We start from the raw sequence: 72,089 nt of genomic DNA, 5'->3' as shown, positions 1-72,089 counted from the left end.
GTCTAAGAGGTAGAGACTACCAAGCAATGGTAGAACCCGTCTACTCAGACAGTAGGCCCACCATTTTGACAGCACGGGGGGTGGTCGATGTACGCCATGGGAGGGTGCCCGTCCACATCATAAATATCGGGGAGAGTGAAGTATACCTGCCCCGGTATGCCACGCAAGCCAAATTGTTCACCATAAACCAAAATTCTGTAAAGGCCGTAGAACCCTTGCCTCCATCTCAACCAGAGGAAGGTAACGGCTCTAAGAAACAAATGGAGGACTGGTGTCAGCAACTTCATTTGGGTACTGACTCCACTCCCTCACACCAAAAACAGGGAGTCTACCGGGTGGTTCAGGAGTACGAGAGGGTCTTTAGTAAACACCCGCTAGACTTCGGGCGAGTAAAGGGGGTAGAACATCACATCCCCACAGGAGACCATCCACCCATAAAGGAAAGATACCGACCTGTACCCCCTGCACACTATCAGCATGCAAAGGGGATGTTGCGGGACATGAAGGAGGCTGGGGTAATCAGGGACAGCTGTAGCCCCTGGGCAGCTCCACTAGTTCTAGTGAAAAAGGACAACACAATGAGAATGTGTGTAGACTACAGAAAGGTCAACCGTATCACACACAAAGATGCGTACCCGTTACATAGAATAGAAGAATCTTTAGCTGCATTAAAATCTGCTAACTTCTTCTCCACTTTGGATCTTACTAGCGGGTACTGGCAGGTTCCTGTAGCAGAGGCAGACAAGGAGAAGACCGCATTCACCACCCCGATGGGTCTCAGCGAATTCAACTGTATGCCGTTCGGGCTCTGCAACGCACCAGGAACCTTCCAACGGTTGATGGAATGCTGTCTGGGACACCGGAATTTTGAGACGGTCCTGTTATACCTGGACGATGTCATCGTCTATTCCAAAACCTACGAGGACCATCTGAAACACCTGGCAGAAGTGTTTGACGCCCCGGCAAGCTACGGCCTAAAGGTGAAACCCTCCAAATGTCACCTCCTGAAACCAAAGGTGCAATACCTGGGACACGTGGTGAGTGCTGACGGAGTGGCTCCCGACCCCGATAAGATCACCGTGATTAAGGACTGGCCAAGACCCTCCAGCATAAAGGAAGTACAGCAGTTCCTCGAGTTGGTAGGCTACTACCGAAGATTCATTCCCGGTTTCACCAAAATGGCAGCCCCTATGCAGGACCTCCTGATAGGTCAATCCAGTAAGGCTAAAAACCAGAAGCCGCCCTTAAGATGGGAAAAGCTGGAAGAGGAGTCCTTCCGCCAGCTGTAGATGGCCCTCACGGGGGATGAAATCCTGGCGTACCCTGACTACGGCCATCCCTTTATCCTCCACACGGACGCGAGCAACATCAGGCTAGGAGCCGTACTGTCCCAGATCCAGCAGGGGAAAGAACGGGTAATCGCTTACGCCAGCCGAAAACTACGGCCCACAGAAAGAAACCCTGAGAATTATAGCTCATTCAAGCTAGAGTTCCTGGCGGTGGTGTGGGCAGTGACCGAACGTTTCAAGCATTACCTTGCCTCTTCCAAGTTCACCATGTACACGGATAACAACCCATTGACACACCTGGACACTGCAAAACTTGGTGCCCTGGAGCAGAGATGGATGGCCCGCCTGTCCAACTATGAATTCACGATCAAATACCGGGCGGGATGCTCAAATGCCAACGCGGATGCCCTGTCCAGAATGCCAAACTTACCGGACCTCGGGGAGGATCCAGAAGAACTGGAAGAAATCGAACTCCCTGCGTTCCACCGTCATGGGATTACCCTGTATTCCCACCGTGTGAGGGACAGGCGCTCTGCTACGTTCAATCCCTTACCCCACTACAGCTGGGCAGAGACACAAGACAGTGATCCCGCAGTCCATCTGGTGAAGGAAATGCTGACACAGGCTGATGCCCGTCTTGACCCGGACGCTCCGGAAGAGACCAAGCAACTGTGGAAGGAGAAATGCAGGCTGTTTCTTTACAAGGAGAAGCTGTGCCGGAGAATGGTTAACTCTAGAACACATGAGCTGACCTGGCAGGTAGTGGTCCGAAGACGAGACGCGGCTATGGTTCTGGAGGCGTACCACGACGGAGCCGGACACTTCGGATGGAAAAAGCTGGAGTTCTTGTTGCGTGAACGGTTCTACTGGGTAGGCATGAGAGGAGCCATCGAGAGGTGGTGCAGAGACTGTGGCCCGTGCAACCTAAGAAGAAAGGACCGTGCCAGCCAGAAGAGTCCCCTGCAGCCCATCATCACCAGGCAGCCACTGGAACTGGTAGCCCTGGACCATGTGAAACTGACTCCAAGCAAATCTGGTTACGTCTACGCCCTTACCATCGTAGATCACTACTCCCAGTTCCTGGTGGTGGTCCCTGTCAAGGACTTAACGGCCCAAACAGCAGCCAGGGCCTTCCAGCTGCACTTCTGCCGTCCACACGGGTATCCGGAGCAAGTGCTGACGGACGAAAGACCAGCCTTCGAAGAGGAGGTCTTCCAGGAGTTCTGCAACCTGTATGGCTGCAGGAAGATAAGAACAACGCCCTATCACCCTCAGACCAATGGACTATGTGAGAAAATGAACCAGGTGGTGATAGACTTGCTAAAAACGTTGCCCCTGGAAGAACGCAGTCTGTGGCCTGAGAAACTGCCCGATCTGGTGGACCTGTATAACCACATCCCTGTAGGTTCCACCAACTGTACCCCGGCTTACCTAATGAGAGCAAGACCTGGTAAGCTGCCTATTGACCTGGATATGGGAGTCCTGACACCTGAGGACACCTCGCCAGAGGCAGACTGGGATACAGAACGGCAGTAGCAGTATCGGAAAGTACAGGAGAGCGTCGAGCGGAGTCTGTCTCAAGCAAGAGAAAGGCAAGAGAAGGCTTATAACCAGTATGCTCCCGCTGTTACCCTGGTACCTGGAGAGCAGGTCTTGAAGAGAAAGAGGCGGCTCCACAAGTTGGACGACCAGTGGGAGAAGGACCCGTACACCGTACTGCCCTCAAGCCATGAGAACCCAAAAGTCTGTGTCATCAGTAAGGATGGAGGAGAGACCACAGCCATTGTCTCCAGAGACCACCTGAAGAAGTGTCCCGAGCAGCTGCAAAGCCCTGAAGAAGATCAAGAAAACCCTCAACCCGCAGAGGAAAGGAAAGAAATGATCAGTACCGTACTCGGAGACTTTCCCCGGTCCTGGACTCAGATCAACAACGCAGTCGTGGTACCCGTCCTCACCTTTCTCCAGCCAGCCCCTCAAGGGCCTACAGAAGAAGAGGTAGTGTCAGAAGAGCAGCCGGCCCAGGAGGCAGAAGAATCCATACCAGCAGCCCAGGAGAATCAACCCTCTGCTAGTAGTGAGCCTGCCGTGCCCCTAGTAAGCCAAAGAGTACGCAGAAAGCTGCCAGACCTACCCGCAACACCTTCTACACCCTGTAGTGCAGAACCAGATAGTGGGTTAGGTAGGTCCACCAGGAGCACTAGAGGACAAATACCCGCTCGCTGGAGAATCTAAAATGTAATGTGAATTTGCTTGTAAATTGCCAAAAAAGGTTTATGTATTTGTTACCTGGTTACTAATTATGTTTCTCTAGTTACCCTGCAGGTTTATTTGGACTGACAGGTTATGGACGCTGAGTAACCGGAACTACATTGTAGATAGTTGCACCTTGGTGCCTCTTGCGAAGATGGCCGCAGAAGAGAAAACCTGTCTGGCGTGGCCTCCTTGTGGCCCAAAGTAGCTAGCCTCAGCCTTGCAGCCACGCCCAGGGCCAACGCTTGGGGTTTGCTTTGGACAGGTCCCCTACTCTGTGCCAAGACTTCACCTTGTTGGGTGGCACGGACACGCCGTGACCTCTAAAGACTAAAGCTGCTTGTATATATGTTATTGTATTGTTGTTTATACCCTGTATTTGTGTTTTCTTAAAAATGTGTTTAGTCCCAGAGTACTAAAATTTACTAGGGGGGAATGTGGCACCCCAGGGGTCTGGTTACCACAGTAATAGAAATATTACGTCTGAGAGCAAGTGGGAGGTTTCTCTGGTCAGGAGCCCTTAAGCAGGCAACACTTCCTCCCCAGACCTGGGAGGGGAGGAATCTGCCCTTATAAACTGGGTCTAGGGCGGGATTAGTTGAGTCAGAGCCTGGACACAGTTCCAGACACAGGGAGAGTGCCAGCCAGGAGCTCTGTAGGAGCTAGGAGCAGAAGACCAGGGGCTGGAAGCTAAGCAGAGATATAGCTCGCCCTGGCAGAAGAATCTGATAACCGGACACCGGAGTCCGAGGCTGTGGGGACTGATATCCACCCAGCAGCAGAAACCAGCCGGCAGGGGATTCCAGGTCCTCTGGCCAAAGAAGCCCGGAGGCTCAGTCACAAGGAAGGGACCAGCACCGCCATCCAGGAGGTGAGGCTAACAGAAGGTCCCAAGTCACCAGCCATACGGGTGAGCACCACACGGTATACTCAGGGACGTGGGCTACTTCTACCCGCTTACAGCAAGGTAGCCAGAAAGAGTGCAGATAGACGGGGAGGCCTACAACTCCACCTGGCCAGGGGAACTCCTGTTTGCTCGCAGACTGACCAGGCCCCTTATGCTAGCCAGTACTCCCGGGAGGGTCTGCCTTAATATCACCAGTAAAGACCCTGAACTGCACTGCAAAGACTCTTAGTCGTTCCTGCTTCATCACCGCACCAGCACTACTAGTGCTGGGACTCCCGTGCACTATCACCCTCACCATCAACTACACTGCCCTGGGGCTGCACTCTTCCCGTGGGGAGTCACACTACCTCAGCTGCATACACCATCAGCCCCAGCGGTCTGCCTTGCAGCGGTGGTCCGCACTGACCGCAATCCACGGGTGGCATAGTCGGACAATTAACCTAAAACCCCCCACAAAATACCGCCATTGGCCTGACCACCCTGAGCCACGGGACCGGGTCACCGCCACGGATACTACAACCCCCAGAGACCCGGCTCCGGGTATCCCACACACGTCCACACTAGGCCCAGGGGGCGCGTCATATCCGATACAGAGTGTAGGAAAGTCTCTCTCCATTCGTTAACAGGTAGCACCCCGGAGGATTCAGGAGGCAACTGGAGGTCCTCCGCCTGGTTGGAGGGGTGCAGAGACTCGGAGGTAACCACTGTTTCGGAGTACACTTGGTCAAGCTCACTGGATGAAGTGGGCGAGGTATCCGGTACAGGGTGTAGAAAAGTCTCTCTCCATTCGTTAACAGGTAGCACCCCGTAGGATTCAGGAGGCAACTGGAGGTCCTCCGCCTGGTTGGAGGGGTGCAGAGACTTGGAGGTAACCACTGTTTCGGAGTACCCTTGGTCAAGCTCACTGGATGAAGTGGGCGAGGTATCCGGTACAGGGTGTAGAAAAGTCTCTCTCCATTCGTTAACAGGTAGCACCCCGGAGGATTCAGGAGGCAACTGGAGATCCTCCGCCAGGTTAGAGGGGTGCAGAGACTTGGGAGTATCCTCCGCCTCGATGGATGTATCGCCAGATTCATTAAAGATGGAGAGCCCCTGCTTAGGGACCATCTTCAGTCTGGTTTCTGGGTGGGCAGCAGTCTCTTCGGGCAGGAGAACTGGTGCGCTACCCACACACATCACCCATCGGGGCTGCTCCGGGACACTGGGAAGGGCAGCTTCAGCAGAGTCCCCAGGATTAGGGTCGTCGAAGACCATTAGAAAGGCCACCAGGAAGGCCTGCAGTTCAAGGACGATAGGATCCCATGCTTCCCAAAGGGGGGTGACCCATTTCAAGGCATCACCCGCTAGGTAGGATAACATAAATGCCACTTTAGACCACTCGGTAGGAAAATAGAGAGGGTAGAACTTGAAATGCAGCATGCATTGCTCCACAAACGCACAGCTTTGTTTAGGATCCCCATAATACCGTGGCGGATCCGCAGGAACGGGTGCAGAAAGCTCCATTCGGACTGGTGCGTAATTCGCCTGGGCCATTGCTAGAGAAAAATTTTTTTTTATTTATTTATTTTGAATGCACGTATTCGCTGGACACGGATTCAAAATGTCTCAGAGAGCGAAGGGCCGTGGGGCTCAACGGGAACCATGGCCTGAGCAAACTGTTATGCACACGCCCGGACTGACTGGCGTGTGCGTGTTTAGTGATTCCACTGGACCATGAACCGGAGAGTGCCTGGAGGGGAGTAACTAAGTATCTACCCAATCCGACCAATGTCGCACGACGGCATACGACGCCTGTGCACCAGGGAGGAACCGAGCAGAGGGACCAGGTGCGACTCCAGGTCAGACCCCGGACACGGCTGTTGACCCACACTGGGGAATACAGGAACAGGCAGGTTAGGCTGGCACACAGACTGGTGGGTATAGGCAGGCACGGCTGGTATGCACCCAGGCGGGCACTGGTAAGCACAACTGGTATGCAGGCAGGGAGTACTGGCAAGCACGGCTGGAGTGCCGACAGGGAGGCACTAGCAGGTTGGAGCACAGACTGGATAAGGTCCAGTACAGACTGGGACTCAGGAGCAGAACTGCAGATGCGGTAGACAAGCAGAGCAGAGCGAGGCCGCCGGAGCGGTGAACAAGAGCAGAGCAGGGCGAGGCCGCCGGAGCTGTGAGCAAGAGCAGAGCGAGACCGCCTGGAGCGGTGAGCAAAGGCAGGGCAGAGCGAGACCGCCTGGAGCAGTGAACAAAGGCAGAGCAGAGCGAGGCGCCTGGAGTGGTGAGCAAAGGCAGAGCAGAGCGAGGCCGCCTGGAGCGGTGAGCAAAGGCAGAGCAGAGTGAGGCCGCCTGGAGTGGTGAGCAAAGGCAGAGCAGAGCGAGGCCGCCTGGAGCGTTGAGCAAAGGCAGAGCAGAGCCAGACCGCCTGGAGCGGTGAGCAAAGGCAGAGCAGAGCGAGACCGCCTGGAGCGGTGAGCAAAGGCAGAGCAGAGCGAGACCGCCTGGAGCGGTGAGCAAAGGCAGAGCAGAGCGAAACCGCCTGGAGTGGTGAGCAAAGGCAGAGGAGAGCGAGACCACCTGGAGCGATGAGCAAGGCAGAGCAGGCAAGAACCGCCGGAGCGGTGAGCAAGGCAGAGCAGGCAAGAACCGCCGGAGCGGTGAGCAAGGCAGAGCAGGCAAGAACCGCCGGAGCGGTGAGCAAGGCAGAGCAGGCAAGAACCGCCGGAACGGTGAGCAAGGCAGAGCAGAGGGGACAGGACTCTGTTCACACGGAACAGACTGGAAGGGAAAGGCAGAACCAGATACACACAAGATGCTTGCAATGAAGTAGCGAGTGGACTCTAAACTCACAAACGGAAGTACAGCGACAACGAGTAAGAGTTAGGTGCAGGTTCAGACTCTGCAGAAAAAGGGAAGGTACGGACATAGAGAAAAACAGGAAACACGCTAGGAGAGTGTTCAGACAGGAACTGAGTGTTCAGACAGAAACTGACACTGCAGCGAGATACAGGAGCGAGTAGCCCCCAGAAAAGGCGGAACGAACAGGCTAGGAGCGTGTTCAGACTGGCTTGGAAATACAGCCTCCAGGAAGGCGGACAGACAGACAAGAAAACACAGACAACAGGTCTAGGTATGCGTCTCCTAGAAGGCGGGACGACCAGACTAGGATACAGTTCAGACAGGAACTGCCACTGAAAGAGACACAGGAGCCAGTCTGGGAATACAGTCCCCAGAGTGGTGGAAACAGACAAGAATAGAACAGGACCTGGCACATTCAGAGTAAGGCAGCACACTGAATCATAGCGTTGCTCAGGCATCAGCTTCCAGGTGAAGCTGGTTTAAATATCCAGTGACGGACAGCAGTAGGCTGAGGACGCATTAGGGGTGTGCCCGCAGCAGCTACAAGAAGCAGGAAGTAATCGGGCCGCCGCCCTAAGCAGCCAGAACAGAGGCAAACAGACAGCATGGAAAGAAGCCAGGCTAGCAGACTGGACTGAAGAACAAGTTTGCGGTCTTGCATAGTGGAAGATGGTGCCCTATGCAAGAACACCGCCAGGTATGTTACAAGTGTGCTGAGCTATCGGTTTGGTGATTGACAGCTAAGCAGTCCAATCGGGAGCTCGGGCGTGTTGAACTGTCAGTGTCTTGAGTGACAGTTTAGCTATCCGATGAGGGCCAAGGTGTGCCAGGGCTTCCTCCATGTGTCTCATGTTCGGAGTAATTACCTGGCTATTTAGCCAGCTCGCTGCCTTTCATTTCTGCTAGTTGTAGCTTTGCTCATGAAGTGTGTGTTTGCTCTGTGCTCCTAGTCTTGTATTCTGATCTTTGCTGCTCAACCTTGGATTTGCCTTGATCATCCGTTTGCCTAGCCCTTTTGTAGTGATCCTCTACCGCCTTGGAATTCTGACCTCAGACTGTTACTTGACTACACATTTGTCTCACCCCTCTGTCTACGACATACCCTTCTGGCTTTTGACCTTGGACCACTTGACTACCCAGCCTCATGGCTTATGTGTCAGTAGTGACTAGCATTACAGGCTCAAAATACAGTGCATTGTGAAAGTATTTGGCCCCCTTGAACTTTTCTACCTTTTGCCACATTTCTGGCTTCAAACATAAAGATATAAAATTCTAATTTTTTTGGGAAGAATCAACAACAAGTGGGACACAATCGTGAAGTGGAATGAAATTCATTGGATATTTTAAACTTTTTTAACAAATTAAAAACTGAAAAGTGGGGCGTGCAATATTATTCGGCCCCTTTACTTTCAGTGCAGCAAACTCACTCCAGAAGTTCAGTGAGGATCTCTGAATGATCCAATGTTATCCTAAATGACTGGTAATGATAAATAGAATCCACCTGTGTGTAATCAAGTCTCCGTATAAATGCACCTGCTCTGTGATAGTCTCAGGGTTCTGTTTCAAGTGCAGAGAGCATCATGAAGACCAAGGAACACACCAGGCAAGTCCGAGATACTGTTGTGGCGAAGTTTAAAGCTGGATTTGGATACAAAAAGATTTCCCAAGTTTTAAACATCTCAAGGAGCACTGTGCAAGCGATCATATTGAAATGGAAGGAGTATCAGACCACTGCAAATCTAACAAGACCCGGCCGTCCCTCTAAACTTTCATCTCGAACAAGGAGAAGACTGATCAGAGATGCAGCCAAAAGGCCCATGATCACTCTGGATGAACTGCAGAGATCTACAGCTGAGGTGGGAGAGTCTGTCCATAGGACAACAATCAGTCATACACTGCACAAATCTGGCCTTTATGGAAGAGTGGCAAGAAGAAAGCCATTTCTCAAAGATATCCATAAAAAGTCTCATTTGAAGTTTGCCACAAGCGACCTGGGAGACACACCAAACATGTGGAATAAGGTGCTCTGGTCAGATGAAACCAAAATTGAACTTTTTGGCCACAATGCAAAAAGATATGTTTGGCGTAAAAGCAACACAACTCATCACCCTCAAAACACCATCCCCACTGTCAAACATGGTGGTGGCAGCATCATGGTTTGGGCCTGTTTTTCTTCAGCACAGATAGGGAGGATGGTTAAAATTGATGGGAGGATGGATGGAGCCAAATACAGGACCATTCTGGAAGAAAACCTGTTAGAGTCTGCAAAAGACCTGAGACTGGGACGGAGATTTATCTTCCGACAAGACAATGATCCCAAACATAAAGCAAAATCTACAATGGAATGGTTCAAAAATAAACGTATCCAGGTGTTAGAATGGCCAAGTCAAAGTCCAGACCTGAATCCAATCGAGAATCTGTGGAAAGAGCTGAAAACTACTGTTCACAAACGCCCTCCATCCAACCTCAATGAGCTCGAGTTGTTTTGCAAGGAAGAATGGGCAAGAATTTCAGCCTCTCGATGTGCAAAACTGATAGAGACATACTCCAAGCGACTTGCAGCTGTAATCGCAGCAAAAGGTGGCGCTATAAAGTATTAACTCAAGGGGGCCGAATAATATTGCATGCCCCACTTTTCAGTTTTTAATTTGTTAAAAAAGTTTAAAATATCCAATTAATTTCGTTCCACTTCACGATTGTGTCCTACTTGTTGTTGATTCTTCCCAAAAAATTTGAATTTTATATCTTTATGTTTGAAGCCAGAAATGTGGCAACAGGTAGAAAAGTTCAAGGGGGCCAAATACTTTCACAATGCACTGTATATTATATTTTATGGAGGCCAATACTGGAATTTTTCAGCTGATGATGTTGCCAGTACTGATGAAGATCCAACATGCCCGACCATTGTTTTAAACACTTACAAATGTTTGTTGGTCAGTTGCAGGTCTAAAGGAATGAACATTCTCTTTATCAAACCAGTCGATCATCATTTGTTATGGTCAAAATTGGACTTTAATTAATTTAAAGGGAAATATATATTATTTGGGTCCTCTCTGTAAAGCCTCAGATGTCCTGGTTGCATGTATGTGTCCTATCTGTGCTTTTAAGGGATACAACACGTACCCTATAGTCTATGGAGCTGTTCACATGTCCGCTTTTCTCCGGCATCATGGATGAAAAATGCCCATACAAGTCTATGTGTCTGTGAAAAACATGTACAGCACACGGATGGTGTCAGTGTACAGTCCATGTGCTGTATGTACTTAACATTGCAAAGGAAAGGAGAAGCTTTGCAATTTATTTATTTATCCATCTATGAAAACCACTGATGACACTGATGGTAAAAATGGACACACGGACTAATAGCGATGAAACACTGATACAGAGCACTGATGACACCGCTCCCATTTTTTTCATAACTGTGTTTACACATACAGATTGTAGCATCGGCGTCTCTGCCTCCTGCCAGGCAGAGACGCTGTCCTTCTCACCTCCTCTCTCCCCGCGCTCACCGCTCTCCTTCTCTTCCTGCTGTCGGCGCGGGCAGTCCCCCGGGCACTGTGCTTAGGGCGCGTGCGCGCGCTCCCCCCCTCTTAAAGGGACCGCGTGCGCCGTCCTAAGGAGTCACTGGCCAATAGCCGAGGGTCCTCCCATATATAGGGCACCTCCTCCAAAATGGAGGTGCCCGAGCAAAGTTGTTGCACAGTGTTACTTATCTCTGATTCAGCCCTCAGGTTCCGCGGCTAGCCTGACTCCTTGTCCTGCCTGCCAGCCTGTTATCTGCCCGTTACCTGCCGAGTCTGCCAGCCCGCTCACCTGGAGCGCTCGCCTGTTACCTGCATGTTACCTGCCGTGTCTGTCAGCCTACTCACATGGGAGCGCTCACCTGTTACCTGCCTTGTCTGTCAGCCCGCTCACCTGGGAGCACCCGTAACAGTTTGCTCGGGCCATGGAACCCGGTGGCACCCAAGCTCCCTCGCTCTCTGACCTATTCCAGGAGGTTTCCCGTCAGAGATCCCAAAAGGAAACCATCCTAAACTACCTGCGGAGTGTCAACTCCCGCCTGGACACACTGAATGTTCCACCTACGTCTGCCGCGACTCGTACGACTCCCGCTCCGGCAGTGCCATGGCGTCCAGCCCCGGTCCCCAGCTTTCTGCACCTCCTCGTTTCGGAGGCGACCCCGCGCTACCTTGGGGTTTCATAAATCAGTGCACCCTGCACTTTGAACTTTTGGCACACCAGTTTCCCTCCGATCGTGCCAAGGTGGCCTTCATCATGTCCCACCTCTCTGGAGAAGCACTGGCATGCCTGAATCCCCTGTGGGAGAGAGGGGACCCCCTAGTGTCCGATCTGTCATCTTTCCTCGTTGCTTTCCGGAAAGTCTTCGAAGAACCTGGACGAAAAACCTCTTCAGCCTCCTCTCTGTTTCGTATCCGCCAAGGGAGTCTCACCATGGGCCAATATGCCATACGGTTCCGTACCCTCACTTCTGAGCTCGCCTGAGACAACGAGGCCCTGGTGTCCATCTTCTGAGAGGGCCTTTCCGGTCGGATTAAGGACGAGTTAGCCGGACGGGACATTCCTACCACCCTGGATGACCTGGTGTCGCTAGCTACCCGGATTGATATCCGTTTCCTGGAGCGTGCTAAAGAGACTACCCGGGAGCGAAGATTTCCTCGTCTGGCTCCTACCTTCCAGAGACCTGTCTCTCAATCAGCCACTTCCCGGGCACGCTCGCCCGAACCTATGCAGGTCGACCAGACCAAGATGGTCGAATCTCGCCAAGAGTCTCGCTGAGCCGAGGGGAGCTGTTTCTACTGTGGCAGTAAGGAGCACTTCATCCGTTCCTGCCCGGTGAGGCCGGGAAACGCCAGTGTCTAGGACCGCTCGGAGAGGTCATCCAAGGCAAAAGTAAATCCTCTCCTTCCCTGACTTTGTCTGTCTCTATCTCCTGGGGAGAGAACCGCTATTTTGAACTTGCACACCTAGATTCTGGAGCTGCTGGGAACCTCATCTCCCAGTCCCTGGTAGAGAGATATCACATCCCCACCAAACCTCTGACTGAACCATTGGGTGTCGCTGCCGTGGATAGAGGACTTCTTCCGGTATCCATCCTGCTCGTCACTGAGCCTATAACCCTGCAGGTGGGAATGCTGCACTCTGAGAGGATCTCCTTCCATGTACTTTCCGGTCTCTCTCACTCCCTATTGCTGGGTCTACCCTGGCTTCAGAGACATGAACCCATGCTGAATTGGCAATCCGGCGAGGTTCTACGTTGGGGGCAGGAGTGCCATGGGACCTGACTGGTCCCTGTCTGCCCGGTTCGCCCTCCACTCACCCCGGCTAATCTCCCCGGTTTACCGGCACCTTACTGGTCCTATGCAGATGTCTTAGATAAAAAGGAAGCAGAGACACTGCCACCTCATAGGCCATATGATTGCCCGATCGACCTGGTACCCGGAGCCGCTCCGGCCCGTGGGCGTATTTACCCGGGCCATGTCGGAGTACATCGAGGAGAATCTGGCTAGGGGATTCATCCAGAAATCTTCCTCCCCGGCCGGAGCCGGATTCTTCTTTGTCAAAAAGAAGGGTGGCTCGCTACGTCCCTGTATAGACTATAGAGGACTCAATCAGATCACGGTCAAAAATAAATACCCCCTGCCACTCATCTCCGAGTTGTTTGACCGCCTTAAGGGAGCTAGGATCTTTTCCAAGCTGGATCTACGTGGGGCGTATAACCTGGTCCGGATCCGTCAAGGAGACGAGTGGAAGACGGCATTCAATACCCGGGACGGTCACTACGAATACCGTGTGATGCCCTTCGGCCTCTACAATGCTCCCGCCGTCTTCCAAGAATTGGTCAACGACAACTTCCGATATCTTCTTTACTCCTGCGTGGTGGTGTACCTGGACGATATCTTGGTCTTCTCTCCGGATCTTCCCACACACCGGAGGGATGTTCGTCAGGTCCTGCTTAGGCTCAGGCAGAATCACCTCTATGCAAAATACGAGAAGTGCCTCTTCGAGCAGACCTCTCTTCCTTTCCTGGGCTATGTTATCTCCCCGACAGGCTTGCGAATGGATCTCGGGGAACTCTCTGCTGTCCTAAAGTGGCCCCGTCCGGAGGGGTTGAAGGCGATTCAGCGATTCCTGGGCTTCGCCAATTACTATCGTCTCTTCACCCCACACTTCTCTTCCCGGACAACTCCCATATCTGCGCTCAACCGTAAGGGAGCAAATCCCAAGGTATGGTCGCCCGAAGCTGAGGAGGCCTTCCTTTCCTTAAAGCAAGCCTTCTCCTCTACCCCAGTACTGCACCGTCCGGACTGCAACAAACAATTCTACCTGGAGGTTGATGCTTCCTCCTCCGGAGCCGGAGCGGTGCTCACTCAAAAGTCTTCATCCGGGAGAATGGTAACCTGCGGTTTCTTCTCCAAACTCTTCTCCTCGTCTGAGCGCAACTACTCCATTGGAAATCGAGAACTGTTAGCCGTTAAATTGGCGCTGGAGGAGTGGCGCTATCTGCTTGAAGGGGCTTTATACCCGGTGATCATCTATATGGATCACAAAAATCTGGCATATCTCCAAAATGCCCAAAGACTCAATCCGCGTCAGGCCCGGTGTTCTTCGCCCGCTTCGACTTCGTCCTACATTTCCACTCGGCGGACAAGAATGTCAAAGCCGACGCCTTGTCCCGATCCTTACTGTCCTCAGATCAAGAGGAGGAGCCTATGCACATCATCGACCCCTCCAAAGTGATGCATGTGGCCCCCTTGGATCTTGCTCGTCTTCTGCCCGGTAAGACGTTTGTAGCAGTACCAGATCGTGAGAAGGTTCTTCACTGGGGTCATTCATCTAAACTAGCCGGCCATGCTGGCCAAAAGAAGACCTTCCTGCTCATTACCCGGCATTACTGGTGGCCTACCCTGCGCAAGGATGTGGTAGACTTCATCTCGGCCTGTTCATCCTGTGCCCGCAACAAAGTTCCCAGACATCTTCCAGCCGGCCGCCTAATGCCTCTTCCTGTACCTGCTGCCCCGTGGCAGCACCTTGCCATGGACTTTATTACTGATCTCCCAGCTTCTGCCGGTTGTACAGTCATTTGGGTGGTCGCCGACCGCTTCTCTAAAATGGCCCACTTTATCCCTCTGCCTGGTCTCCCATCTGCATCTCAGTTGGTCAAAGATTTCTTTCGTCATATCTTCCGTCTCCATGGTCTACCGCTCCACCTTTTGTCGGATCGAGGGGTTCAGTTCACCTCACGTTTCTGGAGAGCTACCTGTAAGCTACTGGATGTCACCCTGGATTTCTCCTCCGCCTACCATCCACAGTCCAATGGCCAAGTGGAGCGAATCAACCAAATCCTTACCAGCTACCTCCGTCACTTTGTTAACGCTCACCATACCGACTGGGTGGAGCTCCTACCTTGGGCCAAATTCTCCTACAACAACCATGAGAGCGAATCCACTTCGAAATCCCCGTTCTTCGTGGTCTGCGGTCAACTTCCTTGGATTCCGTTTCCCATCTCCGCCTCGGTGGACAACCCTGCGGCGGAGGCTCTTGTCTGCGAATTCTCCACCATTTGGGAGAATACCAGGTTCGCACTTCTTCAGTCATCCTAGCGGATAAAGAAACATGCTGACAAGAGACGTCTGGAGCCGCCTCAATTCCGCCCGGGAGATAAAGTCTGGCTCTCTTCCAAACATGTCCGACTCAAAATACCCTCCTATAAGTTGGGTCCTCAGTTCATCGGTCCATTCGAAATTCTCAAACAGATCAATCCAGTGGCCTACAAGTTAAAACTCCCGGCCACCTTACGGATTCCCAACTCCTTCCATGTATCTCTCCTCAAACCAGTTGTGTTTAACTCTTCTTCCAACAATCCAGGTACTCCTACTGCTCCGGTTTCCGCTGAGGACATTTTTGAGGTAGAGAACATTCTGGCCACTAAGAGGGTAAGAGGAAAGACCCTTTTTCTTGTGGATTGGAAGGGGTTTGGCCCAGAGGAGAGAACTTGGGAACCCAGGGAGAACATTCATGCCCCGCTTCTCCTTGAAAAATTCCTTTCTGGCCTAAAAAAGAGGGGGCGTAAGGGGGGGGGGGTACTGTAGCATCAGCGTCTCTGCCTCCTGCCAAGCAGAGACGCCGTCCCTCTCACCTCCTCTCCCCTCGCGCTCCCCGCTCTCCTTCTCTTCCTGCTGTCGGCACGCGCAGTCCCCCGGGCACTGTGCTTAGGGCGCGCGCGCTCCCCCCCTCTTAAAGGGGCCACGCGCGCCGTCCTAAGGAGTTCCCGGCCAATAGCCGAGGGTCCTCCCATATATAGGGCACCTCCTCCAAAATGGAGGTGCCCGAGCAAAGTTGTTGCACAGTGTTACTTATCTCTGCTTCAGCCCTCAGGTTCCGCTGCTAGCCTGACTCCTCGTCCTGCCTGCCAGCCTGTTATCTGCCCGTTACCTGCTGAGTCTGCCAGCCCGCTCACCTGGAGCGCTCGCCTGTTACCTGCCTGTTACCTGCCTTGTCTGTCAGCCCACTCACCTGGGAGCACCCGCCTGTTACCTGCCGTGTCCGTCTTCCCGCTCACCTGGGAGCACTCACCTGTTACCTGCCTTGTCTGCCAGCCCGCTCACCTGGGAGCACCCGCCTGTTACCTGCCGTGTCTGTCAGCCCGCTCACCTGGGAGCGCTCACCTGTTACCTGCCTGTTACCTTCCGTGTCTGTCAGTCCGCTCACCTGGGAGCGCTCGCCTGTTACCTGCCTGTTACCAGACCGTCCATCTAGAGACTTCTGCCTGTCACTTGCCGTGACCACCTGACAGCCTACCCGGAGGCTCCCTCCTGTCACCTGCCGTGCCTACCAGTCCATCCTCCAGGACCACTAGTCAGCCTGCCTGCTGTTTCATCTGCTATACCTGTCAGTCCCTGCCATCTGTACGGTGGGAGTCACCTGCTCTCTTACAAGGTAGTCCCCAGAGTAGCACCTGGTCCCTCTGCTCGGTCCCTCCCTGGTCACGGAGTCGTTAGCTGCCGTGCGACCAGGGTCGGTCCGGGTTGATACTTAGTCACGCCCCTCTGGGTCCCTCCTTGCACCACAGCACAGAGGTTCCACCACCCGGACCCGTAACACAGATGTGTGAATGAGGCCTGATTCCAATCTGCCGACCATTATCAATGAGGGAAAAACAATTTATGAAAGTCATTTCTATTGTGTGTCGGTCAACCAAGGTCTTTATGGAATAATAGATAGCACAATTAATTCCACTTCAAGACCTTTAGAATTATAACTACAACTTGATTGATGTTGAAAGGGCAAAGGTATTAAAGTTGGCTCAGGATCCATCCAGTAAGGTTGTAATAGTTAAAAGCTAACCTATCTGATGATCTTGGCGCACAGAGATAAATGGCACCTTGATGTCTTCATCCAAGTCCTCTTATTCAAAGAAGAACTGCGCTCTGCCAACACGATTGTTAATAATACCCTATTAGGAAATTCATGCAGTTCATGGAAGGTGGTCTTATAGTCAGCATTAGTCATAGTGCAGGGTGGCTACAGACACCATTTTATCTGAATGATCTTCAATTGGAAATAAAAGGAATTTCCACCCTCTTTTTATTTTTTAAAGGATAACCGTCATTTTAATTTTTATTTTATAAATACAATCAATAATACACATGAAAATAAGCAACTTTGTAATATATCTTATCAGAGAAATGTGCTTCTTTTTCTGACAGAACTAATCAGTCATAATCAAAATTCTCAATTGTTAGGTAAAATCTGTATTCAGTGAAGACAGAATGTTCCATCATGTGCATTATACTATATGGAGGACTATGGGGTGCATTATACTATATGGAGGAGTGCATTATACTATGTGGAATGACTATGGGGTGCATTATACTATATGGAGGAGTGCATTATACTATGTGGAATGACTATGGGGTGCATTATACTATATGGAGGACTATAGGATGCATTATACTGTTACGGGTGCGGGTGGTGGAACCTCTGTGCCGAGGTGCAAGGAGGGACCCAGAGGGGCGTGACTAAGTATCCACCCGAACCGACCCTGGTCGTACGGCAGCAAACGACACCGTGACCAGGGAGGATCCGGGCTGAGGGACCAGGTGCTACTCTGGGGACGACCTTGTAAGAGAGCAGGTGGCTCCCACGAGTCAGATGGCTGGGACTGACCGGTATGGCGGATGGACACGGCAAGCAGGCGGAAGTCTCTGGTAGCCGACAGGTGGTCACAGTTCGAGAAAGCTGGGCAAGTAGCAGTCTTTAGGTTTACCAGGAAGGTGGTCACAGCAAGTGACGGCAGGGTCTCCAGGCAGGCTGGCAGGAAACAGGCGGGAGCTCCCGGGTGAGCGGGCAGACAAACGAGGCAGGTAACTGGCAGGTAACTGGTGGGCACTCCCAGGTGAGCGGGTAGGCAGACGAGGCCGGTAACTGGCAGGTAACTGGTGGGCGCTCCCAGGTGAGCGGGCTGACGGACACAGCAGGTAACTGGCAGGTAACTGGTGGGTAACTGGTGGGCGCTCCCAGGTGAGTGGGCAGACAGACGAGGCAGGTAACTGGCAGGTAACTGGTGGGCGCTCCCAGGTGAGCGGGCTGACGGACACAGCAGATAACAGGCGGGTGCTCCCAGGTGAGCGGACAGACAGCCAAGGCAGGTAACAGGTGAGCGCTCCAGGTGAGCAGGCTGGCAGGCTCGGCAGGTAACGGGCAGATAACAGGCTGGCAGGACAAGGAGTCAGGCTAGCAGCGGGACCTGAGGGCTGAAGCAAAGATCAGACACAGTGCAAACAACTTTGCTCAGGCACCTCAATTTTGGAGGAGGTGCCTTATATATGGGAGGTCCTCCGGCAATTGGCCGGGGACTCCTTAGGACGGCGCGCGCGGTCCCTTTAAGAGAGGGGGAGCGCGCGCGCGCCCTAAGCACACTGCCGGGGAAGGAGCGCCCGCCGGAAGCAGCGGGGAGAGAAGCGCTTGAGGACGCCGCGCCAGGAGCGGGGAGGTGAGAGGGACGGCGTCTCTGCCTAGCAAGGGGCAGAGACGCCGATGCTACATATACTATATGGAGGAGTGCATTATACAGTATGGAGGACTATGTGGAGTGCATTATACTGTATGGAGGACTATGGGATGCATTATACTATATGGAGGAGTGCATTATACTATATGGAGGAGTGCATTATACTGTATGGAATGACTATGGGGTGCATTACACTATATGGAGGACTATGGGGTGCATTATACTACATGGAGGACTATGTGGAGTGCATTATACTGTACGGAATGACTATGGGGTGCATTATACTATATGAAGGACTATGGGATGCCTTATACTATATGGAGGAGTGCATTATTCTGTATGGAATGACTATGGGGTGCATTGTACTATATGGAGGACTACGGGGTGCCTTATACTATATGGAGGACTATGTGGAGTGCATTATACTGTTTGGAGGACTATGGGGTGTATTATACTATAATGAGGAGTGCATTATACTATATGGAATGACTATGGGGAGTGTATTATACTATATGGAGGACTATGGGGTGCATTATACTGTATGGAGGACTATGTGGAATGCATTATACTGTATGGAGGACTATGGGATGCATTATACTATATGGAGGAGTGCATTATACTATATGGAGGAGTGCATTATACTGTATGGAATGACTATGGAGTACATTATACTATATGGAGGACTATGGGATACATTATACTATATGGAGGAGTGCATTATACTGTATGGAATGACTATGGGGTGCATTATACTATATGAAGGACTATGGGGTGCATTATACTATATTTAGGACTATGAGGTGCATTATACTGTATGGAGGACTATGTGGAGTGCATTATATTGTTGGGAGGACTATGGGGTGCATTATACTATGTAGAGGACTATGGGGAGTGTATTATACTATATGGAATGACTATGGGGAGTGTATTATACTACATGGAGGACTATGAGGTGCATTATACTATATGGAGGACTATGTGGAGTGCATTATACTGTATAGAGGACTATGGGGTGCATTATACTATATTTAGGACTATGAGGTGTATTATACTGTATGGAGGACTATGTGGAGTGCATTATACTGTTTGGAGGACTATGGGGTGCATTATACTATATGGAGGAGTGCATTATACTATATGGAATGACTATGGGGAGTGTATTATACTATATGGAGGACTATGGGGTGCGTTATACTATATAGAGGACTATGGGGTGCATTATACTATATGGAGGACTATGGGATGCATTATACTATATGGAGGAGTGCATTATACTATATGGAATGACTATGGGGAGTGCATTATATTGTATGGAGGACTATGGAAAGTGCATTATACTATATGGAGGACTATGGGGTGCATTATACTATATGGAGGAGTTCATTATACTATATGGATGACTATGGGGAGTGCATTATACAATATGGAGGGTGCATTATACTATATGGATGAGTATGGGGAGGGCATTATACTATATGGAGGACTATGAGTGGTGAATTATACAATATGGAGTACTATAGGGGTGCATTATACTATATGGAGGAATATGGGCTGCATTATACTGCATGGAGGACTATGGGAGTGCAGTATACTATATGGAGGACTATAGGGGTGCATTATACTATATAGAGGATTATATAGTGCATTATACTATATGGAGGACTATGGGATGCATTATACTATATGGAGGAGTGCATTATAGCATTATACTATATGGAATGACTATGGGGAGTACATTATACTGTATGGAGGACTATGGAAAGTGCACTATACTATATGGAGGACTATGGGGTGCATTATACTATATGGAGGACTATTGGGTGCATTATACTATATGGAGGAGTTCATTATAGTATATGGATGACTATGGGGAGTGCATTATACTATATGGAGAACTATGGGGTGCATTATACTATATGGATGAGTATGGGGAGGGCATTATACTATATGGAGGACTATAGGTGGTGAATTATACTATATGGAGGACTATAGGGGTGCATTATACTATATGGAGGACTATGGGCTGCATTATACTGTATGGAGGACTATAGGCGTGCATTATACTATATGGAGGACTATGGGCAGTGCAGTATACTATATGGAGGACTATGGGCAGTGCAGTATACCATATGGAGGACTATGGGGAGTGCGATATACTATATGGAGGGCTATGTGGGGCCATTATAATATTTGAAGCGCTATGTGTGGGCCATTATAATATTTGGAGAGCTTGGGAGTCTTTTTACTTTGGGGGCCATTATACTGTATGCAAGCAATTATACAGTATGAAGGTTTGTGTGGGGTCCATCATACTGTGTCGGGCCATTATACTGTTTGGAGGGCTAGTGAGGGCCATTATATAGTGTGGTGAGGTGTGGGGCCATTATTTTGTATGTAGGTGCATTATACTGCATGAAGGACTGTGTGGGGGTCATAGTTGGGAGATCATATTGTGTGGGGGTCACCATACTTTGCCAGCGGAGTTGAGGAGGGGTACAGTAGGATTATCATACTGTGCGTGTGGAGGGTACTGTGGAGGAATTCACCCTTGGGCTACCACATTGTGTTTGTGTGGCACTTTTGTTGGCATCATACTTTATGAGTGCAATAAATGGGGAATCTAGGTCTTCAGTAGGAGGAAAATTACTTTGTAAAGGTTGGAAAGTTGTGAGATCTGCTCTTCTGTGGCCCAGCCGAATATTAATTATTCTTTTGTTGTTGGGGGTGGGGGAGGCAATTAGAACTTCTGCTATGGGGCCCCCTGATTTCTGTACGCCCCTGGACCTTTCTTATTTTGAATTCTGTGATTCTGTGTTACCTACTGCATATAGAGGTGTTATCAGTCATTGTACAGGAGGAGGAGGTGAGCTGTGACATCACCTATTGTGACTGGTGGATCCTGTGTTGTCTACTGTATATAGAGGTGTTAGCAGTCATTGTACAGGAGGAGAAGGAGGTGAGCTGTGACATCACCTATTGTGAATGTTGGATCCTGTTATCTACTGTATATAGAGGAGTTATCAGTCATTTTACCGGAGGGGGAGGAGGTGAGCTGTGACATCAGATATTGTGAATGGTGGATTGTAATCCTGCTTGTAATAATAATGAGACTGCTGAAAAGTAATGTGTACAGAACAGAAAGCAAGAAACTAATTTTTTGACCCAGTGTAAAAATTGCAAGATTTCTGAATTCTTTATTTTTGATAATGATTTAAAAATTAAAAAACATTGAAGCTAAAAACATGGTTTAACCGAAAGGTCATTTACTGATTACGAATTTCCATTAAGATAAAATAATGTTGGCAGGCAGGCATACATAGGAATTGCCTCCTGAGATACAATTATTTCCTTTGTATTATCCTTAGCATTGGCATTAGTTTCATAGGCAGGTGTTCCTGATTGTGAGATTAACAGGAACTTGGAGCTAATTAGCCCTTCCCAGTTATTACAGGTCATGCAGATAATAGAAGGTCTGTATTTAACTTGCATTGTTGGTTAACAATAGACAATTGTATATTAAACAGGATTGACTCTTGGGCGTTTTGATACATTATCATTTTTCAATGCAAAATGGCAAATCCCCTAACTGCGCATTTTGTGAAAGATTTGTTGTATTTTGTAACTTTGCAGCTTTCAAGCTTATGCACACCGTCGCATAGACTTTTTTCTTTGTTGTTCATTTGTTTCCTAAATGCAAAGATAAGCAGCTTTCTAAATAATCCTTATCAAAAATGTTTACCATTTTGCAGCTCCAGCTTATCTGTGCTTTATCTAGCTCAGTGCTTTTGCAAAAGTGACAAATTTGTCGGAGCTTTTGCTCCTGGCTCTGATGACTCTTTCTGGTTTTCCCCTTCCTTCTCTCTGTGTTGAAGTTAGCAGCGCTGAGGGGTTATAAACAGATTTCCAATGTGGAGAGGGAAGAAAGCATGTACTGTTTCAGGGAGGGCAGAGAAAGCTGGCTATAGATACAGGCAGAGCTTACATCCTGCCTATATTACTAGAAGAGACACTCCCATTAGGGAACATTTTTAAACTTGGATCAGAATGCAAACTGTATACCAGGGTCTGTGAAAATGAATGAAACAATAAAGATTGCAGACTGAAACTAGTACAATTAGCTAAGTGAAGGTAACCAGTAACATATGTTAAAAAAAAACCAACAACATTATTTCCATGTCAAGGGTGTCCATTGCCTTTAAATATTTCAGGACAAGAATAAAGCCGGCTGTGTACAATAAAGTCATCTCCAAACTCTACAATGTTGGCAGGAGTAGACTAGAGTATCATCGGATTATTCACATTTCTTTGGTAGTGTCGTACCTAGTGCATATCCTGGGGGTCCAACTGCTATATGCTCATGAAATTCCCTGCAAGTGGAGGGGGTAGGAGTAGTAGTCTGTAGTAGTAGTCCAACGTCTTCATCAGGAGAACCACAATATCGGTGGTTCTCCCGATGAAGTAGGTCCAACTTTGAAATGCGTTGAGAATAAATTGCTTGGTCTAATCCTTTACAACTTCCTCCAGATTTCTTGAATCTAGCACAGCAACGCAGGCTACTACTCCTATCCTCCTACCATTTGTTCCACAGGGTGGGATCTTCTGACTTGAGGGTGGGATCTTCTGACTTGAGGGCAGCTGTCATACCTTGATTCCCCAGTTGTGGGTTAAACATCCCCAATAGGTATTTCCTTTACTTCTTACCTAGACTAATTTCTCCACCGGGTTTGATCCTATTGCGCTTGATGTCCCCCCCATCTCTCATGAAATTCCACAGTAAGAGGTCAGACCTCAATTGATCATAAAGTGATAGGTTATCTTAGCAGTGGGTCACAATCATAAAGATCAGCATCTGCTATCCTAGGACAATGTAAAGAATTTACAGACGGGTTCCAAATTGTTCTATTATACATACTTTACAACATCATTCTAAAAATTCCTTGTAAAATTTTTTGGTTTTACTTTTTGACAGAAAAATTATTTTTGCCTCAACAAGTGCTATATGTAGAGAGTAACCCAAGAGTCATGGGGGTGATGCTAGACTGGTGAAGAGTCACGGGGCAGTGCTAAACTGGTGAAGAGTCACAGAGTGGTGCTAGACTGGTAAAGAGTCACAGGGGCGGTGGTAGACTGGTAAAGAGTCACAGGGGCGGTGCTAGACTGGTAAAGAGTCACGGGGTGGTGCTAGACTGGTGAAGAGTCACGGGGTGGCTAGACTGGTGAAGAATCATGGGGGCAGTGCTAGACTGGTAAGGAGTTACAGGGGCGGTGCTAGACTGGTGAAGAGTCACGGTGGCGGTGCTAGACTGGTGAAGAGTCATGGAGCGGTCTTAGACTGGTGAAGATAAAAAGGGCGGTGCTAGACTGGTGAAGAGTCACAAGGCAGTGCTAGACTGGTGAAGAGTCACGGTGGCAGTGCTAGACTGGTGAAGAGTCACGGGGACGGTGTTAGACTGGTGAAGAGTCACGGTGGCGGTGTTAGACTGGTGAAGAGTCACGGGGTGGTTTTAGACTTGTGAAGAGTCACAGGCGGTGCTAGACTGGTGAAGAGTCACGGTGGTGGTGGTAGACTGGTGAAGAGTCATGGGGCGGTGCTAGATTGGTGAAGAGTCATGGGAGCGGTGCTAGACTGGTAAAGAGTCACGGGGCAGTGCTAGACTGGTAAAGAGTAACGGGGACGGTGCTAGATTGGTGAAGAGTCACGGGGTGGCTAGACTGGTGAAGAGTCACGGGGGGGTTGCTAGACTGGTGAAGAGTCATAGGGCTTTGCTAGACTGGTAAAGAGTCACAGGGGCGGTGCTAGACTGGTAAAGAGTCACGAGGGAAGTGCTAGACTGGGAAAGAGTCACAGGGGCGGTGCTAGATTGGTGAAGAGTCACGGGGTGGCTAGACTGGTGAAGAATCACGGGGCGGTGCTAGACTGGTGAAGAGTCACGGTGGAGGTCCTAGACTGGTGAAGAGTCACCGGGCGGTTCTAGACTTGTGAAGAGTCACGGTGGCGATGCTAGACTGGTGAAGAGTCACAGTGGTGGTGCTAGACTCGTGAAGAGTCACGGGGCGGTGCTTGACTGGTGAAGAGTCATGGGGCGGTGTTAGACTGGTGAAGAGTCATGGGGCGGTGCTAGACTGGTGAAGAGTCACAGGGACAGTGCTAGACTGGAGAAGAGTCATGGGACAGTGCTAGACTGGTGAAGAATGACAGGGTAATGCTAGAATGGTGGCGTCACGGGGCAGTGCTAGACTGGTGAAGAGTCACGGGGGCTGTGCTAGACTGGTGAAGAGTCACAAGGCGGTGCTAGACTGGTGAAGAGTCACAGGGGCGGTGCTAGACTGGTGAAGAGTCATGGGGGCAGTGCTGCATTGGTGAAGAGTCACATGCTAGACTGGTGAAGAGTCACAGGGCGGTGCTAGAAAAATGAAGAGTCACGGGGGCAGTGCAAGACTAGATGAAGGGTCACGGTGTTGTGGCTCTTATCGTATTTCTAATTGTTTGACATGCCTTTAAGCAGAATTTTAGAACAAGTGGCGCTGATGTCAATCAAGGAGAAATGGGCAGGATTAGAGCCTGGACACCATGACTTTTTACCACTCCAGCACCACCCCCATGACTTCTCATATGCCTGTTACATATAGACTGTACTGATATTAAAGTTATCTGTCTGCCAGAAGGGCACATTTTAACAATGATTTTAATAAGGGCAGGTTCAGAATGCCGGTAACAATTAATACAGCATCATGCTGTCAGTTTAGTCATCAAAAATCTTGTGACAGGATCCCTTTAAGTAATTCTCATAGTCATCAGCATTGTAAAACACTATTTACAGATACACTGGCAAAATACACACACACCCAAGTGCCAATCAGACAGGGAGGGTTTGGGTTTTAGGAGACCTGTAGTTTCACCCATGTCAGAAAGCAGCGCTGCTCGCCAATGTAAGCAATGCATACCGCCTGCTCTCCAAAATTATATAAAAAGGAAGCCAAAAAGTATTACATACTGTGGTACATTTTTGGAGGCATAGTACCCCAATATTGTTGTCAGCTAAAGTGCAACTACTACAGTAGTCCCTCATAAAGGGCTAGTCTCATCTTCATAAATGGGTATTGTCCGATAGCGAGTCCAAATATAAGAAATGTTTGCAATTTACTGCTTATAAAAAATGTCAGCCCTTCTTTAGATATTAATACTTTTCTTTTGTTTTACCGCTTTTGTTGCTTTGGAGACCGACCACCGCTGCTAGACAGCAGAACATGGCCATTGCTTTTTACTATTGAACTTCTAAGCACTTCTTTGAAGCTGGCCAGGATCGCTGGCTACCTCCTAATCCCGGCCACCTTCAGTGCAGTGCTTAAAAAATAGACTCAAGTGGTGGTCGGTTCCCTAGGCAACAAGCTATAAACCAAGAAAAAGTGTTGATATCTCAAGAACGGCTGCAAATTTTAAGACACAGTAAATTGCAAAATTGCTTGTAATTACAAACGCTGCCTGGCAATATACATCTATGAAGATAGAAATAAATCTTTAACAGAGCCAGCAATGGTTACGCAGATCGGTATTAGCCCCAAAATAATGCTAGGAAAAGTCCCCCCATAACACAACCATCCACAGTGACCCCAGAACTGAGCCAACCATAGCTGGCCAGTAACAAAACCGCGTCCATATAAGGACCTTTGTAGATGTCTGATATTAAGTAAATGTGAGATTCTGACATCTGACAGCTCGGTCTATTGTGTTTTACAATAGTACATACATTTTCCATTATTTAATGATATTTAATTTTGATAACTAATTGGAAAACGGAGACAAATGAGTGCAGTCTCTAGTGCCACCTACAGGAAGGTTCATGGTAATGCACAATCTACAAAAAAAAAAAAAAAAAGCCACTTTATAATATTTAGTGCTCGATGTATCAAAGCTTTCTATAGTACTAAGTGCTTGATGCATCAAAGCTTTCAGGCCAGAATTTTGGAGTAAAAGTTATGAAAAGTTGCAAAATTTAGGTGCAACTCGGGGTTGTGCTAAACTTTTAACGTTCTGACGCCATTGTCTCCCAGCTCTGACATACTGGGCGCTGCTAGTGGGATGGGACAAGTTTGTGGCGACCACCACTCGTCAATTTCATGACAAATGGCGACGTTTGCTACACCACAAATGTTACTCCAGCAGGGACTGGAGTAGGAACTGTGGGAAGGCACCCATGGAGGTGCACGCCGCTTGTCTGACAATCCCGATACATATACACCTTTTCATGAATCAAGAGCGTCTGACTCTGGCACAGCTCTTTATCAAGACCAGTGTGAACAACGCCAAAATTGATCTACTTGCAATAGCAAATTTGTTCCAAAAATGGAAGTGAATCGGGCCCTTAGTACCACGGAGTTGGAGACTAGATGGAGGTAAAGGAAACTTGTCACCGGGCTTCACCTCTGTAAACTGTTCCACTTTCTGTCTTTCTAAATACATATGTTCTTAGGACCCAATTCATCATTTGCATTTTTATCTCCGTAGATCCGTTTTTAACGTTTGAACTTTTTCCTCGACCACATGTGACGGTATATTCCCTCCCTCCTCAGCGCCTTTTTTTTAAAAATTTTCATGTGCTTAACCGCTTATATGTTCTCCGTTGCTTTTATTTGTGGTTTGTCCTGTAGAAGGAGTCGGAGTGATTCTGAAACGCGTTGACATTAAACCAGCATTTCTTCATCTCCTTGTGGCTTGTCATTTCATCAGCAGCGGACATTTCTTCCATCGCTCCTTGGCACATTTGTATATATTTGCATTTTTTTAGGAGTCACTAAAGTTTTTTGTTTGCTTTGTGGTGTTTGTTGACTTTATTTTTTGCCCCAAATTCCAGAGTCCTAGAACAAAGTTACCGGATCATTTTTTTTATAGGAAGCGAACGTTGTAAAAACAAACGCCAGCCCTTACCCCACTAAAAAAAAAAATTCTGGCCAAATTCTGCAATGGCTGCGGGAATCGTATTTTTTTCACAATTTCGCCCCAGGTGGCATTTTTTTTTACCATTTTTTTAGCACGTTATATGATAATGTGAACAATGTTATACAAAAATACAACAAAAACAAGCCCACCAATGGGACAAAAAAAATGCAAAGACAGAAAAGCAAAAAATAACAGTCTTTAAGGTGTTAAAAAAACCCCTCTTGATTACAAAAATAAAAGAGACTGGAGGTAAGAAATATTAAATGCGAGACCAGCCCTCCACAAAACACAGATCTTTATTTTTCGCTGTTTATGTGCAAAAAAACAAAAGAAATCGACATGTCCCACCAACAAAATGGCGGCTTCACGCTGATGGCGACACAAGTCAGTCATGGGAGAACTGCGGCAGTCGGTGGTCGTGGCTTTTCTTTTCTTCAGAATGAGGCGTGGTTTCTATTTACATATTGGGCGTGTCTACGTTGATCTGAATAAAAGTGGGCGTTACTGCGCGGGCGCAGACCCAGAGAGGAGCTGATTGGTCGGGCTGTGGTCGCGCGTAACGTCCGGTGTAGACATGTTACCATTGCTTCCGGAACACGGGATGGAGGCGGACGGGACTTACGAGCAGGGCTTCGTAGGTATCCGGTTCTGTCAAGAATGGTAAGAGCGGGGTATGTAATTCCAAATGGCGGTCACTGGGCAGATGCCGCCTCTCACTATTACACAGGATGGGATATATGGCTACAGCTGAAACTTAAAGGGATTGTCCACACCACTGACCAAACCTCAAAGAACCGTGGAAGGGGGAACATGGAAAAAACTTCTGCCCCAGAACACAGCACTGCCCCTCTGTACTCAGTGCCACCTGCTTCTTCTCACGCCATGATGCTGGGGGATGCAGCACTGAGTGGGGGAGGGGAGCGGCTACATTTTCTCCTCCCTGGTGTTATTCTGCACATACAAACCCCATTTCTAGTCTGTGGGGCTCTGGCAGTCCTGTGCACAGTATAGACCGGGGGCCACATGGCCTCTGCCAGTCACCCGAGGCGTCTTTGTGCCCTGGGAGCAGATGGTTCGCAAACGATGAGCGAGTTATCGCGGATCCTGTGGTGTAGATAGTCTGCTCTCTGTGGGATCTGTGAAGACCTGCTGGGAGTCACAATTTAGGCCTCCACCAATCCTGGGAACTGTTGCCGCTGCCTGTTATTGTCTGCAGTGCTTATGTCACGTCGACAGCACTGCAGACAATCAGTGAGCTTTGCAACCCTGCCTTAATTGCTGGCGCAAGCCACCGAGCTCTCACTAGCGATGTGACAGCACCACTGCAGACAATAACAAATATCAGGAGCTGTAGTGGACTCTGTATTGGACCTGGGGAGGAGTAAAGCAGCCCTCCTCTTTTATAACAAACTGCAGCCTGGGGATGTTTTTTCCTGAAACTGGAACTCCCCTTTAAGGGGAGTCGGGGACAGTGCTGTGTCTCATATTTAGGTAATGTTTAATAATTGGGGTTTACTTGTTTACAGCTTGTTGGCTGTTATTCTCCTTGCACAGGAGGGTCCAGTTTGGAGAATACTCCTGATGGCTGCAGCTGTATCCCATAGGATTACATGTTGTGCCCATAGGCCATCATTGTATACTGTGTACCTGAGCCTGTAGGAAGCACAAGAGGCTGCTGCCTCCGGTTTCCTCCCACACTTCAAAGACATACTGATAGGGAATGTAGATTGTGAGCCCCAATGGGCACAGTAATGTCTGTAAAGTGCTGTGGAATATGATGGCGCTATATAAGCAAAGCATAATAACCAAATACATCATGACTGCACTGCTGCTGTAGTGTTCACACCTATTTATATTAATTTTAGCAACAACATGTTGTATCCTAAAGAAGACAAAGAGAATCGGATCCTCCTTTATGCGGTAAGATCTAGAACCCTGCTTCCAGAGGCGATGTGCTGACATGCATGCATTCATACATATCCATAGCCCGGTATTAAGTGCTGCGCTCAGCAAGGTGTAGGTGCTGTAGACCTCAGGGTGGGTTTTGAGTGGTCTCATTACGGCTTTACTTCGGATGCAGCTGTACTCGCCCCCTACAAACAGCTGATTCAGCAAGAGAAAGCCAAAGTCAGCAAGATTTGCTGTAGCAGATGCAGCACGTAGTAGTAGATAAATGCTTGCTAGCAGCTCTCTGCTGAGATCTGGTGCTGTCCATGTCCCCATGATCATGTACCTTCATGTCAGAGACCCCCAGGGCCACTTACAGGTGTTTTGTTTTCGGTTGCTGTAAGTCAGTAATCTGCAGATGTAGTAGTTAAAGGGTCATTCCCATCTCAGTGATGCCTCCTAACCTCAGGGACCCCACACATCCTGAGAATATAGGAGCTGCACTCCACTCCTCCAGGGTTTCCCTGCACAGCTGCACTCTTGCCAAACCCATCTGTGTGGGATACTGCACCCGGCCTCATTTATATGCAGCAGGTATTTGGTAATGCCCGTGTGCAGAGAGAAAAATGTAAAAGGGCTGCAGCAAAGTATAGGGTTTATTTCAGCCACCCAGTGCAACACTGCTCAATACAAGTGAATAGTGTACAGGGGTACACTCATTCTCCACATCTATGGGGGTCCTAGAGGTCCATTCCCCAGTGATCATTAGTACATTGCTAGGATATGTCATCACCTATTTACTAGGATGGGCATAACCCCTTTAATGTCAGCAATACTTTACTCTGTATGGAATGGTTTAACCCTTTTTATTGGATCAATTTTGTGATCTCATCATTGAACACCTGTTTATTTCCAGTGTCGAAACTGTGACTACCAGCAAGAGGCCGATAACAGCTGTATATATGTGAATAAGATCACGCACGAAGTGGAGTAAGTATTTATACTGATGCCGGCTGTATATACCCTGCCCTATGGAGAAAATAGTACGGAGCGACTCCAGGGTGCAGGAGAAAATAGTACGCAGCGACTCCAGGGTGCAGGAGAAAATAGTACGCAGCGACTCCAGGGTGCAGGAGAAAATAGTACGCAGCGACTCCAGGGTGCAGGAGAAAATAGTACGCAGCGACTCCAGGGTGCAGGAGAAAATAGTACGCAGCGACTCCAGGGTGCAGGAGAAAATAGTACGCAGCGACTCCAGGGTGCAGGAGAAAATAGTACGCAGCGACTCCAGGGTGCAGGAGAAAATAGTACGCAGCGACTCCAGGGTGCAGGAGAAAATAGTACGCAGCGACTCCAGGGTGCAGGAGAAAATAGTACGCAGCGACTCCAGGGTGCAGGAGAAAATAGTACGCAGCGACTCCAGGGTGCAGGAGAAAATAGTACGCAGCGACTCCAGGGTGCAGGAGAAAATAGTACGGAGCGACTCCAGGGTGCAGGAGAAAATAGTACGGAGCGACTCCAGGGTGCAGGAGAAAATAGTATGGGGCGACTCCAGGGTGCAAGACAAACATCAGCGCTCAGAGAAATCGCAAGAGTCTTTCACCATGCAGTCACCCCTACTATTTTCTCTGTAGGTCAGGCAGGGAATTTATACACTGCTCAAAAAAATAAAGGGAACACTCAAATACCACATCCTAGATCTGAATGAATGAAATATTCTCATTGAATACTTTGTTCTGTACAAAGTTGAATGTGCTGACAACAAAATCACAATGGAAATCAAATTTATTAACCAATGGAGGCCTGGATTTGGAGTCACCCCCAAAATTAAAGTGGAAAAACAGACCTGGACTAAAGCATCCGCCAACTCCTGGACAGTCTGTGGTGCAACGTGATGTTGGTGGATGGAGCGAGACATGATGTCCCAGATGTGCTCAATCGGATAAAGGTCTGGGGAACGGGTGGGCCAGTCCATAGCTTCAATGGCTTCATCTTGCAGGAACTGCTGACACACTCCAGCCACATGAGGTCTGGCATTGTCCTGCATTAGGAGGAACCCAGGGCCAACCGCACCAGCATATGGTCTCACAAGGGGTCTGAGGATCTCATCTTGGTACCTAATGGCAGTCAGGCTACTTCTGGCGAGCACATGGAGGGCTGTGCGGCCCTCCAAAGAAATGCCACCCCACAGCATTACTGACCCACTGCCAAACCGGTCATGCTGAAGGATGTTGCAGGCAGCAGATCGCTCTTCACGGTGTCTCCAGACTCTGTCACGTCTGTCACATGTGCTCAGTGTGAACCTGCTTTCATCTGTGAAGAGCACAGTGCGCCAGTGGCGACTTTGCCAATCCTGGTGTTCTGTGGCAAATGCCAAGCGTCCTGCATGGTGTTGGGCTGTGAGCACAACGCTCATCTGTGGATGTTGGGCCCTCATACCACCCTCATGGAGTCGGTTTCTAACCGTTTGTGCAGACACATGCACATTTGTGGCCTGCTGGAGGTCATTTTGCAGGGCTCTGGCAGTGCTCCTCCTGTTCTTCCTTGCACAATAGTGGAGTTAGTGGTCCTGCTGCTGGGTTGTTGCCCTCCTACGGCCCCCTCCACGTCTCCTGGTGTACTGGCCTGTCTCCTGGTAGCGCCTCCAGCCTCTGGACACTACGCTGACAGACACAGCAAACCTTCTTGCCACAGCTCGCATTGATGTGCCATCCTGGATGAGCTGCACTACCTGAGCAACTTCTGTGGGTTGTAGAGTCCGTCTCATGCTACCACGAGAGTGAAAGCACAACCAACATTCAAAAGTGACCAAAACATCAGCCAGAAAGCACTGGTACTGAGATGTGGTCTGTGGTCCCCACCTGCAGAACCACTCCTTTGAGGGTGTCTTGATAATTGCCAATAATTTCCATCTATTGTCTATTCCATTTGCACAACAGCATGTGAAATTGATTGTCAATCAGTGTTGCTTCCTAAGTGGACAGTTTGATTTCACAGAAGTTTGATTTACTTGGAGTTATATTCTGTTTAAAAGTCCCCTTTATTTTTTTTGAGCAGTGTCGTTTTTCTTAACCAGTTGATGAGAGATGGAAATGGCAGTTAAATAAGATTTATTAGAAAGTCCTACCCCAATTTTTCACAAAATACTTTGGATGTGCAAAAGTGGCAAAACATTAGAGAAATAAGCAAACTTGCTATGTATGTGACTGCAATAATATTAACATGTAGTTTACTCTGCATAGACGGCAGCAACAAGATTGAAAAATACAAAAGTAATATCCTCCCAATAAAAATAAACCCCCTGTATTGTGGTGTTGGTAAATACACTTCTTCCAGAAATAAAAAAAAAAAAAAGCTCCCTGGAAAAAATAAAAATGCTCGTAGTAGGTCGCAACAAAATAGGGGTTCACTCCATCACCAAACAAGGGGTTGTCTCTTAGAAGAGAACTTTTTGAGTCACTGATGCTCATAAAAAGTGGTTCTCCAATCTAGCTGAAGGGCATAGGGGGGCATCCTAACTTGGAGAAGCCCCCCATGACTAATCTTAACTTGATGAAGCATATGGATACACTTTTAAGAGGTTAAAGATCCTTTTGGAAAGCAAGAGCTGTCATTTGATTGTTTGCAGTGAGCAATATCTGCACGCTTCATTTGTCAGTAGACATCAAATGGGATTTATTAAAATTAATGCAATGGAGGAGTTACAGCAACTTCATATATGATGAGATTTTGCTCTCCACAATATAAGGCCTAATTCACACATCCATGTGTAAACACGTGTGGGGAAAATGCTGCCGGTGTCATCAGTGATTTTCACAGACTGATAAATGACAGCTCCTATACATTGCATTTAGTCACGGACAGCACACAGATTGTTCACTGATGCCATCCATGTGCGGTCAGTGATTTTCATGAACCCATGCACTTGTTTTGGCCCTTTTTCATTTGTGATACCGGAGACTACAGACATGTCTCCGTGAGTTTTGCAGCACCTGCTCTGTGATCAAACATGGAAATGTGAACAGCTTCATAGACTGTGATGGTTACTTGTTGTGTACATGATGGATCGAACCTGTGCATGCAACACTGATGTCTGAATGAAGCCCAAGGCCCGTTTCAGACCTCTGAGCAATACAAACCATGATCAGATCTTAATGCCAGGGTCTCCTGAGCTGTCTACCTCATGGGCATACAAGTGGCCATTGTCTCAGGTCAGATATTCCTATCAATGCCTGGTCTGTTTCATGGACATGTGAAGCTGGTCTAACCTCTGATCTCATTATTCGATGTCATCTCTTCAGTCACTGACTTCCACTTCTTATTTCCCAGTGAGCTGACTCAGATCATTGCAGATGTGTCTCAAGACCCCACACTGCCTCGTACGGAGGATCATCCCTGCGCAAAGTAAGTGATCTTCTCCAATGACACTAAAATCCACTCACAGCTCCCATCATGTGCTGTGAATTCCTCTCCGCTGTGTCTTCTGTTCTACCTATATCTTATCTCCTCTCCAGGTGCGGCCACAAAGAAGCCGTGTTCTTCCAGTCTCACAGCGCTCGAGCTGAGGTACACCATAAACTTTTATTTTTCTTTAAAGCATAGCATTTCCTGCCAACTATTTTTTTAATTGAGCAGGCCATCCTTCTGAAACCTTCCAGATCTATGGGCTGATTAACAGAAGAAGGGGTATTGTTTAAAGGGGTATTCAGGTTGTTACAATACACTATGCCCTATGATTACTAAATCAGTGAGACCAGCACCAATCGCCAGCATTAAATAGGGCAGCGGTCATGCTTGCATAGCAGTAAATCTATAGAGAAGTGAAGGAGTTCTCTACTTGGCTAGATTCATCAGTCCTATAGCTATTAAATTGATTGGCAGGGTGGATGGACAACCATTGCTCCATGTAGTAGCCATCACCTGTACTGGGGATAGGTAATAATTTGTTAATACCAGAATACCCCTTTAACAATCTTTTGGGCAGAGCTGGAGGCTTCTGCGGCAGCCACTTTTTCTTAAAACTAGACACCAGATTAGAACGGGGAGAATTATAGGTTTATGTATTAAAATATTTATTTTTATTAACTTTGTTTTCCTTTAAATTAAGCTGTGTCCCTCTTAATTATAATCTTGTACAAATAAAACCGTTTTCCATTTTCCTTCTAGGACGCCATGAGGCTGTATTATGTGTGCACTGCTCCCCACTGCGGTCATCGCTGGACAGAGTGATCATTTTCTGGAAGTTCTTAGTTTTTGGTTCTTTGTATGTTTTTATTTTTAAATAAATTAATTTTTTTTACTTAATGTTGCTGATCATTTCGTTTGTGGAGGAAAATCTTAAACCAGTAACTCATGGTGAGCAGTCTTCAAGATTGTATTGTCTGCATCTGGTGGGGACAAGATTTGAGAGGTAACACGGTGTTGGGTGGAGGAGCGCTCCCATCTCTCCTCTGTGAGCCCCGGCTCCTCTTCTCCTTATGTGTTTGGCGAGCAGTGGGTTGTTTGGATGCGCCTCAAGAATGTGCAGGGTGTAGGTGTCAGAACTGGGCGATGTAAATCCACATTCCTCACAGACGTAGATCTTGGAGCGGCGCTGACGGTAGGCGTAGCTCTGTAGGACTCCATGGATCTTGCGCAGGTGAGACTCCAATGAGCAGCGCTGGGTAAAGGACTTGTCACATGCCGGACACTTGTAAGGTCTTATTCCTGCAGGAAAAAAAGTGAGATCTGATGACAACTCGGCGCAAATAGTTTTTAGAATTATACGAAAAATGTGTGTTTGTGTGTGTATACAGTACAGACCAAAAGTTTGGACACACCTCATTTAAAGATTTTTCTGTATTTTCATGACTATGAAAATTGTACATTCACACTGAAGGCATCAAAACTATGAATTAACACATGTGGAATTATATACTTAACAAAAAAGTGTGAAACAACTGAAAATATGTCTTATATTCTAGGTTCTTCAAAGTAGCCACCTTTTGCTTTGATGACTGCTTTGCACACTCTTGGCATTCTCTTGATGAGCTTAACCCCTTTACCCCCCAGGGTGGTTTGCACGTTAATGACCAGGCCAATTTTTACAATTCTGACCACTGTCACTTTATGAGGTAATTACTCTGGAGCGCTTCAACGGATCCCACTGATTCTGAGATTGTTTTTTCGTAACATATTGTACTTCATGATTGTGGTAAAATTTCTTCGATATCACTTGCGTTTATTTGTGAAAAAAATGGAAATTTGGTGAAAATTTTGCAATTTTCAAAATTTGAATTTTTATGCCCTTAAATCAGAGAGATATGTCACACAAAATAGTTAATGAATAACATTTCCCACATGTCTACTTTACATCAGCACAATTTTGGAACCAAAATTTTTTTTTGTTAGGGAGCTATAAGGGTTAAAAGTTGACCAGCAATTTCTCATTTTTCCAACAAAATTTACAAAACCATTGTTTTAGGGACCACTTCACATTTGAAGTCACTTGGAGAGGTCTTTATGACAGAAAATACCCAAAAGTGACACCATTCTAAAAACTGCACCCCTCAAGGTGCTCAAAACCACATTCAAGAACTTTATTAACCCTTCGGGTGCTTCACAGGAATTTTTGGAATGTGGAAGAAAAAAATGAACATTTAACTTTTTTCACAAAAATGTTACTTTAGACCCAATTTTTTTTATTTTCGCAGGGGTAACAAGAAAAAAATGGACCCTAAAATTTGTTGTGCAATTTCCCCTGGGCACACAGATGCCCAATATGTGGGGAAAAAACACTGTTTGGGCGCATGGCAGGGCTCGGAAGGGAAGGAGCGCCATTTGACTTTTTGATTGTAAAATTTGCTTGAATAATTAGCAGACGCCATGTTGCGTTTGGAGACCCCCATATGTGCTTAAACAGTGGAAACCCCCCCGCAAGTGACCTCATTTTGGAAACTAGACCCCCCCCAAGGCACCTATCTAGATGCATAGTGAGAACTTGGAACCCCTAGGTGCTTCACAAATTGATTCGTAAAAATGAAAAAGTATTTTTTTTCCACTTTTTCATTTTTACGAATCAATTTTTGAAGCACCTGGGGGTTTCAAGTGCTCACTATGCATCTAGATAGGTGCCTTGGGTGGTCTAGTTTCCAAAATGGGGTCACTTGTGGGGGAGCTCCAATGTTTAGGCACACAGGGGCTCTCCAAATGCAACATGGTGTCCGCTAACAATTTGAGCCGATTTTCCATTCAATTAGTTAGCGGACACCATGTCTTGTTTGGAGAGCCCCTGATGTGCCTAAACAGTGGAGCTCCCCCACAAGTGACCCCATTTTGGAAACTATACCCCTCAATGATTCTATTAAGGGGTATAGTGAACATTTTGAACCCAGAAGTACGACACAGTATTTGATAACATTAGGTCATCATATTGCATAAATTGTCATTACTCTTGAGTGCAAGTGCTCGCTACTTGAGTTTGTATCGGGTACTCAGGTATGCACCATGTATCACGGGCGCTCAAGTGAAATGCTCGAGTCCCCGCCCGCATGTTTCACGGTTATTAGACACCCCCCAAAAAAATGCGGGGATCGTTCGTGCATGGCAGGCAATCCCCGCAAGGTTTTTTTTGGCCGCGAAGCATATGGGGTGGAGACTCGAGCACCCGCAATACTCAGTGCATACCTAAGCACCCAATGCAAACTCAAGTAGCGAGCACTTGCGTTCAACACTAGTTGCCATATCGTCATCTTTTTTTCTTTTTTTTTTCTTTTTTTACTTTTGAAAAAAAAAACAACCCCAACCCTAACATTAGCACAACCCCAACCCCAGCCCTAGCGTTTATTTTTTACGCCGTTCCTCGTGCGGTATAAGTGATGAGATTACTTTATTCTTCGGGTCGGTGCGATTACAGCGATGCCAGAATCATATCGGGTTTTTATGATTGACAGCTGTCACACACTAAAAGACACATATTTTGTAAAATCTAGTTTTTGCATCGCCATATTTTGGCAGACAGAGTCATGTGACTGCTCGTTTTTTGCGGGATGAGTTGACGTTTTTATTGGTGCCATTTTCAGGCATGTGACATTTTGAGCGCTTTCTATTCCAGCGTTTGGGAGGCAGAACAAACAAAAACCAACAATTCAGGAATTGTGTTTTTTTTCCTTTTTTTTTTATTCTGTGCCGCGTGTGGTAAAATTGATAAGGCAGCTTTATTCTTCGGGTCAGTACGTTTACAGCTGTACCACATTTATATCGTTTTTTATGTTTTGGCGCTTTTACACAAAAGCTATTTTATAGAAAAAAATATTTTTTTGCATCGCTTTTTTCTGAGAGCTATAACTTAGATTTTTCGGATGGTGGAGCTGTATGGCTGCTTGTTTTTTGCGGGACGAGATGACTTCTTCAGCGGTACCATTTTTATTTATATTCATGTTTTTGATCGCGTGTTATTCCATTTTTTGTTTGGCGGTATGGTGATAAAGCATTGTTTTTTGCTTCGTTTTTTATTTTTTTACCGTGTTCACTGAAGGGGTTAACTAGTGGAACAGTTTTATAGGTCAGGTCGTTACGGACGCGGCGATACCAAATGTGTACTTTTGTTTGCTTTTTTTTCATAATATTTATTGATGGGTACATTATATTTTTATTTTTAGTGGATTATTTTTTTAATTTTTCTTAAATATTTTTACAATTTTTTTTTTTACTTTTTTACTTTGTCCCACTATGGGACTTTCACTTTTTTTATTCTGATCACCTGCATAGCATAGGGATTGAGCACCATCCCTGTGCCATGCAGGCAGTCAGCGCTGGACAGGGAGAAGATAGTTTGGAGATGCACTGCGCATGTCCAAAAAATCTTCCTGCTGTCTGGTGACCCGGATGTTGTCATGACGACATCGGGTCGTCATGGCAACACCCAGGAAGCCCCGGCAGACAGCTCTGGAGGCCGGAAGAGGAGGTGAGTATTGCGATCACCTCCCCTTGCCTCCGCAATGCTGCGATCGACTTCTATCGCAGCATTGCGGGGGTTAATGTGCCGGGAGCGGTGCGGGACCGCTCCCTGCACATAATACCGGGTGTCAGCTGTGACAATCAGCTGACACCCGGCGGCGATCACACCCGCACAGCCTGTGTGCGCGCGCGATGACGTACTAATACAGGTCAGGCTCTTAAAGCCCAGGGCACTGATGCGTATTAGTACGTCATGGGCTTTAAAGGGGTTAAAGTGGTAGTCATCGGAAATGGTCTTCCAACACTCTTGAAGGAGTTCCCAGAGATGCTTAGCGCTTGTTGGCCCTTTTGCCTTCACTCTGCCGTCCAGCTCACCCCAAACCATCTCGATTGGGTTCAGGTCTGGTGACTGTGGAGGCCAGGTCATCTGGCGTAGCACCCCATCACTCTCTCCTTCTTGGTCAAATAGCCCTTACATAGCCTGGAGGTGTGTTTGGGGTCATTGTCCTGTTGAAAAATAAATGATGGTCCAACTAAACGCAAACCGGATGGAATAGCATGTCGCTGCAAGATGCTGTGGTAGCCATGCTGGTTCAGTATGCCTTCAATTTTGAATAAATCCCCAACACTGTCACCAGCAAAGCACCCCCACACCATCACACCTCCTCCTCCATGCTTCACGGTGGGAACCAGGTATGTAGAGTCCATCCGTTCACCTTTTCTGCATCTCACAAAGACACGGTGGTTGGAACGAAAGATCTCAAATTTGGACTCATCAGACCGAAGCACAGATTTCCACTGGTCTAATGTCCATTCCTTGTGTTCTTTAGCCCAAACAAGTCTCTTCTGCTTGTTGCCTGTCCTTAGCAGTGGTTTCCTAGCAGCTATTTTACCATGAAGGCCTGCTGCACAAAGTCTCCTCTTAACAGTTGTTGTACAGATGTGTCTGCTGCTAGAACTCTGTGTGGCATTGACCTGGTCTCTAATCTGAGCTGCTGTTAACCTGCGATTTCTGAGGCTGGTGACTTGGATAAATGTATCCTCAGAAGCAGAGGTGACTCTTGGTCTTCCTTTCCTGGGGCGGTCCTCATGTGAGCCAGTTTCTTTGTAGCGCTTGATGGTTTTTGTAACTGCACTTGGGGACACTTTCAAAGTTTTACCAATTTTTCAGACTGACTGACCTTCATTTCTTAAAGTAATGATGGCCACTCGTTTTTCTTTACTTAGCTGCTTTTTTCTTTCCATAATACAAATTCTAACAGTCTATTCAGTAGGACTATCAGCTGTGTATCCACCAGACTTCTGCATAAGACAACTGATGGTCCCAACCCCATTTATAAGGCAAGAAATCTCACTTATTAAACCTGACAGGGCACACCTGTGAAGTGAAAGCCATTTCCGGTGACTACCTCTTGAAGCTCATCAAGAGAATGCCAAGAGTGTGCAAAGCAGTCATCAAAGCAAAAGGCGGCTACTTTGAAGAACCTAGAATATAAGACATATTTTCAGTTGTTTCACACTTTTTTATTAAGTATATAATTCCACATGTGTTAATTCATAGTTTTGATGCCTTCAGTGTGAATGTACGGTGTATGTGTTACAAGGTCACAACAATATTAGCTAAATTAATTTTATGATCCACCTGTTAAGATTTTTGACCTTACAAGTACAACAAAAATAAACTGCTCTGATGGACATTTTTGTGGGGGTTCGCACTTTGTCTGCTTTCTTCATACAACCTGAAGCCAGTTTCGCACATCCATGTTTTGTGGTCTGTATATGAGGCTGCTGCGTTAAGGTCAGAAGACCCACGGCCAGTCTGGGCATCGTGGTCTTGAGTAAAAAAATGCAGATATGTGAAGCCAACCTTTAATGTGCATTTAGAGGGGCCTAGAATGGATGAAGGAGCTTTCCGAAGAATGATCGTTCCGGATTATCGACACTTTTAAACACTGGTGATCACCAGACAAAGGACCAAAATTCTCGTTTAACAGATGAGCAGTTTGTTTATGCCGGCGAATAAGGGAATGTGCTGCCATCGGTTTTTCACAGCACATGTAAACTAGCTCCAGTCGAGTTGTATATAGTTGCCCATTTTTATGCACTTAACCATCATCTGACATATTGGGGGATTCTGTGACTCCAACCAATTCCTAGAGCTTAGCAGGGCCCTATGTCTCAAAAGGGACGAGTCATTTTAATAGGGAATAACTTTAAAACTTGAGACTACCCATTTCATTTTAAAATTCTGGGTGACATCACTAGGGGGCGCAATCTAAGACAAGTAATTAAAGGGAACCCTTCATGTCCACAAGTGCGATTAACCTGCAGATATAGGGTAAATAGTGTTACAATGCTTCTACCTGGAGAAAATTAGCTTTATTCTTCCCAGGAGCCGCCGACTTTTAGTCATAGAGGTGAGCCCAGAGTAGCTACAATCATTACAGCATTGAGTGGCAGTGGCTGTTAGCATGCCCTGGCACTTTTGTAGCTCACTCTGCACGGAAGTGTTAGTGACTGTCAGTGTCGCTGCTCACTGTGTACGGACAGTGAGTGCAGCCGCTCCTGGCACGCCTGTACAACTGAAAGCAGGCAGCTCCAGGGAGGAATGAAGTTCATTTTCTCCTGATAGCTGCACTTTCAGTAAGGTTTCTGGGCAGCATTGTAGTCCTATTAACATGCAGGTTAACCCTATATATGCAGGTAAATGGCATTTGGGGACATGACCAGTTCCCTTTAACACTTTTGGATCAGACGTTTTTCCACGGTAGAAAATCTGGAGCGGACACTGATTTACACTGCGGTTCTGCAGTTGAATTTTGCTGGATCTGCGTGACGGTTGGCACCAATATCATTCAATTGGCTTAATACTCTGCTTTTTATTCTACTTATTTCCACTGCTAGGTTTTGGTGTTTTTCCATTTAGTGCCACAAATTTGGAAACCTTCAGTTGTATGAACATAGTTGCAGAACCCCCCCCCCATTCACATTCATGGGACCTGGATTGTCACATTTGATGTGGATTTCCGCATCCTTTCCAATATTTGTAAATGGGACCTAAAGGTGGCCATACACATTTGTGGCAGTCAACCGTCTGATGGGTATGTCCTGACTCTTCCCTGATGATGATTGTTACAGGGGGAAAAAGTATCAGGCTATTGGATTTTTACACGCTTTTGTTCTCGGGGGAGTAGAGTGTCACCAATGTCGGGCAGCAGCTTCCCTTTACAAGGCCGAGCATGCATGTCTGAGGTGGTAAGGGTAGGAGGGTTTGGCTAAAAGTTATCTTGGTGTACCCATCATTTACAATGTTAAATGGTCACCCTGTTAAATTGAAAAGATGTATTAAAGTCCGTCAGCACAGAATGACTGTTCAATCCAAACACAGGCGCCCGGTGCACCATGGCGCAGCCAAACATTTAAATGCCCCTTCCCACATGCTTGTTCTCCATCTATCTTCACACTTCTCTAGCTCTATACAGCCACAGCTGTCAATTAGTGATGAGCGAGCATACTCGTTTAACCTTTTCACCGAGCACGCTCTGGTGCTTACCGAGTATCTTCGGCATGCTCTCATATTATGTTCGAGTCCCTGCGTCTGCATGATTTGTGGCTGTCAAACAGCCTCAACACATGTGCGGATTCCCTAACAAACAGGTGATCCCAGCATGTGTTGACTGTCTTAACAGCCGTAAATCATGCAGACGCAGGGACTCGAACATAATATACGAGCACGCCGAAGATACTCGGTAAGCACCCGAGCGTGCTCGCTCATCACTAATGTCAATCAAAGAAGAGGGGTGGAGATTGAGGGAAAACAAGTGGGAGCACTGAACTGTTTGGTGGACTGTGGGGTGGCAAAGCACCGGTACTTGGCTTGAACAGTCATTCTGTGCAAACAGAGTCACTTTAAAGTGAACATCAGTCTATTCATGCTGGCCAAGCCACAGGCAGCATAAATCGGAGCCTGGCTGCTGCAGTTCAGAGAAAAAAATTAGAGCCCGTTGCTGCAACTGGCCAAATACTCAGCTAGAGCAATACAAGCATAAGCTGATGGAGGGGGGGGGGGTGACGCTGGACTAGTCTCTTCTCTGCCTTTGCACCTGCTGGATCTTTAAACTGGATACTGGAGAATAATATAGATGCCTATAATTGTGCTGTGATATGTGCTGCCCTGCAGTTTGGGTAAGATGAATCCAATGATAGGTTCCCTTTAAAGTCAGACTATATTGGTCATTCACAGAGAAATAATTAATTATAGGACTCAGCGAGCAGTAAAATACATAAATTACTCACCGGTGTGCGTTCTCATATGGCGCTTCAAGTCAAATGTGTCATTAAAGCCTTTACCACAGCAGGGACAGCGATGTCTCTTCTGGATGCTGTGACACTTCAGGTGACGGGTCAACATGCGCTGGAGCGGGAAGGTTTTCCTGCAAGCACGGCAGGCATATGGGCCCTAGAGAACAAGGATTGCTTTAGCAATTGGTTAATGTCTGTTTTTTTTGTGGGTACAAATAAATTATGCAGAATTTTTTTTTCTTTATGTTGTCTTTTTGGACCTTTTTATTTTTATGACCTTTCCTGTGCATGTTAACTTTAGTCTGTTTTTATGTTTTTTTTTTGCAAGGTGGTGCTCCACTTATAATCTATGGGAGTAACGGAGATGACATTGTCTCTAAAAGTTCCAGACAAAGTGGAGTTTTCAGAATTGCAGTGTAATAGATTAATTTACAATTGCATAAGATTCTTCCAGGTCAAATAAATAGAAGGAATATGGACGTACAATATTATACAGTGGTGGCCAAAAGTATTGGCACCCCTGCAATTCTGTCAGATAATACTCAGTTTCTTCCTGAAAATGATTGCAATCACAAATTCTTTGGTATTATTATCTTCATTTAATTTGTCTTCAATGAAAAAAACACAAAAAGAATTGTCCTAAAGCCAAATTGGATATAATTCCACACCAAACCTAAAAAAGGGGGTGGACAAAAGTATTGGCACTGTTTGAAAAATCATGTGATGCTTCTCTAATTCGTGTAATTAACAGCACCTGTAACTTACCTGTGGCACCTAACAGGTGTTGGCAATAACTAAATCACACTTGCAGCCAGTTAACATGGATTAAAGTTGACTCAACCTCTGTCCTGTGTCCTTGTGTGTACCACATTGAGCATGGAGAAAAGAAAGAAGACCAAAGAACTGTCTGAGGACTTGAGAAACCAAATTGTGAGGAAGCATGAGCAATCTCAAGGCTACAAGTCCATCTCCAAAGACCTGAATGTTCCTGTGTCTTCCGTGCGCAGTGTCATCAAGAAGTTTGAAGCCCATGGCACTGTGGCTAACCTCCCTAGATGTAGACGGAAAAGAAAAATTGACGAGAGATTTCAACGCAAGATTGTGCGGATGGTGGATAAAGAACCTCGACTAACATCCAAACAAGTTCAAGCTGCCCTGCAGTCCGAGGGTACAACAGCGTCAATCCGTACTATCCGTCGGCGTCTGAATGAAAAGGGACTGTATGGTAGGATACCCAGGAAGACCCCACTTCTTACCCCGAGACATAAAAAAGCCAGGCTGGAGTTTGTCAAAACTTACCTGAGAAAGCCTAAAACGTTTTGGAAGAATGTTCTCTGGTCAGATGAGACTAAAGTAGAGCTTTTTGGGAAAAAGCATCAACATAGAGTGTACAGGAAAAAAAAAAGGCATTCAAAGAAAAGAACACGGTCCCTACAGTCAAACATGGCGGAGGTTCCCTGATGTTTTGGGGTTGCTTTGCTGCCTCTGGCACTGGACTGCTTGACCGTGTGCATGGCATTATGAAGTCTGAAGACTACCATCAAATTTTGCAGCATAATGTAGGGCCCAGTGTGAGAAAGCTGGGTCTCCCTCAGAGGTCATGGGTCTTCCAGCAGGACAATGACCCAAAACACACTTCCAAAAGCACTATAAAATGGTTTGAGAGAAAGCACTGGAGACTTCTAAGGTGGCCAGCAATGAGTCCAGACCTGAATCCCATAGAACATCTGTGGAGAGATCTCAAAATGGCAGTTTGGAGAAGACACCCTTCAAATATCAGGGACCTGGAGCAGTTTGCCAAAGAAGAATGGTCTACAATTCCAGCAGAGCATTGTAAGAAACTCATTGATGGTTACTGGAAGCGGTTGTTCGCAGTTATTTTGGCTAAAGGTTGTGCAACCAAGTATTAGGCTGAGGGTGCCAATACTTTTGTCTGGCCCATTTTTGGAGTTTTGTGTGAAATGATCAATGATTTGATTTTTGCTTCATTCTCTTTTGTGTTTTTTCCTTGCAAGAAAATTAAATGAAGAGAATAAGACCAAAGAATTTGTGATTGCAATCATTTTCAGGAAGAAACTGAGTATTATCTGACAGAATTGCAGGGGTGCCAATACTTTTGGCCACCACTGTAGATCCGGGTGTTGCTGTATACCTCAGATGCTGCAGGAGATGACTCTGGTCTCGGAGACGGGGGCCCGACAATAGAATCTAGGCAATAAAAAGATCAGTTATACCTAGATATAGTGTCGCTGAGAAGACACAGGATTGACATATTTACTCTTTTTTCCATTACGTCAAAGCAGATCTATCATTGAAAAGAAATTGGGTGCCCAGTATGTGGTTATAATACATTTCATACGGCAATTCTGGAACTGACCACGGAGCTCTGCCCTGAACCACGTGCTGATGAGGCTATCTGTTCAGGTTCAGAGTCTCATTGGCGGTCCGGACTTTGCATTCTGTGAAAGGGTCCCTGCAGACGAGTGTGTGAGAAATCGTCCGAGCTTCATGCAGAAAACTTGGACGATCTTTCTTCTAACATTCTGTAATGCAGATTTTAATCTGTGTGTACGATCCGTTTTCATAAATCCACATTAAAACATGTACATGATCACATACAGTTTCCTAGGTTTATAAATAGAAATGTATCCATAAAAATCGGATGGTCCATGTGGGACCTCCTTTTTTTTTTTACGCACCTATAGAGTTGAATGGGTGAGTCTCATCCGAGACTCAGAAGAAAGTTGTGCCTGCTGTGATTTTTTTTTCTTTCTTTCTCACGGACTGAGAAAAAAAATAGTTTTTCTAAACAGCCATATTGAATAACATGAGTCAGTGTGCCGTCCTTGAGCCCTCAGATCAAAAATCAGACTGCACACGTTCGATTTATACACTCGTTTGCCTGAGCCAAAACACTGATGTCTGAATTCAGCCCAATGTGCATAATCAGGTCAGTTCCCTTACCTTTTCAGGTACGTACTGGTGCCATGCAAGACGTGTGCTATGTATATGTGCGATGTAAGACCTGTGCTATGTATATGTATGATGTAAGACCTGTGCTATATATATGTGCGATGTAAGACCTGTGCTATGTATATGTGCGATGTAAGACCTGTACTGTATCTACGTGCGATGTAAGACCTGTGCTGTATCTGTGTACTATGTAAGACCTGTGCTGTATCTGTGTGCGATGTAAGACCTGTGCTGTATCTGTGTGCGATGTAAGACCTGTGCTGTATCTGTGTGCGATGTAAGACCTGTGCTGTATCTGTGTGCGATGTAAGACCTGTGCTGTATCTGTGTGCGATGTAAGACCTGTGCTGTATCTGTGTGCGATGTAAGACCTGTGCTGTATCTATGTGCGATGTAAGACCTGTGCTGTATCTATGTGCGATGTAAGACCTGTGCTGTATCTATGTGCGATGTAAGACCTGTGCTGTATCTATGTGCGATGTAAGACCTGTGCTGTATCTATGTGCGATGTAAGACGTGTGCTATGTATATGTGCGATGTAAGACATGTGCTATGTATATGTACGATGTAAGACCTGTGCTATGTATATGTGCGATGTAAGACCTGTGCTGTATCTGTGTACTATGTAAGACCTGTGCTGTATCTACGTGCGATGTAAGACCTGTGCTGTATCTGTGTGCGATGTAAGACCTGTGCTGTATCTGTGTGCTATGTAAGACCTGTGCTGTATCTGTGTGCGATGTAAGACCTGTGCTATATCTATGTGCGATGTAAGACCTGTGCTATATCTATGTGCGATGTAAGACCTGTTGTGTATCTGTGCGATGTAAAACCTGTGCTGTATTATGTGTGATGTAAGACCTGTGCTGTATTATGTGCGATGTAAGACCTGTGCTATATCCATGTGTGATGTAAGACCTGTTCTGTATCTGTGCGATGTAAGACCTGTGCTGTATTATGTGTGATGTAAGACCTGTGCTGTATTATGTGCGATGTAAGACCTGTGCTATATCTATGTGCGATGTAAGATCTTACATATTAACCCCTCTCTCCTCTCTTCTCCTATGTACAGCTGTCATGCTCTCCTCACAATGTTATACCACACAGATCCATTCATTCCCACCATACAACACCGGAAACGCTCTCACAAATCACTCAACCATCTGCTCACTCTCTGTATCTTCCTTCTCTTAGTTGCAGGTGATATTTCTCCTAATCCAGGACCCTCCAGAAATAATAACACTAACTCTTTCCCTGTTACATTCAGAAACCCTGCTAATCTCATTAATATTCCCTGCATATCTTCTGTCTCATTCAACTGTGCCCTTTGGAATGCGCGCTCAGCATGTAATAAACTCTCTTACATCCATGACTTTTTCCTCTCTAATTCCCTCAACCTTCTGGCTCTCACTGAAACCTGGATCCAGCAGTCGGACACCACCGCCGCGGCAGCTCTCTCCTATGGTGGCCTACACTTCTCTCATACTTCGAGACCTGACAACAGATCAGGTGGAGGTGTCTGTCTGCTTCTTTCAACAAAATGTACTTTTCAGTTTATCCCCCCATTACCCTCCCTTATCTTCCCTTCTTTTGAGGCCCACACAGTCAGACTCTACCGGGCCCTTCTCCCTGCAAGTGGCAGTTGTCTATCGCCCTCCAGGTCCCTCCCGTCAGTTCCTGGATCACTTTGCTGCCTAGCTTCCAAATTTTCTATCCTGCGACATCCCCACGATAATCATGGGAGATTTTAACATCCCAATTGGCGATTCTCTTTCCCCATCTGCCGCTCATCTTTTATCACTAACCTCCTCCTTCGGCCTTTCACAGCTTGCTAATTCTCCTACACATGAAGACGGGAACACATTGGACCTGATCTTCTCCCGGCTTTGCTCAGTACATGACTTTACTATCTCTCCCCCTTCCACTCTCTGACCATAATCTTCTTTCATTCTCTGTCAAGAACTGTGACTCTACTCAAGACCCCCCCACTTTCCACACTTCTAGAAATATACGCGCCAGAACACCCAGAAATTTATGAAAAAGTTGCAATCATCATTGGCCCCAATCTCTTCCCTTTCATGTCCCAACTCTGCATTGAAGCATTGTAACAAAATAATGCTATGCGCCCTGGATGAAGCCGCACCTCCTATGCAGAGAACAATTCGGCATAGACGGCGACAACCCTGGCACACACCTCAAACACGTCTTCTCCAGCGGTGCCCGAAGATTTCCTCCATTATAAATTTATGCTGAAAACATATAACTCTGTGCTTCACCTCTCCAAACAAACCTACTTTAACAACCTCATCATCTCACTTTCCAATAACCCTAAACGACTCTTTGACACGTTTCATTCTCTCCTCAATCAAACAGCACAGGCCCCGATCACCGACCTCAGCGCTGACAATCTGGCCAATTATTTCAAAGAAAAAATGTACCATATCCGACATGAAATTTTCTGCCAATCCCCAAACGTTATGCATGCTCTCCACCGCCACATTGTATCTCGCTCACTTTCTGACTTCGAACTAGTCATGGAAGATGAAGTGATCAGGCTCCTTGCATCTTCTCGCCCTTCCACTTGCACTAGTGACCCTATTCCCTCACATCTCCTTCAGTCCCTTTCTCCAGCTGTCACCACTCACCTAACTAAAATTTTCAGCCTCTCCCTCTCATCTGGTATCTTTCCCTCTTCTTTTAAACATGCCAGCAAACATCCATTACTTAAAAAACCATCCCTTGACCAGAACTGCACGGCCAACTACAGACCTGTTTCCAATCTTCCCTTTATCTCTAAACTCCTGGAACGCCTGGTCCATTCCCGTCTAATACGCTATCTCTCAGACAACTCTCTTCTTGACCCTTTACAATCTGGCTTCCGCTCTTTACATTCTACTGAAACTGCCCTCACTAAAGTCTCTAATGATCCACTAACAGCTAAATCTAATGGTCACTACTCCCTGCTGATTCTCCTGGATCTCTCTGCAGCATTCAACACTATGGATCACCAGCTCCTCCTCTCTATGCTCTGCACTATTGGCCTCAAGGACACCGCTCTCTCCTGGTTCTCCTCCTATCTCTCTGACCGCTCCTTCTCTGTGTCTTTCGCCGGCTCCTCCTCCTCTCTCCTTCCCCTTACTGTCGGGGTTCCTCAAGGATCAGTCCTAGGACCCCTTCTTTTCTCCTTATACACCGCTCCCATTGGACAAACAATCAGCAGATTCGGTTTTCAGTACCATCTCTATGCTGATGACACCCAATTATACACCTCTGCTCCGGACATCACCCCTGCATTACTACAAAAGACCAGTGATTGTCTTTCTGCTGTGTCTAACCTTATGTCCTCCCTCTGTCTAAAACTGAATCTGTCAAAAACTGAACTACTCGTATTTCCTCCCTCCACTAACCTACCTGTGCCCGATATTGCCATTTCCGTTTGTGGCTCCACCATTACTCCCCAGCAACAAGCCCGCTGTATTAGGGTCATTTTTGATTCAGATCTTTCTTTCACTCCTCACATGAAATCACTCGCTCGTGTCATCTACACCTCAAAAACATCTCAAGGATCAGGACTTTTCTCACCTTTGACTCGGCAAAAACTCTTACTGTAGCTCTTATTCATTCTCGTCTGGACTACTGCAACTCTCTACTTATCGGGCTCCCTCTTACTAAACTCTCCCCTCTCCAATCCGTCCTTAACGCAGCAGCAAGGATCATATTCCTCGCCAACCGCTACACCGATGCCTCTTCCCTGTGCCAGTCATTGCATTGGTTGCCCATCCAATATAGTGTTCAATTTAAACTTATCACTCTTACCCACAAAGCGCTCCATGCTTCAGTACCCCCCTACATCTCCTCTCTTGTCTCAGTCTACCACCCTACACGTGCCCTCCGTTCTGCCAATGACTTAAAACTAAAATCCTCCATAATCCGAACTTCCCACTCCCGTCTCCAAGATTTCTCGAGTGCTGCGCCAATTCTTTGGAATGCACTACCCAGGACAGTTCGATTAATTCCCAATACCCACAGTTTCAAGCGGACCGTAAAAACCCATTTCTTTAGACTGGAGTATCGCCTCAACACACTCTGTCTGTCCCAGTATTCCCCCATATTAAATTCTTCATCAATTTCAGGTTCATATCAACCATGCACTTAATAGCCTCGGTCAGGACTGTACACATACTGGCAGGTGAACGTCCATGTATTATTATCTATCCTATTTAGTATATCAAGGCTGCACTATACAATATATGTACATTCTACCTTTTGTGTCTCCCCCATTTCCTCATAGACTGTAAAGCCCCCGTTTCACATAGCGAGATCGCTAGCAAGATCGCTGCTGTGTCACGGTTTTGGTGACGAAACAGCGACCTCACCAGCGATGTCGCTATGTGTGACACTTTGCAGCGATCAGGCCCCTGCTGTGAGGTCGCTGATCACTGCAAAGTGTCCTGGACCATTTTTTGGTTGTTGCCCTCCCGCTGGTCAGCACACATCGCTGTGTGTGACCAGCGGGAGCAGCGATCAGGCTGGTAACCATGATAAACATCGGGTTACTAGGGGCACATGCGCACTTAGTAACCCGCTGTTTATCATGGTTACGAGCCTGCTAAAGTGAGCGGTAACCTCCCACTCACCGTAGCAGAGTGGTAACCATGATAAACAGCGGGTTACTAGGTGCGCGTGTGCCCCTAGTAACCCGATGTTTATCATGGTTACCAGCCTGCTCCTGCTTCAGCAGGCTGGTAACCAGGAGCAGGACATCATGGAAAGATTCTTTCCACGATGTCGCTGCTCCCCTGATCGTTGGTGAGCCTGCCTGTTTGACAGCTCACCAGCCACAACATAGCGACGCAGCAACGATCCCTGACAGGTCGTATCGTTGTCGGGATCGTTGCAGCGTCGCTAAGTGTGACGGGGCCTTAAGCTTGCGAGCAGGCCCCTCACTCCTTTCGATATGAGATATGCTTATTCTGTATTGTTTGTATAAGTCCCCCCTAAAATTTGTAAAGTGCTGCGGAATATGTTGGCGTTATAAAAATAAAAATTATTATTATTATCTGTGCTGTATCTATGTGCGATGTAAGACCTGTGCTGTATCTATGTGCGATGTAAGACCTGTGCCGTATCTATGTGCGATGTAAGACCTGTGCTATATCTATGTGCGATGTAAGACCTGTGCCATATCTATGTGCGATGTAAGACCTGTGCTATATCTATGTGCGATGTAAGACCTGTGCTGTATATGTGCGATGTAAGACCTGTGCTGTATTATGTGTGATGTAAAACCTGTGCTGTTTCTATGTGCGATGTAAGACCTGTTCTCTATATGTGCGATGTAAGACCTGTGCAGTATTATGTGTGATGTAAAACCTGTGCTGTATTATGTGTGATGTAAGACCTGTGCCATATCTATGTGCGATGTAAGACCTGCTCTATATCTATGTGCGATGTAAGACCTGTGCTGTATCATGTGCGATGTAAGACCTGTGCTGTATCTATGTGCGATGTAAGACCTGTTCTGTATCTATGTGCGATGTAAGACCTGTGCTGTTTCTATGTGTGATGTAAGACCTGTGCCATATCTATGTGCGATGTAAGACCTGTGCCATATCTATGTGCGATGTAAGACCTGTGCCATATCTATGTGCGATGTAAGACCTGTGCCATATCTATGTGCGATGTAAGACCTGTGCCATATCTATGTGCGATGTAAGACCTGTGCCATATCTATGTGCGATGTAAGACCTGTGCCATATCTATGTGCGATGTAAGACCTGTGCCATATCTATGTGCGATGTAAGACCTGTGCTATATCTATGTGCGATGTAAGACCTGTGCCATATCTATGTGCGATGTAAGACCTGTGCTATATCTATGTGCGATGTAAGACCTGTGCTGTATATGTGCGATGTAAGACCTGTGCTGTATTATGTGTGATGTAAAACCTGTGCTGTATCTATGTGCGATGTAAGACCTGTTCTGTATCTGTGCGATGTAAGACCTGTGCTGTATTATGTGCGATGTAAGACCTGTGCTGTATCTATGTGCGATGTAAGACCTGTTCTGTATCTATGTGCGATGTAAGACCTGTGCTGTTTCTATGTGTGATGTAAGACCTGTGCCATATCTATGTGCGATGTAAGACCTGTGCCATATCTATGTGCGATGTAAGACTTGTGCCATATCTATGTGCGATGTAAGACCTGTGCCATATCTATGTGCGATGTAAGACCTGTGCTATATCTATGTGCGATGTAAGACCTGTGCCATATCTATGTGCGATGTAAGACCTGTGCCATATCTATGTGCGATGTAAGACCTGTGCCATATCTATGTGCGATGTAAGACCTGTGCTATATCTATGTGCGATGTAAGACCTGTGCTGTATTATGTGTGATGTAAAACCTGTGCTGTATCTATGTGCGATGTAAGACCTGTTCTGTATCTGTGCGATGTAAGACCTGTGCTGTATTATGTGTGATGTAAGACCTGTGCTGTATTATGTGTGATGTAAGACCTGTGCTGTATTATGTGTGATGTAAGAGCTGTGCTATATCTATGTGCAATGTAAGATCTGTGCTGTATCTATGTGCAATGTAAGAATTTACACGCACCGCAATGTCAAAATGCCTTGCTATGCACATGTTCAGGCTTTTTTAGCTTCTTTTAACTTCTTAAGGCATTGATAGCAATAAAGCAGCTAAAAGAACTAACCTTACCATTCTCCAGGTGGCTTTTGCTTGGAAACTGCTCACTATTGTATACATAATAAATCTCCAGTGTTTTTCTGAAGCATCCTCCTCTTGTAAAACTCGGTGGCTGTACTAGTGTCTAAAAAAGTGTCATGGGCACATAACCTTATGGTCTCCATTGAAATAAATGTGTAAAGTACATTTGGAACTAAGGTGAAAATAAATAACTTAAAAAAGAGCAGCAAAAAAGAATTTCAGCACAATGTCCGCCACCACCAAAAAAAAACCCTGGTGCGTGGAAGGCATTGAATTACAACTCATCTGATATCAACATCAAATATGCAATGTGTGAACCTGGCCTAACTTTTCTTCTGATGAGTTTTGAGGAGGGATTGATAGTGAACAAACAATCAGCAGTTTGACATATTCACTTGTCCTAGTGATTTTTGCAAACTTTTACTAGGGGTGTGATTATGTCACCCTCCCTTGGCTGCTCCAGGTTGAGTGTGACATGAAGGAGAGAAAGGAAGGTGCCAACAAACCACTCAGTTTTGGCCAAAGTTTTTGGATATAAGACTGGGTCATTGTCTCGTCAGATTGATGGGTATAGCTGAACCCAGTGGTCGTAAAATTGTTACCCTTGAGTCAAAAATGGGAGAAACCGAAATCTAAGATTGCTGATGTCTGTAATAGATGTGTATGGGAATGAAACAATCAGGCACTTCAGGTGGTGTCACCCACCAATGTCCGGCTCTAGGTTCCAGCCTAAAGCCGCACAGATGAGGATGGGGTTAACGATTAAAAATGCCTAATTGCAGAAATCGACATCCCGGGCTTGTTAGTTAGTGTTCATTCTGCATTTGCATAGCTGGGCATTACACAGCAGGAAGGGACATGACGGCGCTGGTCACAGTGTAGACACTGATTTATCATAGTTTATCCCTCAGTGTAAACAGGACTGAATACATTGTTTGCCTTCCATACAATCGCCAGGGTATAGAAGACATGAAAGGAAAGAATCTGAAGGGGTGATCCATTGTGAAGGAGAATAGCCGGGATTTCAGCTCATTTGACTGTAACAGAACATTAATGTCCGCCGGTTATCAGTGACAGACATTGCAAAGTGGTCACTAACGTTTTATTAATCCTCGTACCATACAATCAGAAGAATAGCAGCATAGATAGTGATTTGCATTGCTTGCAATACGATAGCTACTGTTCCAATATGTATAGGAAAAAGCATTGTAAATATATTTATTTTGCTTGGTTATATAGCGCCAACATATTATGGAGCGCTTTACAGAAAATTATCCCTTAGGCTATGTTCCCACATGTTGTGTTTTTTCAGTCAGAAATCTGCAGCAAAACTGATCTCTGGCAGGAAATCAGCTGCGTCAAATCTGCAGGTTTTGCTGCGTTTTTTTGCTGCATTTTTGTCACTGTCCTTCTGTCTCTATTTATGCATGTACATAAAGTTCTGTGAAAAAAAAAAACATTCTATTTTGCCATCAAAAACGCTGAAAAAATTTACCTGTGTTTTTTTTATGCGTTTTTCAGCATTTTTTTAAAACACCCATTACTTCCTATGGGTGAAAAAATGCTGAAAAAACACTGAAAGAAGTGACATGCTCTATTTTCCAAGAATACAACCAAGGGACAAAATACGCAGCAAAAAAACAAAACAAAACACAACATGTGGGAACAGAGAACAATGGTTTCTCATAGACTTTGCTGGTACTGCAAAACGCAGCTGAAAATTTGCACAAAAATTTGCAGCAAAATAGGCTGAAAAACCCAACATGTGGGAACATAGCCTAACTACCTCCAGAATCTAAGTTCCCCATCAGTATGTCTTGTGAAGAACATAGAAACTCCATGCAGATGTTGTCCTTGGTTGGATGTGAACTGCAAGGCAAAATTGCTGACCCCTCAGCCGCCCTCTTGTTTTTGGACCCCCCTGAGCCGCCGTCTTGCTTTTGGACCCCTCTGAGCCGCCCTTTTGTTTTTGGACCCCTCTGAGCCGCCCTCTTGTCTTTTGACCCCCCTGAGCCGTTCTCTTGTCTTTGGACCCCCCTAAGCCGTCCTCTTGTCTTTAGACCCCCCTGAGCCGTCCTCTTGTCTTTGGACCCCCTTGAGCCGCACTCTTGTCTTTGCACCCCCCTGAGCCGCCCTCTTGTTTTTGGACCCCTGAGCCGCCCTCTTGTTTTTGGACCCCCTATGTTACAGTCATATCAATCTTTGCCTAGGGTCACATGACCATAATTTTAGTACAAGTGTTGTCAGTAAAAACCACTCAGACCAATGTCATTTAATACGGCTGTTCAGTTGACGCCCTTTTTTTTTTTTCTACGGACCGAATGTCTGCATGAAAAAAAAAACGCAGCATGCACTATTCTCTTCCCTATTTTGGATGAGACTCATCTAGTGAAGTCTATGGGTGCGCAAACAAAAAAAAAATTATACCCCATACGGATCAAACATACAGTAAAATCAAAAAAGAAAACTATATTTGGTCTTGTAAATTTTTTAGCAGCTGATGTATAAAAACAGATGACAATACAGATGAAAAATCGTACGTTTTTTTCTGGACGAGAAATCAGACAATTTTTTAAACACTTGGGTGTGACCTTAGTCTGTGCCTTCCCTCTAGATCCATCTCTATAAGGCATAAGGCAGCAAAAAGATCTACAATTCTGGGTGTAAAGCCTCAAAGGCATGTTTTTTGCATAAAAAAAAATAAAATTCAAGCTTTTACTACCCATTAAAGAGTAAAAAATGGACAGCACAAGGATGAAACACGGAGAGCATCCATATGCAAATTTTTTTTAATGGGTCTGATTCATCAAAGCACTTACGGCAGTATTCCGGCGTAAAAAGCTTTGAAAAGTCATACAATTTTGCAGGGCTGTGGAGTTGGAGTCAGTGCCCATTTTGGTGGAGTCAGAATCAGTGTTGGTATAAAATGGACCGACTCCAACTCCTAAAATATATAAATTCTTGTACCGTGTTAGCCAGTAGATAGAAAATTAACTTCAAATCTCAAAGAGAAAGAAGAATCTCAGAATATAAACTGATGATGACCTTTAACACTTTCAGAGCAGGAATGAATGTGTCGCATGGATTTATGTCATTCTACATCAACTAAAGAATGTGCTCCTCAGAATTGTGAGGCCATCACAACACTGGACCTGGTCACAGGACAATAAAACCTTCACACTCCTTATCTATTAACTGCTAAAATATTTATAGCCAGAACTGTTTATCTCTTCCATAATAACTCTGCTTTTCATCACCTGTTTTACCTATTGCATTTTTTGTGTGTCTTATTGTGTATAAATATGTGACTCTTCAGATTTTGTGGTATACTATGCCTGATGAAGGAACCTGAGTAGTCTCGAAAGCTTGCAATTTGTTACCATCTTTCCAGTTAGCCATTAAAAGGTATCAACCACTGAGGACTCTCAAATCTAAATTTTTTTCTTAAATATATAATAAATTGGGTACAGTAGTTCAATGCAGTTTGTGGGGAATATTTTTTCATAAGAATTTGGGAAAGTTATGAAATGTCCTATAAATGTCTGTCCTATTCCTGATCTAAGGGTCTGGACTTTTAGCTGAGATGAATCTGTGCTACAGTAAATTTATCACTTAAAAATGAGCCATGTATGAGGGAGTCGGTGTCATGGAAACTGAGGAGTCGGAGATTTGGCTTACAGATTCCACAACCCTGCAATTTTGGCGCACATTGAGGCTATGCTAAAACTTTGTGACCTTTGGTGCTCTCATGCCACTTTCACTCAGCTCCGCCAAAAAGGGTAGGATGGGGGCGTAGTCACTGACACTCGTGAAATTAATTCACGAGTGGCGACATTTGCGACGCCACAAATTTTACTCCAGCAGAGACTGGAGTAGGACCTGTGGCGAGGCGCCCATGGAGGTGTTCTGATTCATGTGCGCCTTTTCATGAATCAAGAACATCTGACTCCGATAAGGCTCTTAAGACTAGGGATGAGCAAATCTGAACTTAAAAGTTTGGCCTTCGTATTGGCAGTGTCTGGTGCTAAACGCCGAACACAGACTTTCCCCGGAAGTCAGTTGTACTGTTCAGAGTTTCGGGGAAAGAGGAGAGAGAGACAGAGAGAGATTTCCAGTTCAAAAGTCTGGGTCCCCATTTTCAATGGGGTTCAGGTTCTGGTTGAAGTTGTAGTACAGTTCTGGTGCCTGAACAGAACTTTGGAATAAAGTTCAGGTCGGGTATGAGAGCCTGAACTTCCACTGGTCCACACAAACTTTCAAACTCGAGAATACCTCTTCAACTTTCATAGAAGTTTAGAAATGTTCAGAAATGTTAATAAAGGAGACGCAGTCAGATGTTGGGTTTACCGATTCCACATACCTGGAGGAAATCATCCTTGTAGAACATTAGAAGTGTCACCATCTGCCTAGGCCTAGAATAACATTGTCGGAGCCTTCCATGGCACATCGACTCTATATTACCATAACACTAAGCCAACATGCAAGAGTAAATGAAATCCAAAGCCTTCAATGGATGCACGCTCATAAACCAGAGTATCAATACTGGCACAGGCTTATAATAGTTCTGCAAGCTGTAGTGTTACATTTTTAAAGGAAATATGAGAAATTATCTCTTTTCAGTTTTTATCTGGTGATGGCACCACTCTTATACATTGAATTTTCTCCCAAAAAAAACAACTTTTTTTTTTTTTTTAAGGTTAATCAACAATTGTGATCCCAATTATAATTAGGAATCAGACTTACCTGGGATATAGAGATCCCCTCTTTCAGAATCCACAAGATGCCCCCATCCTGTGACCCCCATAACCATACGTTGTCTCTTTACCAAGAATGAGCGAGGCATATTCCTGAAATATAGATATTTCTTTAAAAAAAAAAAAAAAAAAAAAATGCTTAAAAATAGAATAAAAAAAAATGACTTTTGCAAAATAAAAAGAGTTCTAGTTTCTTAGCAAAACCAAAAATCCTTAAAAATAGAATTAAAAAAAATCACTTTTGCAAAAAAAAAAAAGTCCTAGTTTTTTAGCAGCAGAAAAGCCGCTGTAAAATACAGCAGGTGACTTTTTCATTCTTTCGAGATCTCCATCTGGTTAACCTACCTGGGTAACGTCCACAATCAGAGAGGCCAAGAAATCAGTGCTAATGCTGCCATGGGGGAGATTCTGGCTGTGGGAGATATTAGGACCCACGCGCTCCCTTTATCGGCTTCTGATCATTTGAATGTCCCAGAAGTTTGCATATGAAGCTGAGAGTCTCTTGTCACATACACAGAGAAAACGGCTCTTCCTTCCCATGCAAATCCATCCGACCGACACAAAAAAAGGAGGAGTAGGGGCTATGTGATGGGACAGTTCGTTTTTAAAAGGGTTTTTCTATTCTATAATAGTTCACCCCGACCACACAGGTGTCCTACTACCTGTTCCCCAGACAGACGGCTCTGGCCAGCTGTGTAGTCATACTGTCTGTATGTCCTGTCCTATACAAAATCCTGGAATTAACGGGATGTCATTAGCTGCCGCTGTGGACTCATTTGACTGCCCCGTTGGCCCTATAGCTTATTTGGTTAACAAACCTTGTTAGCTGAGATTTGCAGTGTGTTAACCTCTTTTAGGCCCACCCCGTACTTCGATTGCAGAGAATGTAGTACTGTTTCATGATGTCCCATTAATCTTTTTGTAATATATATATATATATATATATATATATATGACGCGCCCCCTGGGACATATTCCTTTTTGAGGGGAATACCCGGCACCGGATCAGATGGGGGGGTTGTAGTCTCCGAGCGGCTGTGACCCGGTCCCGTGCCCAGGGCGTCAAGCTCAGTGTGATGTGGCAGTTCTACAGATGTTACTAAAGTTCTTTTGTGTCGACTACGCCACCCGTTGTATTGCGGTCACTATGGCCGCCGCTGCAGCAGGGTCCGCTGAGGCTGATGGTGTAGGTGCAGCTTTTGATGGTATAACCCCCAACGGGTGGGGTATAGCCTCAGGGGGTCAGGTGCAGAGGATGGGGGTTGTGGTGGTGCAGCATAGATGTTAAAGGAAGACAGAGTCGGGTTGTGCAGTTTAGGGTATTTACTCACTGCTGATGTTCCGGTCACTCCAGCTGCTAGTGACCACCCGAGCCGTGCTGCGTCCACCAGGTCCTGGATCCAGCCAACCCCCAAGCGAGTCCGGAGCGTGACCCTGAGCTCTCCTTCTGTCCTTTCTCTGGCCGTCCCCACTAGTGATCCACCCAGGTCCAGCTCCCTCGGGCCTTCTGTTGGGTGACCCTTGGCCTTGGGTTCCCTGACCCTCCGCGTGGTATGCCTTCGGGGTGGATGTGGTGGGTGGCCGTGGCAGACGCTGCCCACGGCCTCCGGTCTCTGGCTGGGGTGTGTTTCTGCCCCCACCAGCTTGGGTTCCGGTACCCTGATGCCGGCTCTTCACCCGTTGTTTTAATTTGGGATCTTGGAGTCCTCTCTTCTGCTTCCCCCTCTGGGTCTCTCTTTCTCTGCTCCACTCTCTCTCTCTCTAGGGCTCTGCTCTGCTCCTCTTCCTGATTCTGACAGACTGACCCTGATTCTAGTTGGTGCCCACCTTATATATCCCTCTATGTGTGAGCTCAGGTGACCAGCACCCAATGAGCTCCTATCTTTACCCAGGCTGCTCCCCCTATCTGCCCCTACACTACTTGGGATGTTCCACCCCCCTCCCACTCCAGCCAGGAACAGACTCGGTCGTACCTGCACATTTCTAAGTGGGAGTACCGTCGGCCTGTTCCTCGGAAATGGGATGTGTGTAGTGCATGCAGCCTACCGAGCTCAGTTCCACACTCCTTCCTTACCCGGGAGTGGAATATCACACCTCTGGGTTGAGGTGCAATACCCCTGTAGCAGCCGAATCCTCAGGGTGCTACATTCCCCCCTGGTAAATCACAGCACGTCCTCGGGCTGTAAGACAAAACAACACCAAAACATACAAAATTTTCATATAAACATATAAAACATATAAAACATTATATATATATATAAAACTTTTCATATAACATTCTCGTCGTCTCTTGTTTCTGGTTCCTCCTCCGGACACTGTGCAACGTGTGTCCGGGAAAAGTACGACAGTCTCTTAGAAAAACTGGTTTTCTATAAAACCGGTAGGGGGCGCTTTAGGACGCGCAACTATTTACAGGGGAAGTTGGCTGCTCTCAGTCCTCGGCCAGTTAGAGGGAAGGGAATGGCTGCTCACAGTCCTCAGCCTGTAGGATGAAGGGGTTAACGGGTAAACAGTTCACTCAGCTGGTCCCAACGGGGACTATATATATGTAGCAACAGTTTCTTTATACCCCGATCGGGTAACTATTTACATCACTGCTCTGCCGCACTCAACGGCGTCTTCCTCCTGCTCTTTGCTTATAGCTGGTTGTTACTTCAGACCCGTCCGGCCATGTGAGCTGGCTGAACAAGTCCTCTCCCAGACGCGGCACCCTTGGTTTTACGGGTGCGGGCGCGGTGGTGGTGGCGCCCGGGTTGCCCAGGCCTTGCGGCCAGGCCTGGGGCACCTGGAAGGTGAAGGGCACCGTTAGGACGGCGGCACCCTGGGCTACTTGGCCCTGCGACCAGGCCGGGGGCTCCGCGGAGGTAGGGGGCGCTGTTGGTATTGCGGCGCCCGGGGGTACTGGGCCTTGCGACCAGGCTGGTGGTACTTCCTGCTTGGTCACGCTCGGGGTCGGGGCGTGTGACGTCACAGGGGTCGCGGCTCCCGTTTGAGGCCTAGTCTGCGGCGGTGACGTTGCAGCGACGGGCACGGCAGGATAGACTTCGGGCTCTGCGACGGGGAGCTGGGGCAGGTACGCGGTTTCCCGGTTTGGGGTATAGACGTCCCCTTTACCTGCCTCCACTTGTTCGGCTCCCTTCTCGGCGCCGTCTCCGGCCTTCAGTCCTCCCGCGCCATCCTCAGAGGCGGTCTGTCTCCTCGTCTCGGGTGGCGTGCTCCGCTGACAGGTCTCGGTCTGCTGGGCCATCTCACGGCTCCATTCCGCCAACGTCTCTCGCTGCACCCGGGCCATCCTCCTTGCGAGGCCCTCCAAGGCAGTTTGTGCACACTCCCGGTCTCGGGGGAGCTGCGCTAAGATCTCCGCTAGACCTAGCGGGGTTGTGGACTCTAGCAGGCTCCTGACCATCGGGTCGGTGCTGCTCTGCTCTTCTTCCGGCAGGCTCCTGGCCAGCGGGCCGGTGCTGCTCTGCCCTCCTTCCTCGGTCTCTAGCAGACTCCTGGCCAGCGGGCCGGTGCTGTTCTGCTTTCTCTCCATATCCGGGTAAGCTCCTCCGCTACTCCTCGTTAGACTTCTTGCCTCCGGGTGCGCTCGCTCCAGACTGCTCCAAGCGGCACCCATCTTTTCTCCTCTCTTTCGTCTCCTCCCACTTAGAGGGCGGTCCCGGGGCAACTCGGTGACTGTCAGCTCCAGGGGTAGTTCTTTCACGCTGACAGACACCTCCAGCATCACAGTCTCTGTTGGTGGGGGCGGTTTCCACTTTTGGCGCCATTTTCTGTCCCGGCCCACGATGGGAGGTGGCCTCCTGCCCTCCTTTGGCACGCCCATAATGGCGTCCGCTGCTCTTCCAAGGCGGGAAATCTGCGGATTTGGCGGGAAGCGTCGCCCAGTGGCGGGAAACTCTGCAGATGGCGGGAACAAGTTGGAAATGGCGGACAATCGGCGGGAAACGACTGGTGATGGAGTCCGATGGCGTGGACCCTCCGGAACCGGCGGGAGACTTCTTTCTGAGGTAAACTTGCACTTTTCTTCAGGCACGCAGTACCCGGGTGTTGCGGGCACGTAATCCTGCCGACTACGCCAAAGTTGACGCGCCCCCTGGGACATATTCCTTTTTGAGGGGAATACCCGGCACCGGATCAGATGGGGGGGTTGTAGTCTCCGAGCGGCTGTGACCCGGTCCCGTGCCCAGGGCGTCAAGCTCAGTGTGATGTGGCAGTTCTACAGATGTTACTAAAGTTCTTTTGTGTCGACTACGCCACCCGTTGTATTGCGGTCACTATGGCCGCCGCTGCAGCAGGGTCCGCTGAGGCTGATGGTGTAGGTGCAGCTTTTGATGGTATAACCCCCAACGGGTGGGGTATAGCCTCAGGGGGTCAGGTGCAGAGGATGGGGGTTGTGGTGGTGCAGCATAGATGTTAAAGGAAGACAGAGTCGGGTTGTGCAGTTTAGGGTATTTACTCACTGCTGATGTTCCGGTCACTCCAGCTGCTAGTGACCACCCGAGCCGTGCTGCGTCCACCAGGTCCTGGATCCAGCCAACCCCCAAGCGAGTCCGGAGCGTGACCCTGAGCTCTCCTTCTGTCCTTTCTCTGGCCGTCCCCACTAGTGATCCACCCAGGTCCAGCTCCCTCGGGCCTTCTGTTGGGTGACCCTTGGCCTTGGGTTCCCTGACCCTCCGCGTGGTATGCCTTCGGGGTGGATGTGGTGGGTGGCCGTGGCAGACGCTGCCCACGGCCTCCGGTCTCTGGCTGGGGTGTGTTTCTGCCCCCACCAGCTTGGGTTCCGGTACCCTGATGCCGGCTCTTCACCCGTTGTTTTAATTTGGGATCTTGGAGTCCTCTCTTCTGCTTCCCCCTCTGGGTCTCTCTTTCTCTGCTCCACTCTCTCTCTCTCTAGGGCTCTGCTCTGCTCCTCTTCCTGATTCTGACAGACTGACCCTGATTCTAGTTGGTGCCCACCTTATATATCCCTCTATGTGTGAGCTCAGGTGACCAGCACCCAATGAGCTCCTATCTTTACCCAGGCTGCTCCCCCTATCTGCCCCTACACTACTTGGGATGTTCCACCCCCCTCCCACTCCAGCCAGGAACAGACTCGGTCGTACCTGCACATTTCTAAGTGGGAGTACCGTCGGCCTGTTCCTCGGAAATGGGATGTGTGTAGTGCATGCAGCCTACCGAGCTCAGTTCCACACTCCTTCCTTACCCGGGAGTGGAATATCACACCTCTGGGTTGAGGTGCAATACCCCTGTAGCAGCCGAATCCTCAGGGTGCTACATATATATATATATATATATATATATATATATATATATATATATATATATATATATATATATATATAGTACAGACCAAAAGTTTGGACACACCTTCTCATTTAAAGATTTTTCTGTATTTTCTTGACTATGAAAATTGTACATTCACACTGAAGGCATCAAAACTATGAATTAACACATGTGGAATTATATACTTAACAAAAAAGTGTGAAACAACTGAAAATATGCTTTATATTCTAGGTTCTTCAAAGTAGCCACCTTTTGCTTTGATGACTGCTTTGCACACTCTTGGCATTCTCTTGATGAGCTTCAAGAGGTAGTCACCGGAAATGGTTTTCACTTCACAGGTGTGCCCTGTCAGGTTTAATAAGTGGGACTTCTTGCCTTATAAATGAGGTTGGGACCATCAGCTGTGTTGTGCAGAAGTCTGGTGGATACACAGCTGATAGTCCTACTGAATAAACTGTTAGAATTTGTATTATGGCAAGAAAAAAGCAGCTAAGTAAAGAAAAACGAGTGGCCATCATTACTTTAAGAAATGAAGGTCAGTCAGTGCGAAAAATTGGGAAAACTTGGAAAGTGTCCCCAAGTGCAGTTGCAAAAACCATCAAGCGTTACAAAGAAACTGGCTCACATGAGGACCGCCCCAGGAAAGGAAGACCAAGAGTCACCTCTGCTTCTGAGGATAAGTTTATCCTCTCCACTGTGTCTTCTGTTCTACCTATATCTTATCTCCTCTCCAGGTGTGGCCACAAAGAAGCCGTGTTCTTCCAGTCTCACAGCGCTCAAGCTGAGGTACACCATAAACTTTTATTTTTCTTTAAAGCATAGCATTTCCTGCCAACTATTTTTTAATTGAGCAGGCCATCCTTTTGAAACCTTCCAGATCTATGGGCTGATTAACAGAAGAAGGGGTATGGTTTAAAGGGGTATTCAGGTTGTTACAATACACTATGCCTTATGATTACTAAATCAGTGAGACCAGCACCAATCGCCAGCATTAAATAGGGCAGCGGTCATGCTTGTGACGCGCCCCTGGGCCTACTTGGTGTAGCGTTGCGCACGCGGGGACTACCCGGAGCCGGGCCTGTTGGGGGTAGTAGTCTCGTGGCGGTGACCCGGTCCGTGCCCAGGGAGTCAAACTGTGTGGCTGAGTAGTAGCGGTAGATGTTGGACGACTACGCCACCCGTTGAATGCAGCTATGGAGCTGCTGCTGCAGGGCAGACCGCTGAGGCCGGTGGTACGATTGTGCAGCGTAGATGGTATAACCCCCAACGGGAGGGGTATGGCCTCAGGGCAGCTGACGTGGATGATGGGGGTAGCAGGAACCACTCAGAGACGATGCGGTGTAGTTCAGGGTCTTTACTGGTGATAAAGATAGACCCTCCCGGAGTACTGGCTAGCGGTCGGGGCCTGGTCAGTCTTTGAGCAGATGGGATTTCCCCTGGCCAGGCGGAGTTGTAGGCCTCCCCAACTAAGTGTACTCTTCTGGCTACCTTGCTAGAGGCGGGTAAAAGTAGCCCACGTCCCTGAGTGTACCGTGTGGTGCTCACCCGTATGGCCGGTGACTCGGGGCCTTCTAGTGGCTTCCGCTCCACGATGGCGGTGCTGGTCCCACGCGTGTGACCGTGCCTTCGGGTTTCTTGGCCAGAGGACCTGAAATCCCCTGCCGGTCGGTTTCTGCTGCTGGGTAAGGATTAGTCCCCACAGCCTCGGACTCCGGGTCCGGTGGTAACTCTTCAATCAGGGCGAGCTCTACAGCTGCCAGCCCCTGATTCCTTTTAGCACGACTTCCCCAGAGCTCCTGATCTCTCTTTCCTATAGCTGCTTCTCCTCTTCTCAACTCTTTCTCTCTAACCCTGCCTCAGCCCCAGTTTTATATAGGGGAAGTTCTTCCCCTCCCAGGACTGGGCAGGAGGTGTGGCATGCATAGGATTCCTGACCAAGAGACCTCCCACCTGCTCTCAGACATAATATCTCTATTACTGTGGCAACCAGACCCCTGGGGTGTCACACTTGCATAGCAGTAAATCTATAGAGAAGTGAAGGAGTTCTCTACTTGGCTAGATTCATCAGTCCTATAGCTATTAAATTGATTGGCAGGGTGGATGGACAACCATTGCTCCATGTAGTAGCCATCACCTGTACTGGGGATAGGTAATAATTTGTTAATACCAGAATACCCCTTTAACAATCTTTTGGGCAGAGGTGGAGGCTTCTGCGACAGCAACTTTTTCTTAAAACTAGACACCAGATTAGAACGGGGTGAATTATAGGTTTATGTATTAAAATATTTATTTTTATTAACTTTGTTTTCCTTTAATTATAATCTTGTACAAATAAAACCGTTTTCCATTTTCCTTCTAGGACGCCATGAGGCTGTATTATGTGTGCACTGCTCCCCACTGCGGTCATCGCTGGACAGAGTGATCATTTTCTGGAAGTTCTTAGTTTTTGGTTCTTTGTATGTTTTTATTTTTAAATAAATTAATTTTTTTACTTAATGTTGCTGATCATTTCGTTTGTGGAGGAAAATCTTAAACCAGTAACTCATGGTGAGCAGTCTTCAAGATTATATTGTCTGCATCTGGTGGGGACAAGATTTGAGAGGTAACACGGTGTTGGGTGGAGGAGCGCTCCCATCTCTCCTCTGTGAGCCCCGGCTCCTCTTCTCCTTATGTGTTTGGCGAGCAGTGGGTTGCTTGGATGCGCCTCAAGAATGTGCAGGGTGTAGGAGTCAGAACTGGGCGATGTAAATCCACATTCCTCACAGACGTAGATCTTGGAGCGGCGCTGACGGTAGGCGTAGCTCTGTAGGACTCCATGGATCTTGCGCAGGTGAGACTCCAATGAGCAGCGCTGGGTAAAGGACTTGTCACATGCCGGACACTTGTAAGGTCTTATTCCTGCAGGAAAAAAAGTGAGATCTGATGACAACTCGGCGCAAATAGTTTTTAGAATTATACGAAAAATGTGTGTGTTTGTGTGTGTATACAGTACAGACCAAAAGTTTGGACACACCTCATTTAAAGATTGAAGGTCAGTCAGTGCGAAAAATTGGGAAAACTTGGAAAGTGTCTCCAAGTGCAGTTGCAAAAACCATCAAGCGCTACTAAGAAACTGGCTCACATGAGGACAGCCCCAAGGAAGGAAGACCAAGAGTCACCTCTGCTTCTGAGGATAAGTTTATCCGAGTCACCAGCCTCAGAAATCGCAGGTTAACAGCAGCTCAGATTAGAGACCAGCTCAACGCCACGCAAAGTTCTAGCAGCAGACACATCTCTTCAACAACTGTTAAGAGGAGACTTTGTGCAGCAGGCCTTCATGGTAAAATAGCTGCTAGGAAACCACTGCTAAGGACAGGCAACACGCAGAAGAGACTTGTTTGGGCTAAAGAACACAAGGAATGGACATTAGACCAGTGGAAATCTGAGCTTTGGTCTGATGAGTCCAAATTTGAGATCTTTGGTTCCAGCCACCGTGTCTTTGTGCGATGCAGAAAAGGTGAACGGATGGACTGTACATGCCTGGTTCCCACCGTGAAGCATGGAGGAGGAAGTGTGACGGTGTGGGGGTGCTTTGCTGGTGACACTGCTGGGGATTTATTCAAAATTGAAGGCATACTGAACCAGCATGGCTACCACAGCATCTTGCAGCGACATGCTATTCCATCCGGTTTGCGTTTAGTTGGACCATCATTTATTTTTCAACAGGACAATGACCCCAAACACACCTCCAGGCTGTGTAAGGGCTATTTGACCAAGCAGGAGAGTGATGGGGTGCTACGCCAGATAACCTGGCCTCCACAGTCACCAGACCTGAACCCAATCGAGATGGTTTGGGGTGAGCTGGACCGCAGAGTGAAGGCAAAAGGGCCAACAAGTGCTAAGCATCTCCTGGAACTCCTTCAAGATTGTTGGAAGACCATTTCCGGTGACTACCTCTTGAAGCTCATCAAGAGAATGCCAAGAGTGTGCAAAGCAGTCATCAAAGCAAAAGGTGGCTACTTTGAAGAACCTAGAATATAAGACATATTTTCAGTTGTTTCACACTTTTTTGTTAAGTATATAATTCCACATGTGTTAATTCATAGTTTTGATGCCTTCAGTGGGAATGTACAATTTTCATAGTCATGAAAATACCGAAAAATCTTTAAATGAGAAGGTGTGTCCAAAGTGTTGGTCTGTACTGTATATATATAACAATGGAAAAACAAAATGAGAGAATAGCACAAAACATATAAAACTTAATATACAGTTTATTAAAACATAAGAGCAAAATGCTACAAAATGTTTATGACTTTCAACCTAGCACATGAAGAGGTTTGCAGCTTTAACCACTTCGCGCCAGAGCCTGTTTTTGCCTTCGTGACCGGGCCAATTTTTTCAATTCTGACCACTGTCACTTTATGAGGTAATTACTCTGGAACGCTTCAACGGATCCCCCTGATTCTGAGATTGTTTTTTTGTGACATATTGTACTTCATGATAGTGGTAAAATTTCTTTGATATCACTTGCGTTTGATTGTGAAAAAATCAGAAATTTGGCGAAAATTTTGAAAATTTTGCAATTTTCAAACTTTGAATTTTCATGCCCTTTAATCAGAGAGATATATCACACAAAATAGTTAATAAATAACATTGCCCACATGTCTACTTCACATCAGCACAATTTTGGAACCAAAATTTTTTTTTGTTAGGAAGCTATAAGGGTTAAAAGTTGACCAGCGATTTCTCATTTTTACAACAAAATTTACAAAAACATTTTTTTTAGGGACCACATCTTATTTGAAGTGACTTTGAGGAGCCTTTATGACAGAAAATACCCAAAAGTGATACCATTCTAAAAACTGCACCCCTCAAGGTGCTCAAAACCACATTCAAGAAGTTTATTAACCCTTCAGGTGCTTCACAGGAATTTTTGGAATGTGGAAGAAAACAATGAACATTTAACTTTTTTTCACAAAACTGCTACTTTAACCTCAAATTTTTAATTTTCACAAGGGCAGCCAGAAAAAATGGACCCCAAAATGTGTTGTGTAATTTCTCCTGAGCACGCTGATACCCCATATGTGGTGCAAAGCCACTGTTTGGGTGCACGGCATGGCTTGGAAGGTAAGGAGCGCCATTTGACTTTTGGAATGGAAATTTGACTGGAATGGATAGCGGACGCCATGTTGCATCTGGAGAGCCCCAGAGGTGTCTAAACAGAGGAAACCCCCAACAAGTGACCCCATTTTGGAAACTAGACCCCTCAAGGAACTTATCTAGATGTGTGGTGAGCACCTTGAACCCCCAGGGGCTTCACAGAATTTTATAATGTTGAAGTGTGAAAATAAAAAAACACATTTTTAACACAAAACTGCTACTTTAGCCTCAAATTTTTAATTTTCACAAGGGCAGCCAGAAAAAATGGACCCCAAAATGTGTTGTGCAATTTCTCCTGAGCACGCTGATACCCCATATGTGGTGTAAAGCCACTGTTTGGGCGCACGGCATGGCTTGGAAGGTAAGGAGCGCCATTTGACTTTTGGAATGGAAATTTGACTGGAATGGATAACGGACGCCATGTTGCATTTGGAGAGCCCCTGAGGTGCCTAAACAGAGGAAACCCCCAACAAGTGACCCCATTTTGGAAACTAGACCCCTCAAGGAACTTATCTAGATGTGTGGTGAGCACCTTGAACCCCCAGGGGCTTCACAGAATTTTATAATGTTGAAGTGTGAAAATAAAAAAACACATTTTTAACACAAAACTGCTACTTTAGCCTCAAATTTTTAATTTTCACAAGGGCAGCCAGAAAAAATGGACCCCAAAATGTGTTGTGCAATTTCTCCTGAGCACGCTGATACCCCATATGTGGTGCAAAGCCACTGTTTGGGCGCACGGCATGGCTTGGAAGGTAAGGAGCGCCATTTGACTTTTGGAATGGAAATTTGACTGGAATGGATAGCGGACGCCATGTTGCATTTGGAGAGCCCCTGAGGTGCCTAAACAGAGGAAACCCACAACAAGTGACCGAATTTTACAATCTACTCCTCTGTATAAATTAATCTAGTGGTGGGAAAATAAGTAGATAGGTAAATGGTCACTAAACCCATAGATGAATTCCCACAGAGGTGTCATTTCTATAATGGGGTCACTTCAGGGGGGATTATGCTGTTCTGGCACTTTTCAGAGTACCAGAGCTAAAGAATCCCCCCTGAAGTGACCCCATTTTGGAAATGAAACCCCTCTGGGAATTCATCTATGGGTTTAGTGACCATTTTAACTCAATGGATGATTTCCAGAAACAAGCACGCAATGGAAGGTTTAGATTCTGGAGAACCCCCCCTGGAAATTAAGTGAGCTCTACTCGAATGTGTCATTCACTAAATGAACCAAATGTTTGAATGACAAATTGGGATACATTTTTACAGTTTAAAAACGTGGTTCTGTGTGGAAGATTTTAAAGCAGTCAGTGACGCATAAGGCTGGCAATGATGGGCATTGTGGGCAATAGTAGCGGGTATCACGCCTCATTCCTCTCTTAGTACATACACGACATCTTTTCTGGGGGTTCCTTCTTGTTTCCGTTGCTGGAATAAGTGCAATAAAATGTCGCTCAGTGAGTCTTTTCACATCCTCAGATTCTAATGGATGAGCGGGGCTAACACTTTGAAAGACAAGATTTTCAATTACCTTTTCTTGATAATCAAGAAAAGGATCTGAATTTCCTGCTTTTTTGTACAACACAAAAGAATTGTATGTGGCCACCTGAAACAAAATAAATAACCAACTTTTTATACCAGGTATAGGACTTTCTTGATACCTGGTATGGCTGTAGAACCTGGTCTGCAAGGTCCACACCCCCCATGTGTTTGTTGTAGTCAAAGACTGACACAGGTTTTTGCTTCGGAGTGGTGGATCCTAGTTCTACAGTGGCCCTTGTGGCATCTGTGTGGATCGAGCTGAGGACAAAAATATCCCTCTTATCCCTATATTTCAGGGCAAGCAGCTCTCCGTTGCGTACAGCCCCTGACTGGCCCTTTTGAAACTTTTGGTTGACCAATGGTTGTGGAAACCCCTGACGGTTTTTACGGATGGTCCCACAAGCCCCGATGTTGTGTTCAACCAGACTTTTAAATAGGGGTATGCTGGTGTAATAATTGTCCACATATAGATTGTAGCCTTTTTGAAAAAATGGACTTATCAGCTCCCAAACAATTTTTCCAGATGTCCCCAGATAAGTAGGGCATCCTGGTGGGTTTAGTTGGCTATTTTTCCCACCAAATATGCGAAAAGCGGATGTGTATCCGGTTGAACTTTCGCACATTTTATAGAGCTTTATTCCAAACCTTGCCCTTTTAGATGGGATAAATTGCTTGAGGTGCAGTCTTCCTTTGAATTTTACAAGGGACTCGTCTATAGAAATATTTTGTGTTGGGGTGTAGAGGCTTAAGAATTTTTCTGACAAATTTTCAATGATGGGTCTAATTTTATATAACCTGTCATGTTCTGGGGCATTTCTGGGCAGGCATTGACTATTGTCGTTAAAATGCCAAAACCGCATGAGCATTTCATAACGGGTCCTAGGCAGAATGACTGAAAACATAGGGGTGGCTTGAACAGGGTGGTTGGACCAGTAGGATCGAATGCTCGGTTTTTTAACAAGCCCCATGGCAAATGTAAGTCCTAAAATTTTTTTTATTTCCGGGACATTAGTTGGTGTCCATAAATTTGCCCTAGCATAGTAAGATCGGGGATTCTGGCTTATGAATTGGGACGCGTATAAATTTGTTTGCACGACAATATGCTCTAGCAAGCTGTCTGTAAAAAACAAATTAAAAAAATGAATTGGTCCAAAATCTTCCACCTCCACATTTATACCAGGAATGGCGTTGAAATCAGGGCTGAATGGAGCAGCCGAATCTGAAGCCTCCCATCTGGGAAATGCTAGATCATGTGGCAACGCCCCTTGTACACTGGCGTGCGCCAATTCACTAGTAGCAGGGACAGCGCTTGTACTGGGCAGTGTTCCCTGATTTGGAGACGTTTCTCCAGTAGCGCTATTTGCCCCTATTGCTGTACTGGTCCTTGGGCTTGAGGATGGAACAGAATCACTGCTCATTTCTGGGCTCTCAGTGTCGCCGCTACTAAAGCCCTCAAAATCCATATCTCCATCTGAGATTGCACTGTCATCAGTGTCAGAACACAGCAGGGCATACACCTCCTCTGCGGTATAAGTCTGACGGGCCATTTTATTTTTATATTTTTTGACTGGACTGAACGGACCGGACTGAAAGGACGGGACCGGACTGGACTGACCGGACTGATCTGACAGGACTGACTGACTGATGTGACAGGACTGACTGACTGATCTGACAGGACTGACTTACTGACAGATCTGACAGGACTGACTGACTGACAGATCTGACAGGACTGACTGACTGACAGATCTGACAGGACTGACTGACTGACAGGACTGACTGACTGACAGATCTGACAGGACTGACTGACAGATCTGACAGGACTGACAGATCTGACAGGACTGACTGACTGACAGATCTGACAGGACTGACTGACTGACAGATCTGACAGGACTGACTGACAGATCTGACAGGACTGACTGACTGACAGATCTGACAGGACTGACTGACAGATCTGACAGGACTGACAGATCTGACTGGACTGACTGACTGATCTGACAGACTCACTAACCCTAACTCTTACTTTCTTTTTTCTTTTTTTTTTTTTTTTACTTTCACAGTGGCAAGGCTGACAGCTCTTGTCACACTGTTTCTCCTCTGCTCTCTCACTGAGATCGGAGGAGAAACTGCATTTATCAGGCAGATCGACCGGGAAAGTTTGTTGCTAAAACAAACTTCCCTGGTGATCTCTCTGATTGGCTGGTGTGACGCTGACATCATCGAGACCTGAGTCAATCAGGTCTTGATGATGTCAGAGGTCACAGCACCGGGATCCCCGCCGCTGACAGGTATGTGGGGGGTCCCGATCGCCGACCACCGGCTGTCCCTATCTTTTAAATGCCGCGATCGCTATGGATCGCGGCATCTAGAAGATAGGAACAGGTTAACATCATGGGGACCTGATCCAATCAGGTCCCCATGATGCCACATGTCAGAGCTATCGCTCTGAACCGGTACCGCAGCGCTAGCAGGACCCTGGGGGTCCTGAGCGCTGCGGGACCACCCACCGTTTTTAAACGTCGGCGCTGCACAGAGCCCAGGCAGCGCCGACGTTTATGTACAGTGGGCGGTCCTGAACCGGTTAATGAATATGGGTTTGCCGCCTTAATTCACTTTTACTAATGACCCTGGATGAGAAAGACTGGTGGCCAGGGGTATGCTGCCTACAATCTACACCTTGAAGGCCCCCATACACATTACATAAGTTGATGAAACCCAAAGGACAAAACAGTCGTGTATGAGGGGCCTCTAACATTTGACACATGATGTTGGGAGAAAGAAGGATCAGGCCGTTGGAATTTCAGAATTTAAGCCCATGCCAGAAAAGTCTGGTGGTAACTTTTCACCCTCTCCAAATTAAAAACACGTGAACAATCGGGCAAGCCGAGTGTATGGGGAAGACAGGAGAGATGTCTGGCAGTTGAATGAGCCTTTGGCCAACGGCTCAATCTCTTGTCATGACAGATCTATACACGGGGTTGTCACACCCAACGTCCATAGCTACAAGTCTTGTCTTTGGATCAAGAAAAAATAGCTTCGTCACTGATGAGGGGTAATCGCTTTTAATTTTCCGAAAACACTCAAATTTGTACACTCTAAACAGAATAATCCACAGTGACATTATTAAAGGGTTATTCCACCTTAGACAAATGGGCACCTATCGGTTAGATAGGTGATAATTGTTAGATCGGTGCAGGTATGACCACATTTTTACCACCAATTGCCTGAACTGAGGTTCCTAGTCCCCATTTTCCTCCAGTATGGCT

General features: G+C 46.8%; 2 protein-coding genes across 2 annotated transcripts; one reads left to right on the top strand and one right to left on the bottom strand.

The window, feature by feature from the left end:
* Window positions 1-27,811: 27,811 nt before the first annotated feature.
* POLR2I (RNA polymerase II subunit I) lies at window positions 27,812-34,456 on the top strand. Its single transcript, XM_073637939.1, has 6 exons — window positions 27,812-27,932; window positions 29,138-29,192; window positions 30,076-30,149; window positions 33,489-33,563; window positions 33,674-33,725; window positions 34,326-34,456. Exons 1-6 carry the CDS (start codon window positions 27,847-27,849, stop codon window positions 34,386-34,388), a joined length of 405 nt encoding a protein of 134 aa, XP_073494040.1. The 5' UTR covers window positions 27,812-27,846; the 3' UTR covers window positions 34,389-34,456.
* On the bottom strand, window positions 34,330-57,320 carry OVOL3 (ovo like zinc finger 3). The gene is made up of 5 exons (XM_073637938.1): window positions 57,202-57,320; window positions 56,846-56,949; window positions 44,551-44,606; window positions 42,393-42,555; window positions 34,330-34,865 (listed from the first exon to the last, which is right to left on the bottom strand). Exons 2-5 carry the CDS (start codon window positions 56,943-56,945, stop codon window positions 34,510-34,512), a joined length of 675 nt encoding a protein of 224 aa, XP_073494039.1. The 5' UTR covers window positions 56,946-56,949; window positions 57,202-57,320; the 3' UTR covers window positions 34,330-34,509.
* Between the last annotated feature and the right edge of the window lie 14,769 nt (window positions 57,321-72,089).

The sequence above is a fragment of the Phyllobates terribilis genome, unplaced genomic scaffold (assembly GCF_046119375.1).
Source record: "Phyllobates terribilis strain yellow unplaced genomic scaffold, ASM4611937v1 Scaffold_7__3_contigs__length_470593459, whole genome shotgun sequence".
Lineage (NCBI taxonomy): Eukaryota > Metazoa > Chordata > Amphibia > Anura > Dendrobatidae > Phyllobates > Phyllobates terribilis.
The sequence above is the reverse complement of the archived record's forward strand: the minus strand, read 5'-3'. Positions and strand labels throughout refer to the sequence as shown.

Coding starts and splice junctions, on each gene's coding strand:
- POLR2I (XM_073637939.1), top strand. CDS start 27,847: ATGTTACCATTGCTTCCGGAACACGGGATGGAGGCGGACGGGACTTAC. Junction 29,193..30,075: donor ATCGGATCCTCCTTTATGCG/GTAAGATCTAGA, acceptor GTTTATTTCCAG/TGTCGAAACTGTGACTACCA. Junction 30,150..33,488: donor AAGATCACGCACGAAGTGGA/GTAAGTATTTAT, acceptor CTTATTTCCCAG/TGAGCTGACTCAGATCATTG.
- OVOL3 (XM_073637938.1), bottom strand. CDS start 56,945: ATGCCTCGCTCATTCTTGGTAAAGAGACAACGTATGGTTATGGGGGTC. Junction 44,607..56,845: donor AGGGGATCTCTATATCCCAG/GTAAGTCTGATT, acceptor TTTATTGCCTAG/ATTCTATTGTCGGGCCCCCG. Junction 42,556..44,550: donor CATCTCCTGCAGCATCTGAG/GTATACAGCAAC, acceptor CTTGTTCTCTAG/GGCCCATATGCCTGCCGTGC.